The sequence below is a fragment of the Cavia porcellus genome, unplaced genomic scaffold (assembly GCF_034190915.1).
Source record: "Cavia porcellus strain 051 isolate PalLab524CR breed Dunkin Hartley unplaced genomic scaffold, mCavPor4.1 scaffold_4, whole genome shotgun sequence".
In the NCBI taxonomy this organism is placed as follows: domain Eukaryota; kingdom Metazoa; phylum Chordata; class Mammalia; order Rodentia; family Caviidae; genus Cavia; species Cavia porcellus.
This window is the reverse complement of record NW_026947487.1, coordinates 21,418,458-21,490,546: the sequence shown is the minus strand read 5'-3', so window position 1 is coordinate 21,490,546 and position 72,089 is coordinate 21,418,458. Positions and strand designations below refer to the sequence as shown.

The window sequence follows — 72,089 nt, the reverse complement described above, 5'->3', positions numbered from 1 at the left end:
TGGGCAGAGGTAGACTCCCTTCAGTCCCAGTAAGCAGGGTGCGAGCAGGACTTCACCCCAACCTAACAATGGTCTCCACCTGATTCCCTTCGGCAGGGCACAGCATACCTATACAATAGCTCTGATTTGCACTGCTCATTTACTTTTCTTTCTTCAAAAATGATGGATAAAGCAGCAAGCATCAAGCATTTCAAGCTTCATATTTGCAATTTTCAGCAGGCTCTTGATAACACTCCATTAAGTGAGATCTGATGATAATAAGCCCCTTGATTACACTTTTGGCTTTCCAGTTTGCCATATCCTGTCTGCTTCAGACATGACATTACCAAGGTTATAAGCAGATGTACTCAAGATAAAGCCTGCTTTTTAGATGACTCTTGTAGTGGTTTATCTGTACATGTCAGAAAATTTCTCCATTGTATTAAATTATTTTAAACCTGTCTTGGGTGACTTCATATTACAATCTCTATCTATTATAGTCATCTAGACCTTAAATTACTTTGCCAAAGAATTGTTAATGTACTCTAACATAATTCTAAGGAATTTCTCCTAATACCTACAGGCACACAAATATAAAAAGGGTTAAAGCTTAGCTATGTGCTTAGCTAAAATCTCAGTGGCAACAGTCTTATCTGGCATATGGGAGGCCCTGGGTTCAAACCTAGCAAGGACAATGAATAAATAGTTAATTTAGCACCACACTGAACTGTACTCCTTTTCAGGTCATCTACCGGTCTGTCTTTTCTCTATGGGAGAAATGTCCTTGCAAGGGCAACCTTGAAACCATAGGATCCAGCGAAGATTGCTTCCCCAGAAGAAAAGGACCTCTCAGTACAGGGAAAAAAAGGAAGCTAGAGTATTTTGTTGTTGATCAGAGAGGGGTAGATGAGCAAAAAATAAGTGGTAATAGATTACAAAGGTCATTTTTATGCTGTGCCTTAGCACCATGCTTGGGACAGAATAGGTACTGAATGTTTGCTAAATGACTATTGCAGTGCTCTGATACATAATGACCTTAACACACACCTCCAAACCCAGGACTCCATTCTGTGAGATGTGAGAAATTACTCCAAGTGTCTAGCTCAGTTTTGGTGCATCTCTTTAGACACTGAGATACTAGTACTATATGATAGGTTCTCAAATGTTTATGTTTTCCATTATTTTAGACACAATGAAAATGCCTGTAATCACATGTGCATCACTGCATAAGCATATCCTGACAGGTTTTTAAAAAAAATAATAGCTATTTAATTTACAAAGAATGTTGCTATTATTAAGGACATGTCAGTTCCAATGGATTAAGGCAGATCATCACATTTTATAAACTGCCAACATGTAGTGACACTTTCCTCTCTAGGATGAGTTTCATCAAACTGAAGTGCTAGTTTCTGGTTTATAATTCAATCCATTTCACTGACTCACAGAGGGTGGAGTAATATGACAAAGTCCTCTGGCCTTTCAGTCAGAGTTTTTTAAGTTACTGAGTGATTATGCATTTATCTTCTGACCACAGGAGCTGCAATGCAGAACCATGGTCAGTAATTACCACTCTGCAATTGACATATATTCTAGAACTGGTCTCACATAAACATGTTGAATCAGGTGAAAAATTAAAAATAAGACGGTCATTAAACTGAGGAAGTTTGGAGGGGTAAGGAGGAAGGAAATATAATGGCTAAACCAGCTAAAACGCTACCCAAAAGGAGAGTCCAACAGCCAGCAACTCTTTACTCCCAGGTACATGATGTACCAGCTGAAATGACTCCCTGTTGTAAAGGGATGCAAAACACTTTCCAGATACGGCAAAACAAAGCCTTCACTGTACGTACAAGCACAAGCGTATATTAACATAGAGAGAAAACAAAATGCTAGTCCTGTTAAAAGATGTGAATTGGCAGCTTTTTAAACTGGGTAGTTAGGACTAGACTTAAATTTTCCTCCCTCTTCCACATGCCTGCCTTTTATGAAAGTGGCGTTTCTCTGATACAGTAGTGTCCTTTTTCCACAGAGATTACATTTGAAGATTCCCAGGCAATGCCCAAAAACTCTAAGAGTACTAAACTCTGTAAATTAGGTCTTTTCCTATACATCCATACCTGGGATAAAATTTAATTCATAAATTAAACAGAATAAGAGATTAATAATAATAGTGAAGTAGGAAATTATGATAATGTTCTCTAAGGAAATTGATATCACTATCCTTGCACTTTGAGCCCATTATTAAGCAAAACAAGGGTTACTTAAACATAATCACTGTTTCCACAACTGCTGAGGATCTGAAACCCACGTGGTTCTAGTCCCAGGCAGGATGGAGTGGGATGGAGTGAGCTTTCACCACACTATTCAGAAAGTCCACGATTTAAAGCCTATACATCATTTATTTGGGGGTATTTTAAATGAAGTCTCCAAAAGACATAATGCAGATAAGTGTAGATTGCTGTACTTTTGCCCAAATTATGTTCATACAGCTGTTGGAGTGTGATAAGGAATTAATGCCTGTCCAGGAAAAGCTGAAGGAATGGAGAGAGAGCACGGGGCTTCCCTGACAGTGGACAGTCTATAATCAGGCATAATGAGTTATCTAAATAATATAGTCACTGTAGTGTTTTGTGTATTCAGTATATGTTCCTTTGTAGTTAAGCCCACTTAAAAAGTAGAAGCAGTTTAATTTGGATTTTAATAGATTGTTGATTTAGTGTTTGGACACATATATAGCTTACCTACAGTCAATTCTTGAATATCCAATGTTAATAAGGAGGATGGTAGCATAAGGATTAAAAATGAAGACAGTATTACCGAATCTTGTATATCTTTCCCTGGAAAGCATTTCTGGGATTACATTTCATTACAGAAAGCCTGCATTCAGGGTGAGTGAAAAATTTCAAACAAAATAACTGCTTGTAATGAGAACAGAGGACCAGCTACCTTGCCCATCTTTCAGTGGCTCCTTCCCTTCCTGTTCCTCTCCAGGGCCCGGAACTGACGCTGCTTCCGGACTGCCCAGCACTGTGCTATGATCTTGCGTATGCAGGGAGAGAATGACACACACATACCACAACAGTATGCTTTTTTTCAGAGGCAAAATCTCCCTCTTGCCTGTGCTTTTTTCAGTGTGATAGTGGGACAGCAGGAAAAATGCAACCTACACTGAGTTATTCTAACTTGAGTTCTCTTGTCAAGCTTTATTTTGAAAAGCAAGAAAATATGATATAACAAGGCAGCCATATTTGTATTTCATCTTGATTTTCCTTAATAATAAAGGAGGCTTCTCCAGAATTTTAAAATCCAATAGCTTTGCAAAGATATTGTGTGCAAATCCAATCATTTGGTCTGTTAGCATCAAACAACCTTTCTTAAATCTCTTGCATTCAGAATATTTGTTCCCAGGGCTGGAGATTTAGCTCAGCGGTATAAGTGCCTGTCTGGTCATGAGATCCCAGGTACCAAAAAACAAAAACAAAAACAAACAGGATACTTGTTCTCTGAGAAGGTAATAGAGCCACTGTGAAATTAAGTTTTCCAAAGTAGTAAATATGGATGTATTTGCTTCTGGATAACCTTCTTAGAATCTCTTAATGAAGATTTTCATTTCAAAAGCTCATGAAAGTATTACTCTACAGCAACATCTTTGTTGAACCTATAGTTTCCCAAACATCTGAAACATAAAAATCATTTGGGATAACAAGTACACTTACCTATAGAACTAATATCAACAAAATATATTTTTGCAATATATTGTTATTGTTTTAAAGAACAATAAGAATGGAGAAATTGTTACCTGTTTGTGAAAGAAACAATCCAAACAAATATCACTGAAATTTAATAATTCGTTATTTCTTTAAAAAAGTTTTTTTTTTGGTACCAGGGATCAAACTCACTACCTTGCCTTTGCCAGGCAGGCACTTATGCCATTGAATGAAATCCTTGACCCCAATAGTTCATTACTTCACATTGAAAAAAGTTTTATAAGCCACTGTAATAATATAGTTATAAATAAAATAAATTAAATAAACATATTCATAGATTTTATTTCTATTAGGTGTCATTTACTATTGTTACAGAACAATATGATAATGTTCCTTTGAAATTTGTTAAAATTAAACATATTGAATGCAAATTTTATTTCAAATTAAGAAACTACAATGCTGAACATAATTTATGAAAATGTGTATTATATAGTAGGCCAAACTTTTTTTCCCAGTCAGCTCTGTGACCTGTAAAAATTGAAACATTTAAGAAGCTACTTTTCTTCTAAATTCCCACAATTGATATAAGTATATTTCATAAGCATATTTTCCTCAAAAATTTTTTGGAGTAGATTTAGAGCAAGTTAGATCCCTCTGTGGACACTTCTGCCCTCTCAGAATGAGCCCTGTAACCTGTAGCATGGCTCCTGCTTCATTCTATCCGAAGGGCACCTGAGGCTCTCTCCCTCTGGGTTGCTGATCCAGCCTCCAGCGCAGCTGGGCTCCTTGCATTGAGCCACAGCCCTAGCACCAGCCTTCCTGGCCACTTCCTTTAACTCTTGCACACAGCTGGGTTCTCATTCAACTTCTTATGCTTACTGTGAAAGAAGTAAAACCAGTCCCTAAGTCAGGGACTACGAATCACAAACAAGTCTGCAAGTTAATAGTATTAGTAGGAGCATTGCATTTAAGCAGCACTGTATTTTCAAAAGGTGATAGAAATATCTGGAAAGAAAATAGTAAAGGACCTGAGCTGAAGGAAGGGGAAATACCTATTCTAGTTGGCCAACTTGCTCAATCTTTCTGAGACTCATCAACATCTATTTAAATTATTTTTCCTTAACAACCATTTGTAATTTGGCACATTTTACCCACCACGACACATTTCTCTGAAGCTTTTAGTAAAAATAGTCAATGGAGACAACTTCTCTTCTTTCCCTTTCTTTCTTTCATCTATCTTTTGCTTCCTTCCTTCCTTCTTTCCTTTCTTCCTTCTCTGTGTATGCATGGAACTGGGGGTTGAATCAAAGGTCTTTGTACTGTCACACCCCCAGCCCTTTTTTTAAAAATTTATTTTGAGACAGGTTCTCCTTAAAGTGCTAAGCTGCCCAGGCTGGGCTCAAATTTGCTGCCCTCCTCCCTCAACTTTCCAGAGTGCTGGGATTCCGGGAACACACTGTCACACCCAGCTCCACTTCCCCTCTCTTATCTTACCCTTCCTTTATGACCTCCCCTTGGCCAATAGGCTCAAATATGTTCCTTAATCTAGCATTTTCAAAATATGATCCAGAGAACTCTGAGAAAGAAAATCAGAGATTATTTCAGGAACTGCCCAAGGTCAAAACAATGTTCATTCAGTATTAAGGTATTCGTAGTTCCTTGCTTTTTCTGTTGATATTTTTCTCATAAGCACATATGTTTAAATGGAAACTCAGCACAGATGTCTATTGATATAAATCTCTGAAACAATAAGAAACATTTGTTCAGATTTAACTAATGTAAATTGCCAGAGAATGTCCTCCATAATTTCATATGTAATTAGCCCTCTCTATCCATGAGTTCTACATCCATGGTGTCAACCAACCACAAATCAAAAATATTCAGGGAAAAAACTTTGTGAACAGGTACATATGGTTTTTCTTGTCATTCTCTAAATGATATGGAATATACATATTATATAGCCATATAAATACTATGGTCATGGTGTTTACAGTATATTAGGGATTATAAATAATCTAGAGATGATCAACAGTATATAAAAATGTGAGTATAACATATTTAAACATTTCATACAAGGTACTATATAGTGGTGCCTTAGTTCACAAACTTAATCTACTATTTTGGAAAAGATGGCCACATTTGCATTTGTGAGGGAAACATGACCACAGTCATGTTTGTCACCTGATGACACTTCGGTTTGCAAACCAAAATGTTTGCAAATAAAAGCATTTGTGACCCAAGATACCACTGTACTTGAGCATCCTCAGATTTTGGTGTCTGTGCCAGTGGCAGACGTCTTGGAAGGACCATTATATATAAATATTTCATTGTTATCTTAAAGCCTATGGGATAGATATTATATCAGTTTTACTAATAAGTAAATTGAAATACAGAGAGATTAATGTATGTATCTTTGGCCTGCAAAGCCCTACTTGCTCCGTAGTCCAAATTGGACCCCAGGTAAAATCTGCTTGAATAATTGCATTATTTTCCTTTAAAGAAGAGACTTCTATATTTTAAGTGATTATATATTTAAAAAAATTTTTTTTCAACCAGGCATAGAGGTTCACTTTGTAATCCTGGCACTTTCGAAGGCTAAAGTAGTAAGATTGTAAGTCCAAGACCAGCCTGAGCTACAATCTGTCATAGAATATACTAAGACACTGCTTCAAAATAAAAAATAAATAAAATAAAAAATGGATCGGGCATGTAGCTCAGTTCAAAGGTCTTGGTTTAGTCCCTGGTGTTGGGGGAGGGTCTACTCTTTGTGTACACATTCTTGCCCTCTAAATTGTATGACAATGAGTTTTGAATCTTTACAGATAGACAATGTAATGCAGTGCTTTCTTTGGCTGCTGATGGAGGCAATAATTGTCAACTAACTTGTATGTGGGCCTTCAATTAGAAAACTATTTTTTGATAGGAAGGATTTTTTTCACACAAAGTCAAGATTTCCAGGAAATTCTGATTTTCAGAGATTTATATCGATAGACACCTGTGCTGAGTTTCTCAAATGATAAGACCCACTGTACCAAGGTGGGTACTTGGCATGACGTGCAAAAGTAGTGCATGTCTCTGAACAAAGTTTGCTTTATGCAGTCTCTGACATTTTAAGAAAGAATGGCAGGACCATGATTTTCTATTAGACTTGTAAATGTAACCAGAAGACACTGAACCATGGGACATCCGAAAAATAAATAAAAGTTTCAAAAGCATATCTGAGCATTTCATGAAGATTGCAGATTTCAATTGCATTTTGCTGGGCTTGTGTTTTACATATTAGAGTGTTTCTGCTTTTTTTGATCATTCATCTGCACCTGCCAATAGGACTATGCTGGTTAGGTGTCTATAAGATCTTTTCTCAACCCCTCAGAAAAGAAGGAAAAGCAAAAATGACTTCAAAAGGGCAGTTACTGACTCCTTGGCATCAGTCCGTTGATAAAACCCATTTTATTGCTCAATGCCTGCCTTTCATGACTATATTAGTTTGTCAATAGCCCTTTAATTAGTTTTATCTATCCAAGTAGTCAATTGTTCCATTTTGATGGTGGTGGTGATGGCATCTGTTCTTCGACCATTTGTCCAGTTAACAATAAAATCTGTCACGTAGATCGCTTTAGTCAGGTAATGTAGAAATCTTGTAATTCTATGTCATGGTTCCCTATAGTAATAGACATGTTTAAAAGGTTTGCTATCATATTAGAAACAGCTAACTTGAACATTGCTTTTTCTAAAACACTGCATGACTAAGTTTAACTGCCTCTAACTCGTGTGAGCCACTCACTGTATGGCCTTCCTAAGAAAGTTCACTGGGGCCCATTGTTTGTGATATTATTGACTTAACATTCATTAAAAGACTCATAAAAACTTATTTCCTGCATGTTCAGGGCATAGTGTTTAAGCTGTAAATATGGCAATATAGGTGTAAATATTGGCTTAAAACTCTTCTTTGAGTCACTTATTTCCTTTATCTTATTGACTCTAAATTGCCTTTCTCTGCTGTTTAACCTGGCCCTTTCCCAGTCTCCGAATGTGTTTTCTGAATTCCCAGTGGCAGGTTTGTTGGGACTCTTCCCGTAAGAGTCAAGGGGCACCAAACCAGGATAATTTTTGTTCTCACTCTGTTCCAGACACACTGTAGTGGCGGAACATGAAGACGGCACTCCGCTGGGTTGACCTCTGATTCTTGGCAGTGGACAGAGATTTCACTGAGGGAATTCACTCCGGTTGATGGGTCTCTAGTGTTTGCTGAGATCTCTGTGGAAACAAACATTCAGAGAGTCTTTGTAGAAAAGTCCAGAAATAATTGAGCAAGTCAGGAGATCCCTACCCCTAAAACATGTCAAGTTACACTTAGGGACTCCCTAATATCAATAGCAATTGCACTTGCAAAAATTATTGCTTTCCCCACCTCTTTCTCTTTTCCCTTTGAGAAGAACAGAAAAGTCAACTGAATCAAGACATAAATTCATTTTTACAGCTGAATAAGCTTTATCTTTGGTTGTTTTAAAAATGAAATAAATGGAAAAATATTTGTTGGAGAATAATAAACACACCCAGGTATTTGCTGCTATTCTAGGGCTGGGCTAAGATTGAAGCGGCTCGGTAAGACCACCTGTGTTTCTTGGTTCGAGCCCAGCAGAGCTTCAGAATTGGTTTCAGTCCAGCGACCTGGCTACATTCTTAGATCTCTTACTCAACATGAGGCATCAAAATCACTGGAAACTTTAACAAAAACATAAACAACTGGAGGAGCCAGTGAGCCTATGGTTTGACCCCCATGCTGTACACCCTTACATCAATCTCTTTCTAATCTTCTGGGAAATTAGTTCACCCTTGAAGGCAAGAGAAGGGGCATCCTGAGGGTGCAGCTGCTCCATCTCCCTGAGGAGGTGAAGAATCTGCAATCCCCCCCAAAGCACACATTTAGATGCTTGCTTTTTAATCTGCTTTCCTCTCAACCAAATGAAAGCCTCCATGGTAACTCTAAAAGCATCCAAGGAAAAGCAGTACGACTCTTGTATGCATTCCACTATGGAATCCAATAAAAGGAACAATTCAGGATCATCTCAGAAGCAATTAAACTCTACTCAGAAGCAGCTCTTCAAGGAAGCTTGTTCTTCAGTCCAATCATCTAAAATACATCCTTGCAAACGGTAGCTGAGGGGGAAGGAAAAAGATAACAGATTTATTTTCCACTTGTCCTTTGATGTACTTGAAAACAGCTTGGATACTTTCTGAAGTCGATATTTTGGATAGGTGTCCAAATGTGTATTAAATTCAAATACCTTTATTTAAAAAAGATGATAAAACAACCCTGTCAATTTTAATAGGGAGGAGAGCAAGTTGTAGTTATATTCAATACTGTGCCTAAGCCAAGCACCACAGTTTTAGTACCTAGTTACAGCACCCACTTATGTGACCTTGAATAGGTCATAGAACACCTCAGAGTTCTCAGATGAGACAAAAAGCTAGAATAAGAGTCTGGTTTCCCACAGTCCATTAAATAAACATACTGGATTAGTAGGTATTATGGAAGGAGTTTTTTGCTTTTTTTGTTTCACAAATGCTGTGTTAAACAGTTACATTAATTTTTACAATGAAATCACCCATATTTTAATATATTTACATTATAAATGGGAGATATGTTTGAAACAACATCTAAATTTATTTGACGCTCCTAATACACAAGCCATCATGGGAATAGTATAATTTAAGATGTTTCCAGCTCTAAAATTCCATTTTTCAATCTGAAGTAACTAATTGAAAATTGGCATGCACACAAAGGTCACCATCACAGCAATTATTAGTTATTACTGAATGATGTACTTCACAGGTGTTTGTGTGGGAACATGGAACAGAGCAGGGTATACAGAATCCTGTTCCAGTGGGAGGGTTTCCGTAGTCTCTGGCTCCTCCAGTCCTTGGAGGGCTGATCTATGCATGCGTGCCTGTGACCGGGAGGACAGGGCCCTGGACTCTCCAGCACGGGAACTGGGGCTTTCCTCTCTGCTGTTACTCACTGGGTCGTCGTCTCCTTACCTTCTGGACCACCTAAGAAACGGTCTGAATAAACAACAAAGGATGTTTTCTACTCAGCATTTACTCAACGCTCATCTATCGTTTATTTCCCAGAAAGTTACTCAAATCTCATTTTTAAAATATTTTAAAACAATAGCTTTAGTGAGAGTCTATATTTTAATCGGTATCATTTCCACAATCTAATATTCATGTAAAATTGATCCACGCTGTAAATGAATTTTGTTATAAAGAAAATGCCTAGCAAATCTAGAGTAGAGATAGAGTTTCTCTTTTTGTGATTACAACAGGTATTATGAGGTAGAAAAGCAAAAATGATGGTAAATATGTAGTGATTTTAATTTTTTTACTGACAGTCTTTCAATGTGATTTATCAGTTGTCTTTTCTTCCCAAATTATAAAAGATATAGTTACCTCTGGTGACTATTTCTAGGAGAGTATAAAGATAAGTAAATTTTTGAATAGTTTTTTTGTTTTGTTTTGCTTTGCTCTGCTTTTTGGTAGTGGGGATTGAATGCAGGGATTTGCAGTGAGCTGCGTCTTCAGCTCATAATCAATTTTTGTCCTGAGACAGGGCCTAAGGTGCCCAGGCTGGGCTCAGACTTGCAGTTCTCCGCCTCAGCATCCAGAGCGCTGGAACTGCAGACCTATGCCACCATATCTGTCTAGATGAATGAATACGTCATAAACAAGTTTCCTTCTCAGCAATTATTCACGTACCTCAATGATTAAGTCCATAGTAGTCATGTTGTGACTTCTTTAATGTGCGGAGGTCGTGAAAAACCTCTTCTCAGTTCTCCCACTGCGCAGGGCATAGCTGACCTCTGCCTTCAGCTGCTGCTTGCTGAATTGCTCCTGAGGGTGGGCAGAGGCCATCCTTCCCATGGGTAATCCAGAGACACACAGTTCCTTCACGTGTGACTTCAGCCTGAGGACTCCATCAGCCTTGCCAAGACTCTGTTAAAACTGTACAGCTGTCTAACTTCCATCCAAACTTTCTTCAGTCTCTCTTTGACCAGGGTGAGACTGTCATTATGGTCTGATGTTCTTTCTCCCCATTTTCCTTCATTGGCAATTACCCCAACAAACCTCTCGCATCTCTGATCTTCTCTTGGTTTTTCGCACTGTTAATGAACCAATTCCCTATTACTGGAAATTTCAGGTATTTCATGGGTTTTTGTTTTGTTGTTTGGTTCTGATAAATTGCATTATGATGGAATTTCTTGTAATATTTTATGCAAGGCCCTTGTTAATTCTGTAGTATATATTTTATAAATATAATTGTTGACTGCCTGAAAAAATACATTTTACAGCTTTTGATATACATTGGAAAACTACCTTTTAAAAGCTGTCCCAACTTACACAATCTGAGCAAGTTGCTTTTTTTTATTGAGTTGTTTACGCTTTGTCTTACTAACTGCTAAGAGAGTTTTACACAATGAAAAGCACAAGCTTAATGAAGTTATTTTAACTGTTAGTAGTTATCACTGTCCATAATCAGTCCCAAGCTGAATAACCTCAGGGAGTGACTTCCACCTCCTGTCCTAAACTTTAGCCCTCCTTCACATTCACAGACGCATACACAAAATCATCGTACCTAGAAAATACCATACATTGTATTTTACTGAACAAAGCAAAAGAGAAAATTTTGTCTTCTGGAATAATTCACTTGAGGAGCCACTCACATTGCTGGCAGATCCTCCTGGTGAGCATCTAACAGAGTCTGGCTAGAGATAGCAGAGGAATTTTGTGTGGGCAAGCGCATTAGTTTACTTTCCAAAATAATCCCATCTGGATGCATGAGAAATGTTCTATCTGTTTCGGCTCATTAGGAGGCGAGATTCAAGCAAACACGCTCATTGATTTAACACCCTGGATCCTCTAGAAATGAGTCATCCATTTCCATTTGCTCCACCGGGTCTGGAGGTGGAAGATGACCCAGAAGCATTCTCTGAGTTACCCGTTAATTTATAGCTTAGAAAACTATAATATTTTATAGGCTGACTCTAAATCAGGCACCAACAACAATTAGAAGCTTGGGGAGTGGGAGAGAATGAAAGGTTTAAATCTGAGCTGTAATTTATTTTAATTGATTTTCAACTTTTGGGGTCAAGCAGACAATTTCACTAATTTTAAGTAAGTGGCTGTGTGAAAAGTTGTCTTACAGAAGCCTCCTTTTTTCTATACTCTAGTTGCAACTCAAAAATAGGCCTTGAAAGTGCGCTTGAAGTAGTTTAGAATTTGTACCATTTTCTGTTTATTTCTACAGACAAGTGCTGATCAACTACAGTATTCCCAAGTTAATAACAAAAATCCTGCTAAGCCCATAATGGACTATACAGAGTTGTGAGGTGGTGCAAAGAAAGCATGGTTCCCTACCCTTTGGGTCTCCCTGTCTAGAGGCAAACAGAAATGAAAATGCCTGAAAACCAATTAGGTCCATTTAAAAGCTCCAAAGTATCAACTTACTTTTAAGGGGCACTAATAGAGGGAGCTTAACATTTGCATTACTGACGAGCAAAACAAAGGAAATGAAACCATGAGACTGTTAGGAGGACCAAAGGAGAAATGGAGACTTTCAAAAGATCACATATTAATTTTCCCAGAAAATGCATGCTATTTTAACTTTTAATGTGTCTCTTTGATGCCACAATCTGTCAAGATTGCTTTAGTATTTTTACTAAATTCCTGCGTTTTGACTCTGCCTTCTACACCATTGTCAACGGACAGGTGTGGAGTGTGTGTGAGTGCTCGGGTGTGTAAGTGTGTGTGCTTGTGCAGAGGTCATTTAATTGGCAGAACCTTGCTACTAATAAAATTCTTTTTAGTACTAAGAAAATAACAGAAACAACGATATGGAACAAAACTATGTAAAATATCACAAAGAATGTGCATTTGTATTCATTCAACTGGAACATTTACACTGAGATTTTTAGGCCCAAATGATTTAAAAGAATTTTTTCTCCATTTAACTTTTGATGGTAGACTGGAGATTTAGCTCAGTGGCACAAGTGTCTGCCTAGCAAGCATGAGGTCACAAGCTCTATCCCCAGTACAGAAAAAATTATCAAAGAAAAAAAACTTATGATGGCAGAAATGTATGTGTTTTATCAAAGCCCAAAGAAGTTGGTAAACTGAGGGAAAATACAACGAATTTCTTGTTTATCCCTTGACTTTTGAACAAATGGGTTATTTATTGCTCTAAACTATCAAAGTGATAGTTCCTGTGTGCAAAATTAAAGGTCGTCACAATTATTTCAAAAATGAGTACATTTTAGAGGAAAAGTTTCTGCCCTTGGTGGCAGAATAATAGCCACTGAAAATGGTCCTCAGCTAATCGGCAGAACCTGCTGGTTGCAGGTGCTGGTAATGTTGTCAATCCGCTGACCTAGAAATAACCAGATTACGCTAGGCTATCTGGATCAGCAGCAAATAATCACAGCAGTCCTTGAGTGACAAAAAGAAAGCATAGTCAAATCAGGAGAGAAGGCAGTATGAGACTGCACTAGCAAACTCTCTGTGTGGAGACGAAAGGGACCTATGTGCCAAAGAACACATGCAGCTTCTAGGAATTGAGGAGGCTCAAAAATGGGTCCTCTCTGGGACCTTAAACTTTAGCTACACTTTTATTTTAGCCTGGTGAAAGCCATTTCAAACTTCTAACTTCTTTTAGGCACTAATTTTAAATAATTCATATTTTTGTTAATTCATTATAGCAGCAATAAGAAAATACAGTGTAGCTATTATTTTGACTTTTCAAAGGCAACTATGTGTGTGACGTGCAGATATATATGCACATGCACAGGGAAATAGAAGTGCATGTAGATTTATAGTATTACTAAGTATTAGTTTTAGTTATGATAACAAGCTTACCTCTAAATTCAGAGTTCTTATGGGTAACTCTTTTTTGGTAAGTATAACCCAGAGTGGTAATGCAGAAAAACCTTGGAAAATCTCAGATCTTACGAAGGAACTCGCGTCTGTCATTTTTGAATGGAGTTATATGACTGGAGACTCATTTGTGGGGAAATAAAGGTTGCTGGTTGCTAACCTTTTCAGGATTACAGTTCTAGAACTAAGCAGAATTACAGTTCTAGACCTAAGCCTAGGTTCCTCTTAACTGGTGACAGAATTTTCAGAATTGCACTTCTAGAACTAACTGCCTTATTAAAATCATTTTAGTCTTATTTTGCTCATCTGTCAAATACTAATGGTCATTAGCACCTAGTTTATAAAGTGATTTGGAGAATTCAGTGAGTTCATCAAGTCACCAATGTGTAGCACACAGTAAGCACTCAATAAATGTATTATTATTCTATTATTAGTCTATCCAATTTTCCACATACCGCTTTTTAAAGAATTTGTATATCGAGGTAACATGTCTATGTGTAATGATTAAGCTTAATTTTCAACTTGATTGGCATGGGAACTGCCTGGGAAATTAGTAGGTCACCCTTCTGGGTGTGTCTGGTGGTTCATGGTGCGTGGCCTTGGGTCTCTAGTCACTTCTGCTCTGGAGATGTTGTCCGGCTGTGCTTCCCAGCCATGGACTAAGCAGTTTTGCTGTGCGCACACAAACAGATACACACACACACACACACACACACACACACACACACACTGCTCTTCCTGCCTTGGAGCCAGCTGACCATGAATTGAATCCTTTGAAACTGTGAACCAAATTTAAACCCTTCTCCTTTAAGTTGTAGGTATCAGATATTTTGTCCAAAATAGGAAAGATGTTATTATACTTTGATTTAAATAAATAAATGAATAGGTTAACATGAGATGAAAGGCCAGTGTCTCTACAATGTACACTTCTATTTCCTTACAGGGTCTATCCCTGTGCTTTGCAGAAATTGTTGCTCAACAACCAGCTTCCAAATTGTTTCATCTCCAAAACTCTGAAATGTAAAAATGTGACTCACGACTTTAGTATTCAATAGGAATGTGTCCAAGTTTCAAAAAATTATAAAATAAAAATAAAAGCAGAGTTAGTGTCACTACCCCAATTAATTAAACAATATTTTAAAAGGAATTTGGGTCATTTTTCGTATTGTTATTTATGAATTTCTTAATCAAACTATTTCTTCTAACGTGATGTTAATGCCTAAAACTCTGCTATAATACATTCCATAATGTGGGAGTTTCACTGAAGTGATAAACTCCTGATCCACAGATTTTATATTCCTACAGAAATAAAAGAAAACTCAGATAAGTATGAAGCTTTCTTCTTTGCAAGGCTAAGGTTAAAGAACATGGTTTGAGACTACAGTCAAAAGAAACTTCCTCAAAGAACAATTAATACTCATATGTTTAGATCAGTTTTACATTTCATTACCTGTTAATCTAAGCAATCTTCGTGAAGGTAACAATACACAATTTTACAACCATTGTCAAATTCCTATCATCTTGTTTTGTAAACCTATGTTGTTATTGTATTTGGTATCTTGTTGTTTGTCTATATTGCTTTTTTGTTTTTCTTTTCTGTGTCTTTTTAATCTTAAATAAAAAAAAATTTAAAAAAGAAACTTCCTAAATTTTTCTCTAATTTATACCTTGGGATTTGCCTAGAGAAAAAGTTTATAAATTAGACACTTGCATAGCCAGCCAGACAGCACATGCTAATGGGCTGCTAGCATGTCAAACCTCAGGAGGGAGGACAGACAGGGACAGGTCACCAGAAATGAAACAGATGGCATTAACAAAAAGAATCAACAAAAATAAAGTTTTCTCTGAGTTCTTTTCTGGGACACAGTGTGCAAAACTAAAGTAGCCTGCCATACTTGCTACAGAATGAGTGCCTCGTATTCCCATGGACAGGCTCAGACAGACATTCTCTCGCATCCTCACAAGAGCCCAGGTAGGAGGACACTTTCCACCCTTCTACCCATTTTTACAAATGAAACCCAGTGCTATATATGGTTAAACTGCTCATCTGAGGTCACACACTACGACATTTCACAGCCAGGATCTAAACCTCAGCCGATCAGATTTGCAAACCATCGTCTTCTCCACAATTCCAAAGTACTATTAGTGTGTTAAACTCCAAAAAAGTGCCAAAATGTTTGTCAAACTCATAAATAATTTGAGAAGAAGTTGTATGAGAAAAGACTCTCAAACATGGGATGTAACTATTGGAGGAGAGAGACAGACAGGTAGACAGATAGAAACAGAGACAGAGAAAGTATGTATAAGGCCTGGGTAAGAAATTCGCTGTTTTGGGATATATATTTGCTAGTGAGACTTAGTTTTTAGATACAGAAATACACCGAAGGCCTAAATATAAGAAAAGTTGCCAGATATTAACAACTATTTTAAAGAATAATCTCCCTAAGGAGGTGATGAAAGCCATCATAGGAACACTGAAATCCAGTTAGAAATAATGCTAATGGGGATTTTGAAAAAAGAACAGCAATATAAGCAGCAAAAATGCTAACTTATTTTGATGTCAATTCTATGTTTTGTTTCAAGGATATATTACAGAAATCATGTGAATCCTAGTTAACTTACGGCTACAAAATATAAGATTCACTTATTCATTGAACTTCATTAGAAGAGCAAGCAAGACTACTATTTCATAATCTTAAGTGAAATTAACAAACAATAATGACACTTATCTCTGACGATATTAAATTCAGTAACATCGCTTATGTAAGTGCTAAATGGTTTCTAAATCTTACATTTCTACACTACCTAATACTATTCATTAATTCTACACTATGACACTAAGTTCTAAAGGTTAATTATGTGTTTTAGGTTGTTTCCTTGCTACAAATTTCACTTGTCTTTAATTGGATCTTCTTTTGTTGAAAGAGGCTAAATCACCCTCATTAAATCCACTGTCTTTTTAAATTAGTTCAGCTAACCATTAATCTACAGAATTATTAATTCCACAATCTTCCCTGGACCTACTACCATCTTTGATGCTGCATTCCCCAAGTATATCAAGATATTTTCTCACTGGTTATGTGATATTAAAAAAAATGTGAATTTTCATTTTTCTTTCTAGCAAATTTCCTTTCCTAAGGAGGATCCTCTTTCTCTTCCACCATTATTGTCACCAGCTCATGGTGATTGTCATCACCTCTTTCATCAACTCCACCACAACCACCACCAGCCCAAGCCCTCCATGCATACTTTTTTCCTGGCATGTGATGTACTTATGTGATTTGTGAAGCTTGAATATCACTCCCACTGCAGAATGACTCCTGGTGAAGTGGTTACATCTAACATTATCTCCCTCTCTCAGACAAGTTTAACTTGTCTACCATCATTCCCCACTTTTCTTCAAATGTCTTCCTCTGAATTAGCCTACTCTCTGTCCCCTTTCTGTAGCTTGCTCCCATCTCCTGGCCTTTACCCAGACTCTTTTACTCAGGCTACTGTCCCTTCCAAAACCACCAAGATCCAGGGCAAAGACCATGGTCTCCGGGAACTTCTCATGGTCTCTTCTACAACTGTAATTTCTGTCTCTTCTAAACCCCATATCTGCATGTCCTTAAAGTTAATTGTCACTGTCTACTCTGTGTGCTAATATCTTATGGCTTACTCATAGTAGAATTTAAAAAATGTTTGTTGATGGAACGAATGAGTAAACCAATGCATACTGTTATCACGGTTTACCTTGCAAAATTACTCTTCCATTGGAAACAGAATAGGGATGTCATGTGCACACTTACAGCTCCCTAACACTTTTTTAAGAGTATATCTCAAACAATAGACACTCACTACGTGTCTCCTAATTTAAACAGAGGTAGTCTTCTGAAGGAAACATAAAATGGGTGTTATAAAAAAGACAAATTGTGAGAATACATTATAGAAGCAACATTAAAGAATAGACATTTATAAGACATAACAAACCAGTTTCCCTGAACTTCCCACCCCAACCTGGTATTCTGAGCTAAATTAAGAGAACACAGAGGACCACTGTAGCTGTGAAGGGAGTTTCATAAGTCCTGGTTTCATCAACATGAACAGGTTACTCTTTACTCCCCAGTTAGGTGATGCTGCATATTGGTTCTGAGACACACAGGAAGGAAGTGGCGTCCCCCACCATGGTTCTCTTACATTCATGATACTGCCCCAGAATCTTAAGTAACAACAAGACAGAAATGTTCTGCTAGTGGCACAATTACAGACTGCAGAGTTATCAGCTCTTAATGGTCCTGAGGCCATTTGTTCATTTGTTTGTCTGGTTTTGGTTGATTTAGATTATTTTAGCTTTTTTTTACTTCTATGTGCATAGACATTAGATATAATAAAGTCTTGCTTTTTATAAAGCAGTGAAACCAAAATGAAAATAACTTAAATTTTTTAAACAAAATGAATTTTAAAATCCTGATGAAGAATTTGAAGGTATTCGGTCTTCCTGTTTCCCTATTACAGTAGTTGAATTCCTTATCATGTGAAGACAATTCTAGCTCCTCCCAGAAGACTTCCTTTATCACCCCAGGTATGTTTAGTGACTCCTCTCTCCTAAGCTCCTGTAACTCACACGCCTTCTCTTATGGTACTTACCATCTAATGTTTTACAAGTGTGCCTTTAGCCTAGTCAATCAAATATACCTTCAGAACAAAAACAGTGTTTTACATATCTCTGAATAACATAATCTTGATTCATTACTTTTTCACTTAATCATCCCAGACTTTAAAAATAATATATGTTCATTTTGAAAAATTATAAAACAGAATGCTAGCCAGGCATGGTGATGTATGCCTCTAATCTGAGCTAATCAGGAGGCTGGGGCAGGGGAATTATAAGTTCAAGGTGCACCTGGGCAGTGCAGAGACACCCTGTTTCAAAATAAAAAACTAAAAGGACTTGGGATGTAGCTCACTGTTAGATTGTCCTTGTTTCACTCCCAGCCCTGAAAAACAAAATTTAAAAAGGAAAACTTAATCACCTATTACTCCAGAAACAGTCAAAGCTAACGCTTTATTTTTCAATGAATTTACATTTTGTTTTTGTTCTTGTTTTTATTTTTTGCTTGGTTAGGTTTTAGTTTTTTTATTTGTTTTTTGGGACATGTATTCTGCACTGCCCTTGAATTCACAATGTACACCAGGCTAACCTCAAGCTCCTGGCGATCCCCCTGCCTCAGTCTCCAGAGTGCTATGATTATAGGTATGCATCACCAAATCATCAATATGTCATCAATCCTAATGTGGCATTGGAGACCAACCCTGTGGTGGCCTTCAATGCCTTTGTGATTATGGGTTGGGGAGAGGGATTGTGTAATATACTAAAGAGAAAATGATCTGAAGAGTCAAATCGATTTCAATTTAAATTACAGCTCTGGTAATTTCTAAAAGCTACTTCTTCAAGTTTCAGCTTTTTCATCTGGAAAAAAAAATAAAACAACTGTCTCCTGCCCCATAAGATTATTAGAAATATTTGAGGATGGAAAGATAGATAAATGTTGTCTAGAACAATACCTACCATTCCAGAAAAAAAAAATACCATTCCAGCAAAAAGATCATATAGTGTTTTCACCTTTGTTGGTAACCTTACTAGGAATGGATCGCATATTTACCACATTTAGAACCCTGAAGTAGTTTGGGCTCTTCGACAAAGAGTAAGACTAGTGTGTGTGTGTGTGTGTGTATATATATATATATATATATATATATATATATATATACACCAAAGGGCTCTGGATACTCAGACAATTGGTTTGAGATTGAGGAAATCAGAGGTCAAGGCAGTAAACATTTATAGCAAACACAAGCCAAGGAACACTCTTTGTGTCTTGGGAGTGAAGGATGACTCACAGGTTGCAGCGTGTTCAGACAAAGTGGAGTTGAGGAAGAAATCACTGTTTTTCCAGTTACTCAACAAAGCTTTGGGAAAGAGGTGAAAATCGGAAGTAAAGACCTACTTCAGTTTCAAAGAGGTGGCGTTTCCAGGAATAGGGCTTAAGTGTTAAAAGAGAGGAGGAAATTGATTAACTCACCCAAAAAGAAGGATGAGAAAACAAGAAAAGGAAAAACACCATGGTTTCTTTTCCTGGTGTGTGCTTGCACAAGCTGAGACGCATTCTGTCATTTACTCATCCATTCAGCCATTCATCTACTCAATTGCTTAGCAAATATTTAGTTAGGCTCTAAGTGCTGGGCATTGAGTTCTGAGAACTCCCTGGGACCCACAGCATGGTGGAAAAGATGAGTGTGTAATTATAAAAGAATAGATTTTCCTGTAAGAAAACGCTCAGCTCACTCTTTTATATTATATAAAGGGTTAGACAGATATTCATCTCTTCCACCTCCCAAAGCTGGTTCTGAATGATAAAACTCATCAATTTGCATTTTGCAGTTTAGCAGAAATCAACAAACATGAAACACTGGCCACTTCCAACATTTGCAGTGTATGAAATGGTGAAGGAACTGGCTGTTACCCATGCTTGTACTGAGTATCCACTTGTCCCTGTGGGCCTGCAGGCCTAATCACACACACACACACACACACACACACACACACACACACACACATGCCTGGGAGTGGCAAAGAGCACACACAGAAACGTGGACTGTAGCAAATTATCTTGGGAAATTACCATCAGATTAATAGGTCTTATCATCCTACCTTAAGGTCAATATACAATTACGTAGTTTTTGCCCTTTTTGTAATTTAATAAAAATTCTAAAATACTCTTTAGGTACTAAATTTTTGACCTATTTTTATCCAATGATTGACTTACTTTTAAATCTTTAAATAAAGACATTTTCTCATGTTGCAAATGTGAACGCAAAGTTGCTGTCATCTCTTGAATTAAAAAACCTTAAGTAACTCAAAACTGTTCAGTGTCAAAACTGCAAATATCTCCCCATTTTAGTGTTTTGAGTCACTCATTTCAGATGGATTAGTCACATTCCTTCAGGCTGAACTTCATTTTATTAATTTCTGAAAATTTCTCCTCATATCAGGCTATCTGGAGTTCTGCAAGAGCATTAGAACAAGATCAGTCTGTTCTCAAAGTGACAAATTATACAGTTTCTATGTGAACATTGCCCTTCTTCATTCAGAGTCAGAAAGCATGCGAGCTGGGATGACTCACAGCTTCCCGTCACTGATGGAACTCGTTTACTTCTGCAGTCCCTGAAATACCGTCAGAGACGAACTTGATTCTTCCCCAGCACAAACCACTTCTAGAAGATCACATTCAAGATAAGGAAGATATTGCAAATGATATACTTCAGTAGAAGTTTAACCATCCAATTATAGCAATCAAAATCAGAAAAAGAGCCGAGGAAATCATTTTGTTAAGCCTTGTATTGCCCTCGGAGCAAGTCAATATTTAAACTTCCTTGGATACTTACACGCCAAAATCCCCTAGTTGTCTCAACTGGAGTGAGGAGCACCATCTTGATAGGCCTCTCCACACATGTACAGACATTTTTCCCAACAGGAAGTCACAAGTAAATCCATCAAACACTCGTAGAGTGCGACTCTGGAAGTGAAGTCCGGAAGCAAGGGTGCTTCTCTGTGTTCCCTTGATATATTGCCCCAAGTTCTAAAACTACACTATGCGCCCTTCTTTTAAAAAAAAAAAAAAAGACCATAGGTGTCAGACCTACATTTCACCTATGTAGCTATTTGCTTATGAAAAAGTGATGTAAGTACATAGGTTACAGAAAGAAAACTGAATTTAAAGTCCAATGGAATTATGTTCAGGTCTGGTATTATATACTTATAATACTTTTCCTCCACTCAAATTTCTTCATCTACTAAAAGAAAAAATAAAACATGCATCTCTGTTTGTGAGGATCTGAATGTCAAATATATATTTAAAGTACTGCTTTGTAGGTATTAGGTGCCATCCACATCTTAAAGCTTACTAAATCCTCCTCCACAAAACAGACTGAATAAGTATCCGTTTAACAATTTTTCTTTAAAAATCAACTTAATAAACTGGGCATGGTGGCACATACCTGTAATCCCAGCACTCAGGTGGTTGAAGAAAGAGGATTATTATAAGTTTGAGGCCAGCGTGGGCTACAAACTAAGGACAAGGCCAATCTGTACTGCACAGAGAGACCCTGTTTCAAAAAAAAAAAAGGTAAAAATAATAATCATAACTTACCAAATTACTATTGAAAGCCCTCAATCAAAGACCACCTATTGGTATAGTAGTTACCAAATTATAGCTAAGCCTATAACTACTATTCCCAACACTGCCCCTGGTTGAAATTCTGGTGCAAGTTCAGCATTCTTGCTGACACTAAGAAGACGCGTTGTGACATGGGGTGCTTTCTCCTGCAGTCCACCTTTCGCCCACCACAGCCTCCCCAACCTCCTGGGCTTAGGGAGAATGGAGGCAGAAGACAAAGCTTACTAAAAACAGCAGTACCACCACCCTTAAGCAAGGAAATAAACAGATCGCACATCTGAGAGGCAATCATGAAATATTAAGAGAAGTAGAAACCGTGAGCTTCAGAGTCAGACACATCTGCTCTCAACAACTTAGTAGCTGTGTGATTTTCTGAAACTCTCATTCTCAGTTTCTTCATTGCCATCTGGAGAAATACTAGCCTCAAAGAGGCTTAGTAAGATAACGTGGCCAACATCTAAGGTACCCTGCAGATACCAGTGTAGAAATACTCACCTCAAAAAAAAAGAGAAAGAAAGAAATACTCGCCTCAGACTTATATTGGAAGACCTGGAGAGGAAGGTAGAGAGGTAAAGGTCACAAACAGCAAAATAATAGAAGTGTCACCAGCAGCAGGAGTAGTAACAAAAGGCAAAAGGATGGGGAAAGAGCTAACCCATCAGCCATCTAATACTACCCATTTGGAAATTATGCAAGATACGTGACTCTCAATAATGTTATGAAAAGCAGGAAATGAGAGTTGAGAAAATGAGACTTAAGGAAAAGCAAAGAACTTTATTCTTTATCAAGCAGATTCATATATCAGAGTGAGCTACACAAATCAAATTAGAGAAAAGACTGGGCAATTCAGTAGCCCTTTAATACTAGTAATTACCGGCTAAAAAGTAAAAAAGGTAACATTCATTGTCATTTTTTCTGATAATAAAGGTAGCCAAAAAAAAATAACCACCTCATTTTGTAAAACTGAAGTACAGAAGTATATAAATGACATTGAAATCATCAAACGTATCTGGACCATATCATTTGTATATTTGTTTATTTAGTCAACAAGTAACACAGGCACTGTTCTAAATAATGGAGCTCCAACAGCAAATGAAAAGACGTCTTCTTCTCTCAGAGGTCTTCTGTTCAACTGGAGAGAGAGACTGTGACAAGAAAGTGGATTTTGGTCAGTTGGTCATGAGACTATAAAAAGCTGTGGTGGGAGAGAAGAAACACAGGCATGATGCTAGGCACCTTTTAATGTGGCTATCCACACAGGGAAACACTGCCTAGACTAACTCTCTGGGAAGCGACAGGACCAGCCACGAAGATCATTCCAGGAAAAAGTTAAGAGTAGTTGAAGAAGCAAGATGACAAGAGGGCCAGGGATACAGTTGAGTGGCATAATCACCTGCCTGACAAGCGCAAGGTCCTTGGTTTGATTCTCGGTACAAAAAAGGCAATTGAAGAGAAGTGTGGAAATAGCAAGTTCACAGAGAACAGAAAAGCCAATCAAGAAAGCTTTTCAAGCCTGATTAGGTTTCGGAAGTTTTTGAATAGAAGATTAGCATGATACAAGAGATTTTAAAGGCACGCTGTAACTCTGGCCGGTGGAAGATGGGCTAAGCCAAGGACCTCAGTTAAGGAACTACTACTGCAGTCACCCAGGCAGATACTGAAGGTAGACTGAGGAGAATGTGAAAGGAAGGTGAGTGTGTTGATGGGTGGGTTGGTTGTGCATATAAAATAGAGTAGTCAAAAAAGATCCCTTGAAAATTGGACTCAATTAGAAGAAGTGTAGTTTCTTGTTCTGAAGATAAAGACTAAAAGAGTAGTAGATTTAGTTTGGTGGCTGGAAATTTAAAAACCTTGGATACAGTCAGGGTAAGTTTGAAATGACTATTGGCCAATTGGAGATGTCTAAAAGTCATTACCGATGGGTGTGTCTCATATGTATGAGTGATAATAAAGCGGGATGGTGTACTATACTTAGTTTCTAATGTCTTGAAAGAGCTTTTGTCTTAATCTTAAATTTCTTTGAGAAAATTATTTTGCTTATTTACTTTTTAGTTTTTGGTATCTGGAATCTAACCCAGGGCCCACCAAACAGACTCTGCCAAGCACACATTGCAAAGTAGACACTACACCACTGGGCTACATGCCCAGCCAGAAACATTGTTTTAAAACTTCATAATATTCCTTTACTATACTTCAATGTTCATCTACTTTCACATAGTAGTTTCACATTTTTATTATATACCAAATGCTTTAGTAAAAAATCTCCAACAGTCTCAATGACTATCTCAAGAGATATATCTGTTAAAGAGTCAAAGAGTATAAACTCTTAACCATTTATGCATATTGAGTTATATGCCCAAAAGTCTGTGCTAATTTAGATTTTTACTCTGTTTCTGATAGGACCCATTTGTTTAACTATATTTCTGCCAAAATAGAAGGCTGTCATTATCAATAGCCTTTTCTAATTCTAGAGGTAAAAATTATCTATCATGATTGATTTCCACTTATCTCATTCTTAGTGAATTTAACATTTCCTAATAAATTTACTTTATTTTATTTTATTTGATACCTGGGATCAAACTGAGGCCTCGCACTTACCAGGCAAGCGCTTGAGCCACTGAGCTAAATCCCTGTTCCGCCTTATAAGTTTATATACCTTTTGAATTTTTTTCATAAACTGCACACTCATATCCTTTGAGCTGATCACTTTTGAAGTTAACATTTAACATTAAAACGATGACTATAATAATAGTTGCAGCTAACATGAATTGTACATGCTAGCAATTGTGCTAAGTAACTGATATATATTGATTTTCACAACCTTGTTATTAAAAGTGACTTTATTGATGAGGAAATTTAAGACTAAAATGTGAGATGACCTGATTAGCATTATACAACTTAGTTAATGTTGAGCTGGGATCTGAATCCAGCCTGACTCTGAAGACCACCAAAAGTAATCATATTCAGTAACTAGAGAGGCAAACAAGTTTAGAGACCATAGAAAAACTTGAAAGGTAAGACCTGAATTTACTCAGGTAAGTATTTATTAGGACAAACATATCCAGTTCAGAACTGTTATTTGAGCAAATTCAGCTATTCTACTAATTGAATAGCTACTAAGAGGGCAAAGGTTCACTAAATGTGCTGGGGATTTTGAAGGACTGCTTGACAAGCTCATTTCCAAAATGTCAACAAGTGTGTCACTTCAGATAAGGCTGATTTACTTTCAGATGGAAATTCTGTGAGTTTTGAGTTTATCTGAATTATATATAAATTTTAATCACTTTAAGAAGAAATGTTGAAAAGGGATTATGGAGAACCTAAAAAGAGATGCTTTCAGTAATTTCTTTTCTTTATAGTAGATGCTTTCCAGTAATAAATAGTACTCAGAATCAGACTTCCATTTTTTCCTAATGTCATCAAATATTTTTAGAAAGGGCAGCAAGTTTCCCTCCCTCCTTTCCTACGCCAGCCCCAATCATTTTGGCTATTACCTTCCTTGGCACATTTTTATTTTCCCCAAGCAGTGGAGATTTGGCAGGGCAGCTGCAGCTTTATGACGATGACTCCTGTACTGTGGGATCAAAGTTGCTCTCTGAGTAAGTAGGCGGCTGTGCCTGTGGCAGTGAACCAGGCGCAGCTCCTCAGAAGGAAAAACAGACACAGGATTAAGTGAGGAGCCCACAGGCTGTACGAGGGCTTTGTCAAAGCCTTGGGAAGATTCTGTCTTCTCCAGGGCTGGAGCAGTGAGGGGCAGACAAGACAGGCAGATCTGTTGGTCTTCGCAGGGTGGAGACAGACTGGAAAACTCCTCTATGTACTAACACTGCTTATCAAACAAATGAAAATATTGTTAACTGATTCCTGTATTGACCATCAAAACTTTGAGGTAGCAAACAGATCATCCGTGAAAACGAAATCACAGCGAAGGCTGGGGAAGCCTGAAACACTGCAGAGCCCTGATGAAGGATAGCTCTAAAAGTGGCACCAGTGTCCCCAAATGGTCCTGCTGTGTGGCTTGGGAAGAAGACAGGCATGAAGGACGTCCAGTGCTTCGAGGCTGCTGGACTTAGCCCCTTTCTAAACACCAAAAGGATGTGTATTTTTAAGAGGCCACTTTGTCCCAATAAGGTTGTTTCAAAACTCCCCTATTCAATCATAAATTTATGAGAATTAGTGTAATAATAATTCTCATAATACAGCTGGGAGTATAGTGCTTAGCATGCACAAAGCATTAGATTCAATCTCCTGCACTGCCAAAAAATAAAATAATAATAATTCATATAATAAAAATAACATTAACAAACCTCACTATATCCCCAGCATTGTCCTAAATGTTTTTTTTTTCCTAAACATTTTTTTGTGGGGCTAGTGTATAATAACTTTGAGGGTTGATTTTATCTCCACTTCACTATATGCATATGAAATATTGCATTTTAAGGGTATTTATGTTATATTTAATAATGTACTTAGTCACGTCTCCAGGGTGACACAGCTAGTTAGGGATAAGCTTGAGAGGCAAATCAGATCTGTCTCATGGAAAATAACAAGAGTTTAATTACTATGCTTTCTCTTCAGCACAAGGCAAGAGGGTTTTGTTATAACTGTGTATCAGGTTTGCTGTAACGTGTGCTACAGATACACTAACATATACAGTATTTCTCTCACCTATCCTGCCTTATCTGCTTAGTAGTATTTTCTTCTTGTCTTTGTTTCCTTATTTAGTAACTAGTCGCTTCCATTTAATAGTCCTTTTTAAAGACTGGAAGAAAATGAGCAAAGAAATGAAATAAGCAAGTGATCATGTAGATATAGATTTTAAAATTCAAATATTTTAAAACTTGTACTCATGGCCAAATACAAACGCAATTCTAAAGTAAAATGTCTTAGGTGTTTAGTAATATATTCCTACACTGAAGCATTGAGTGAAGATAGGAAGCAGAGCATTTGGTGTACCTAAAATGGTATTGCCAATAAATTTTGTTACCACAATTGGATTGATCCCTTTATTTTGACATTCTGTGGGCATTAGGTAGAACAAGCCCTGTGGGAGCTCGTCAGTCAGCACAAGTGACTAAGACCTTTGCTACACATCTTATTCATGAACTCTCCTGAGAGCAGAGTGCTCACTCACAGTGATTAGTTCATGGGTCAGCCTGAATCATAAGAAAAAACGCACCTGACTGAATCACCAATTCCACTTCCTGTAGCACCTGGTTTTCTTTGGACAAATGCCATTCATGAACATCTCAGCCAAAGCCTCTTTTAGCTCCTGAAATATGATAAGGTCACAAGCAGAGGAGTGTGGTAGTGAGAGTCACTAGAGCATTGGTGTGCAAGAATCAGGAAATCCAGCACTATCTAAAACCAACACATGTATATCACACAGTTTTATGATGGATGGCATCATATAGTTCCCCTTCATTTAGACAAAGCCATTTTATTGGGGCACTGGAAAGCAATGCAGGAAACTATAAACATATGAACTAGTGGATACTGAGGTTATTACATTTCAAAACGATTGACGTACATGTCTGATAAATGTGTCTGTTGGACTTGTGAGTCATCAATCCCACCTTCATCCTTGTATGGGAATTGTCCCACTCACCAAACAGCCCGGAAGCGTCTCAGGGACTCCTTCCCAAGGCTGAGCACTGTCTCCTAGCTTCCTCCCTCTAGATTTGTGAGGGAATGCTCATCTATGTGAGCAGTGAATAGTTACTTGAATGAATGGCCATTAAAGTCATGTTTCTGTTTCAGTTTGAGGAAAACAAGAAGAGGGAGGGGACATAGACAAACTCATACTCGTTTGCATTTATCATAATGAAAACTCTGAATGTGAAAGCTGTAGAATTAAGTGTGCCACTGGGTGAGCCATTCCTCCTGAGCAAGTTACATGATCAGTTCACAGGGACTGGTCCATACGTAAGTCATTTACAATGAGAAACTCGACCCTCGTGAAGGTTGAAATGATTGAGCTGGCACTTCAGTATACTTTATCCCCTCATGGAGCCACGAGGAAAGGAAGTCTTCTAAATGTTGCTTCTTGAGGAACATGGATGGAATCACAACAGGTGGACAGGGCTGGTCTTTAATAAAAAGAGCCACTCAGGCAATGAAAGGGGGATTACCAAGTCTCCCTCTATCATCTTGGCTTCTATGACTTGGTTTTTTCTAAGTCTCAAGGGTAGCTGTGCACTGTGATCAAAGAAGTACTCTCCAAAACAGGAAAGGAAGCATATATTTGGGCATTCATATGCTGAGTTACAAGGTTACAATCACTCTGCAATCCTTTTTTTATAATATTTCCCTTCAGTCTGTGTTGACTTGTGTGAATTGTTTAGCTGGGTGCTGTGGCATATACCCGCAATTCTAGCATTCAAGGCCTGACACAGGAGGATGGCTGTGAGTCTGAGGCCAGCCTGGGCTACATAATGAATTCAAGACCAACCTAACCTACACAGTAAGACACTGTCTCAAACAAAAAACAAACAAACAACAGCAACAACAAACAAGTGTCAATCATTAAAGAAAAATAGTTTCCAGCTTCCCCATGTTGTTCCAAAACTTTCCACTCAAGTATAGACAGTTAACATAGCCATTGTGTAAGCATTTTCAAATTTTAACATTAAAGAAAGTTACATTTTAAGGAAATTAATATCTCATTTTCAAAATCTTGGGTGATAGCTCACCATCATTCCCATATTCTAAGATTATCTTTTAATTTCAGCTTAAAATCCACAAGCAAAAAACAACTCAAAAAGTAAATATTTAATCTAATATATTTTAATTTATTATACTCTGAATTATTTTTAGACCAGTACACACACATCACGAATCCCCACACAAATGGAAACTGATTGAGTACGCTTTTCACTATTCATAAAATCAACTTTATCAACAAGGCTTTATCAACTTTATCAATAAGGCTTTGAAGAAAGAAAATGCCTGACCAGGGTCTTCCAAGCAGAGATACCAAAATCTTTGCTCAGCAGCAGCAAACCACACTGCTAAATGGGTCACCTGACTGTATCGTCTGCTCTTTTTCCTGTTTTGTGGACAAATTCTTATTTATGCAATTATGGCATGTAAGTACTAGATGAGACCTAAAGAAATTCTAGTTAAGCCTTCTGCTTCAATCCAACACCACATCAGATTACCTAGGGCTTTCCTCTTCAATTCGCAAAGATTTCCTGGACCAAAGGCCACAATTTCCCTGCCTAGTAAGTTCTAGAGTTTAATCAAGAAGTTCTTTCTTGTGTGTAAATATAAGCTTTCTTGTGGCAAATTAAACCTATTTCTATTTCTGATCACTATGGGAATAAAGAACAAATACCTAGTTCTTTAATAAATAACATTCCATAGACTTGAAAACACTTAAATTACCCCTAATTGCTTTTTTTCCAAATTAAATTCCCCACAATCCTTTAATTTTTTTCATCTATTTTATTTCACAACATTTTAATTACATTTTTTCTCTGGGTACTTAACAAATTTTTTAAATCCCATGTAAATCATAGAAAGATCCAACCATTCTTAAAATACTATAATAATGTCCAGTCATGTCTCCAAATATTTTATCCCATCTCCTGTGTCATTCAACTGTGTCCACATCTTGTAATATGTTCATATTAGAAGGGAAAATAAATAGATTTTAGGACCCCATTCTCTATTCAAATTCAACTCTCAGTAGCTGATGATTGGAACTTATCTTCAATACTATTCTTTACTCTTCAAGATACTTGCTTTTCTCCTGAAGGAATCCTCAGTTAATCCAAAATAGGGTGTCTCACCTTTCCACCCAAATTAAAAAATTCCTCCAATGAGTCTAAAGTTATTGCCTTTGAAGTTAGGGCCAATACAATACTACGTTAAACATAAAATCTTTTCTGTATCTTCTTTCTGGATAGTGAACTGTCCTGCAAGCAGCTTCGTCACAGGGAACGGGTCGTCACTACCACTGTATGCCTGTACACTGGGAGACAAGTGAGTGATGTTTAACAATCCATTTGCCACAAAACTTTGAAGTGAGAAATTGATAGAAGTATGGAGGTACCTGGGAAGAGCCTTCAAAATGGCAAGCAAGATATTATGGAGTCATTATTGCAATTTTAAATGAAAACATAAAAATAATGGGATAAAACTAAGAAATTGGAGAACAAATGATTAGGAATTCAAGGTAAGAATTAAAGTTAGGAAAGGCTAAAACATTTAATTCCAATAGCAAATCATCATTCATCTAAATAAGAACCTAACCATACGTCCTTAGATCTTTCCAGTAGGAGTTTCATCATTTAGTCACATGTTATGAAGCTTAGGAGTACAGGCATTAGAGTCAGCCCATGGTCAAGGGTTCTGTAATAAAATTGTGTAAGCTTCAGTTTCCTTTTTAAAATTTGTCTCCCATAGGCTTATTTTACACCAAACATTTTCATAAATTCATTACAAAGATTGATTCATCAAATACTTATAAAGACATGATGAGGTAGAAGTTAACTAAAAACCCTGGCTACAGGTGGGCAAAATAAGACTCACAGATATTAAGCCCATTGCCCAAGGCCTATACGTGGAAAATGAAGAGTCAGGCTGTGAGATTCAGGCTCTGCTTTTAGTCACCATTACTGAGGATGACATAGGGTTTGACCAAAATAACTTTCAACTACCTACTGAACAATAAACGCCCAGGAAGTAGCAGTGGTTGTGTGTTCGCATTTGTGTACAGTGGCCGTGGTAGTATTTCTGACCCTAATGCTATTTCCAGAATGAACACACCGGCGTGTGATCCACGGTGTATCAGGCTGGCTTCCGAGGGTGTGGTAGGAAGTGGCACTGCTGATCAGTAGGTGGAGCTCTTTCCTCTGCTTCTATACTGTATTTACCCTGACACACACACCAGCCACCACCTCCCCACCTTCATGTTTGAAGTAGGGGGATGTTAGCTAGGTCAAATATTAAACTGAAACTCCATCAGCTCCATCATAAAACTTTATGGCTTTATATATAAAGCTTTATATATAAAAAGTCTCTGATAACATTGAAAGTGTCTGTATTTTACCATTCTGTACGGACCAAAAAAAATCTATACAGTCTTATAAAGCTCATTTTGTACCACCATTCAGTTCAATAAAGTTAATTATATGTGCTATGTGAAGACTGGTAAAGAATAACATAAATATGCCGTATTATGCATGGAAGAACTGTTACAAAGTGCTTGGACTTTATACTTAATTCCTCTCAAACTGTGTTCACATAAATTTATAACTCTGAGTAAGGCAAGTCTAGAATGGTAAAGCCATCTTGCAGAGTAGGACAGTGAAGGTAGAGACAGATGAAGTTAGATGAGTAGGGAAAAGATATCATTGGCATATAGGTTTTGGATCCTTCGGTAGTGCCTTCCCCATAATATAATACTGGCTGTCAGTGAGGCTCTGTTGGTGACCATTTTTTCCCCTCTTCTCTTCTGTGCTTTTCTGAACTTTTCATATGGCCGTATCAAGAGGCAATATAGTTCAGCGATGAGAACAACAGATTTGAATCATGCCTCTACCACTTAAGAATAATGTGAGCTTGGAAAAATTACTTATTTTGTGCTTTAGTTTTATGTATCAGGGATACAAATTGGATCTGATTATAAGATTGTTGAGGGGACTAGATAATTTGATCCAGGCAAAGTATTTAAAGCAAGCGCTCTCTCTTAGAATATAGGCAGCAACTGTGAAAAATTATGCCTATTTTTTCTCTTACTCTTCCCCTTCCTGCTCTCTCCAGCCCAAAAATATTTTTGGAGTCCTTATGTGGAACCAAGAAGCCACTGAAGGGGACACTAGAAGAATAAGGCCGAGATTTAAAGTTCAACTTTTGATTAAGCCCCTAGAAATAGAAAAGATGTAGCCACAGTCATCAAGGAGTTCAAGGGAGAGAGGAGGAAGAGCAAGTGCACAGAGAATTATCACTGTCAGCAGTGTACTTGTGCTTTATTTCCCCAGTGGGAGCAACTGATCACTCATTCATTAAACAAATGCTTATTAAGTGCATATTCTCCTCAGTACACACTGCTAAAAGCAGAGGAAATTAAAAATAATTGTGAGTCAGATATGGATTCCACCCTCTGACCACCAAAACCTAATTCAAGAAACAAGAAATGTAATAAAGAAAAATAGAAACAGAAAATATATATCAGAAGGAAGGCACACATTTCTTTTGTAGCACAGCCATACAGTGAAATAACTACGACACAGACGGTGGTGATGCTACAATCTCACTTGGAAAAAATTCATCAACATAGAAGATTATCAATAAAGGCAAAATGTGAGTGCAATGAGGAACAGTTTTTAATACCTTCTTTCTTTGGTATTATAATAAAATATTTAGTAAGAGAAATCTTTCTGAAGAAAAAATTATTGCCTCCCATCATTTTGCTTGGAAGTTCAAATAATCCTTTTTCAGGCAGCACAGTTTAGTGAACAGACAGTGAAAGGGGCAGAGAGGGGTTTTTATCCTTGTTCTTACTGGACCTTAAATAATTCATTTAACTTCTTAGTAATCACTTTTTATTTATAAAATGGAGGTTATAGAATCTGTATGGCCTCAATCTCAAGGATACGAAGACACGATGAAATAGTAAACAGGAAAGTTCTGTAATACAAATTCTACTAAAAGTGGGTAGCTATATAAGCCAAAGTGTAGAAAACTGGACTAAGACTTTGTTATTGGCAAAACAGAGGTCATTGCTCCATGTAAGCACAAATATCATGTTAGACTCTCACGCTCAACACAAGGCCTTTTCATTCTTATTTTGGAATTTCCTTCCCAAAGCATGGGACCATGCTTTGCAGATGATAAAGATGCAGTTAATTTATTAATAGAATGGTTGTTAGAAGTTATAATAATTTTAAGAGATTAGGCAAATACAATTTTAATTTACTTGTTATATATAAATAAATTCGAATCTCATTCCATTTATACTAGTAGCAGTTGCTGATTCCATTCCTGTATCTGAGCACCACTGAGCATTATACTGCTCTCTACACTTTCTTTATCAACCACAGAGCACAGCATGCAGAAAAGCATGTGATTCTAAATAGTTATAATTTTAAAAGAGTGATATCAATGGTCTGAAAACTAACCTTGGCTTGACCCTTATTCTCTTATATCATTTGAGTTATGGTTTTCAGGTGGCCTCCTGCGTGGTAGGCACAGGGTGGAGACTCCTGATGGTTGTACTGACCTGAATTCAAATTCCCAAGGCAAAATTTTGGACCTGGACTTCCAGTTACTACACAGTGTGATTACTAATGTTTTAGGGATCATGTAATTTACAAGAATGTCGCTAACAAATGAGGCTGGTAATTAAAAAGATATTATAAGGATTCCTTTTAGTGCTGTTGAATACTTTGGCGTGTTCAGATCATAGAAGATGTCAGAACACAAAGTGTAATGACTACAAACTAAAGTGTCGCATCTTGATTTACCTACTGATCAACTGTTAAAAAAATTTAAAAAGCATGGCACAATCACAACTTTTTCATTTCAATTTTCTTTTTTAAAGTCTAATTTGGAGAGAAACCTAGTGCAATTTTCTATAGATCCTTTGCCTATTTTATATTGAAATTAAGATCCTAGACAAGAAAAGGAAACTGAGAACCTGCAAGAAGAAAAATCTGCAGAAATAAACAATTATACTTAAGAAATACAAGAATAAAATAATGTATTGAAGTAACTCAAAGAGTTTAAAAAAATATCATTGCTAACTGTCATCTCAAAACCTAGGTAAACAGAAGAGCAATAGGCCAGCATTTCACAGTTCTGGTACTGCAAAGCACAACGAATGTAAAGATGCTGACTTCTTCAGTGTTTCCCTTTTAAAACCCAAACTGTCATTAAATGATCCCTTCAGCTATCATGAGGTATTAACAGGAAACTGAATTCAAGGCTGGGACTTGAAGGCCTATGAGCTGATTGCCCTGCCCACAATGCCAGTTCAGGGCTCTAAATGAAAAGAGAAACTTGTTTCTTCACCATACCTTGTTAATATTCAAATCACAGAGTAGATTACTCAGTGTAATCTTTCAAAGACCCTAGTATGCACAGAGAGATGAACAGGGTAATGACAAGCTGTGTGGTTGATTTCCTATACAAATAGTAGCAGGGAATCATTTTCATATGGTGAGCTGATATGTGCCAAGAATCTAAGATGAAAAGGAAGCAATATAAGTATTAGCAACAGCAAGTGAGGCTAGAGGTAAGCATTTTTAGAATTAAAACTCAAGAGTCAGGCCTGGTGGCTCATACCTCTAATCCCAGCACTTGGAAGACTGACGGAGGAGGATTGCCACGAGTTTGAGGACTACATAGTGAGCTCAAGCCTAGTCTGAGTTACATAACAAGACTCTGTCTCAAAAGGAAAAAAAAAATAACAATAGTAATTAAAAGCTAATGCAATCTCCCTAGGTCTACTCTGTGTGCCATTAAAGTTGAGGACCTAGCGGGAGCACTTAACTAGGTTGAAGAAAAGTCTTCAACCAGCCTTCTCTCTACTTCCTGCTCTACTCCTGCGCCGTCTCTATAATAGAAAGGGTGTATTTTACTAGCTTACAATGATATCCAAAGAACTGTCCCTGTTTGTTACCACTTGCAGTTAAAAACACCATACAAATGGAAAAGATGATATACTTCAAGATTTATTTGATAAGGATGCTTTTATTTTAAATTTTTTCTAAGCTAGCTAGTCAAAAGTGGACATTTGTGTAACTTCTATGGGGAGGAAGGATCTATAAAATAAGGTGGAAACAATGTCAAAAACTAATTCAGGACTCCGTTTGATTTGGCAATTGGAGAAAGGGATGATACAAACAAAAAATATATAGAAGTGCTAGAAATTCTTAGTTATCATTTATAGCTAAAAAATAAGTTATTTTAGTCGGAAGTTTTTACTTACTGAAGTCACCATACCTTATTGCTTGTTTGGGTTTTGTTTGTTTGGTTTTGTTTTTTGGAGGGTTTTTTCTTTTTTTAAGACATAGTCTTGCTATGTCACCGAGGCTACCTTCAGATGGCCGGAAGCCTGCCTGAGCCTTCTGAGTAACAGGTTCTGGAGTAGTTTGCCAGTGGACTTGGTCACCAGTTCTTATCATAAATAAAAATGCTCAACACGAAAAGCTTGATGGAGGTAGACGAATCTCTGAAAATTTGGTAAACTCTTTGGGATCTTGCAACACCTCTGTATCCTTGTAATAAAGTATAATCACAATTATTTGGGTTCATAGGTATATCAGATACCACATAAGCAAGGAGAATCTCTATTATTACTGACTTAATATGCCCTGCGTTGTTTTTTTCATTTTTAATTCTTCAGTACTACCTTGCTTATTTCTCATTTGTTTTTAGTCAACACAGATTTCAGAAAACATAAGCTACAATTGCACTGGTGGATTTGGTTACTGGGATCTAATTAATTGATGAAAGATCCAGGTTCTTGGTAAGGAAGGTGAACGGACATGGCAGAGGGATGGTAGTGCTCTACATGCCAGTGACCAGCCATGGCCTTGAGTGATGCCCTTAAACTCCTTGGAAAGCAGATTCTCCATCAATTTAAAGAAAAGGATAACAAAAGTAACCTCCTTACCCTTTCACATTAGTGGTTTTATGGTATTTCATTGTGAAAGCTTAAAAAAATGTAATTCAGTGGGAAGATGGACTAATTAGAATTAGGATGTTGGATTTTAGTTGTCGATGCCACTAACCGACTGAGTGACCAAGCCAAATTAACCTTTTCTTAAATAGGAAAGAACACGAAGAAATTAAATTATGGTTTTAAAAGCTGAGTGATTTCATGCAAGCCACTTATTAATCTTTCTGGATCTCAATTTTCTCATCTAAAATATGAAAGTGCTTGACTAAATAATATCTGGAATCTTTTAGCTTTACATTTCAATGTGTCTGTATCATTACAAAAATATTCGACAACTTCTATTTTCTAGAGTTTTGCAATATCACAATGATAGACAAACAACTGTTTTCTATATTAATCATTATAAAAATTGATTAATTGGCAGTAGAGAACTTCCAATCTGTTCACTTGTGACTCATCAAAATAATTAGTATTGCCCAGGTGCTCTTTGCTAGGAAAACCAAATCTTGTTGAGGAGACATTTCATTCATTTATTCATTCAATATCTAGTCATTGAATTTTTCTGCTTCCTTAAATGATGACTAAATCTCTTGACCAAAATATATGCCACTTTAAAAAGCAAAACACTTACCGTCTTTGTGCTTCTGTAACTATAAAATCGTGACCACAGATACTTACCTCCTCTCTGGAAGGGCTTTGATGACGCATGCCATTTGTAAGGTGCACTGAGGTCCTAGAGGGAAGGCGCTCCATCTGCAGCAGAGTGTAATTAACATTACGAGTTTACCAAAAGAAACATAAGAGTCATTGTTAAAGAGCATCGTGGGGGCTGTCCCAGCCTTTAGTCATAAGACATCTCAGATGTAGAAGGTAATAATTTGTAATAGCTTCTAAAAGTAACTTGGTTATGAAGAGTTAGTTGTTTTAAAACACGCACGGGCTTTTTATTAATTAGAGAAGTAGCCATGGTGATGTATTCAGCATGCTTTATTTTTGAACTAATAAGAAAAACAAGTACCATGCTCCAAAGGGAGCACTGGATTCTATGACAATTAAAGAAGGTAAAATTCATATGAATCCTGGGGTCCTCTCTGGAAGGCAGAGAGAGCTGTAGACCACTCTCAGGGATTCAGAGATGATCATCAAATGGATCCTTCTGAAGGCACTATTCTATCTGCTATTATTATGTGATTCAACAGTCCATGAAATTACCTTGTTGAGGGGTTTGGGCAAAGGAGTAGGGAATGAATAGGCAGAGAACAAGACACTTTTAGCAGTAAAACTATTCTGTGTGTTACTGTAACGATGGATGCTTGGTATGTGTGCATTTGTCAAAACTTACAGAGTTGGACAACACAGAGTGAAACCTCATGTCAACTGTGGACTTTAGTAAATAATAATACATCAATTTTGGTTCACTGATTAGAAAAACATGCCACACTAAATCAAGACGTTAATGGGGAAAACTATGTGCCGCTTGTGGGAAAAGGAGGTAAGAAACTCTTCTCAGTTTTTCTGGAAACTTTCAACTGCTCTTAGGCCAGGGATTTAGCTCAGTGGCCTAGGTGCCTGCCTGGCAAGCAAGGTTGTAAGTTCAATCCCTGGTATCAAAAAAACAAAACAAACAAAACAAAAACCTGCTCCTAACAAGAAAGTTTATTTAAAGAATTAAAAATCACTGTTCCAAAAAGGAAAGGAAAGATTTCATGTTACTACACGCACATTCAATTTACACAAAGAGAGCCAAGAATGTTTTATACATTTGAAAACACTCATGATAAACCTATATTACAGGAATCAAGTCTATATGGGAATCAAGTCTAATAATAACTATTCCTCTAACCTAATGTACAAGTGATGTATTCAAAAGAACCGACAGTATCACAGAGCATTTTATACATCCAGAGAATGAATTGGGGTATTGGTTTTAAAAGTAAGTATCAGTGATAATCACCATGGAATTTATACTTCTATTCCTCAACCCACAACAAAAGACAAAGTGTTTTATTTTACATTATATATTTTTTTCCATGTATGGTTATGCACACCTGAAATGTCAGATTCACAGAAGGCTGAGGCCGGAGGATCACATGTTTCAGGCCACAGAGCAAGACCCTGTCTCAAAATGAAATGAAAAGATCCTGGGGATGTAGCTTAATGGCCAGGATGAGGCCTACCTGAAAAAAAAAAAGATAGATTTTTACCAGTGTACATACTGTCATAGGTAAATGGGAGGGGAATAGCAAATCAAACACACAATTGAATTCTGTGTTCTGGATTTTTTTGTACTTCCTATTCTGGGAATCTCATAATGCAAGATTTAAATGTCATGGGAAAGCAGAAGTAACATATTGTTCTCTCAGGTAAGTCATCGAGAATCAAATGGTTATGATACAGTAATACTACTTTATATTTATGCAATGCTTTTATGCCCTGAGTCATCTCAAGAACTGGTTGTTCAGTTAAGTTATAAAAGATAATGTCAGTTACAACAAACCATTGTGTGAATATTTTAAGGATCGCCAGAGTCTAAAAACTTTTAAACTCTGTACTGACTACATACCTTTGTGGTCCATTTGTGGATGCATTTGTCTTATGAGTTCGTGGGTGACACTGAAGTATCATTCAGAGCATTCTGAGGTGGCCAACCAGGCAAAATTAAGAAATAGGTCAAATTTGACTTTGTAACATCTGCAGGGATAGTATTTCTTTTGTTCTTAGAAATAGATTTTTGGTTCTGACACTGCCTGGGGACTTTTCCTTCTGGCCCCTAACACATTTACTACTCCTTGGCCAGGCTGATGGATGACTTTGAGGACAGGATCCTCCCTGTGGTGCCCTACCTTGGGTTAGCACACCTCGTTGGTCTTCCTATAACTCCCCCAATTTCATCCACTGTTCACTCACTCTTTGTTCATTTATTTGCTCTTCCACTCATTTGCTCACCTGATCGCAAGCATTCAAAGAGTACATGTTCAGCGCTGATGAGAAACTAGACACCAGGTTAGACTCTGGAATCCTTCAAGTTAAAAAAGAAAAGAAGTATGGTCCTGGGCTCATGAAGTTTACAATCTACCTAGAAAAACAAACACAAACCCCACAAGTGAATATTTATTAGAATCTAAGGTTTACAAAGGAAGACACAAACATACACAATAGAGAGAAATAACTTGCCAAGGTGGGAGGCAGACAAGAGAAATTTAAGTCTCTATGTTTGTTATTCGTTCTAGCCTGTCCTCAACATGCTGAAACCTGCCAGTCTTGTATCTCAAGTCTTGAGCACAAATCACCCTATTCCTCTTAAAGATGAATTATATAATCAAGTAAATTTGTTGTACTACTAATTACTCTGCAAAAATCTTTTGCAGATACCTTCAGAAGAACTTCTTCTCTGAATACCTCATATGTTCCAGTCAAAGAAGGCATCAAGATGCTCTGGGATCTGTAGACCAGTATCTCTAGCTGGGGGAATGTGAGGCCAATTGTGATGTGAAAGCCCGTGAATGGGTGGTTTGACAGAGCGGTTCATGCTGCAGTCAGCTACCTCTGTCATCTTTACCAGCACTGTAATCCTCAGGTCAGTGTCGCAGAGACAAGGAGGGCTATTACTGGTACATGCCAGCTCTTGAAATTTGCCCATAAATAAAAAAAGTTCTGAGAACACCACAGTAATTCATCTTAATGGTGGTGACCTTAGGCCACAGCTTTGTTGATCTTCATATAAGGTCCTCAGAGTTATCTCTTGGCCTTGAGCCACCTGATGAGATAGTCTTTATTGAAGCCATAAAAGCCAGAAAGATTCAGCAGGGTATTGATCAGCCAGCAATCAGGATCCTTCAGGCACAATTGTGAGGTGGCAGCAATTTAAATTCAACTCTGAGTGTCTCCATCCTAAACACCGTATAGCACAGAGAAGAGCTCATCAGGTGTTACCTATCAGATGCTCAGAAGTGTGCCTAATGATGTCCTACTAGTCACAATGATGTCCTCCCCTCCTAGCCAAAATTCATCTATCCTCTGTACCATTCTCCCCAAAGAATCTCATAGTACAGTTAGCTATCACATCAACCAAGACCTCAGCCAATGCCACTATTAATATACAGAATGATGAGATGTGTTGTACCCTAATACCTTTTTCCTTCTCTCTTCTTTACATTTCAATTTTTCTGGGCCTTGGGACTTTTTTTTCTAACATGAAGGAATTGGCCTGGTCCAAAAAGTATGGCTTCCACTGATGGATTTCTCCTTCTGGGAATCATGTTTGTGGTCTTGCAACTCCTCCCAGTCATCCAACCATGGGTGACCTAGCAAGGTATTTCATAATTCTTTCTCTCTTCTCCCACACTTTCCTCCTCTCTCTCTCTCTCTCTCTCTCTCTCTCTGGCAACTTTTTGTTTCTTTATCTCTATCTCTGGCAATCTTCTCTGTCACTACAACACTGTACTCCACTTATAAATTCCTCAAAGGCACCCTGTTTTTCTAGACCTCAAAGATGTGTGTATTCTATCATTTCTCCCTGGAAGAAGACTCTGTCATATCTTATATGCCACTTTTTCTTTCTTTAATTTGGAAATATTTAAAATATACAAATAATAGAAAGTAATATTATAGGCACTCATTTACCCAGTGCCCAGACTTAACACATATTAACATTTTGCTGTTTTTCACAAATCTCTTTTAAACAAGATACACATGACAGAGCCAGTTGAATACCCTCTCTTTAGTCTATCCCCTTCATTAGAAGAAAACAGCATTCTGTAGTATATGTTTCTATTGATAATTTATAAAGCCAGTTCATTCATTAAACTTCTGTGTCTGTTATATGAACATACCATAGTTTAATGATTCATTTAAGAGTAGGTAGCTGCATGAGTAGGTAAATGTACATCTAGGTATTATCAAATTGAGCTTTTACAAATCCCACCACAGGAAACATCTCAAATATTTCTTTGAGTACATATGAGAGAATTTCCCTGAAAAAAGAATGTCTCTAAGCATAAAGTCACTGAGTCATGAGCACTAAATACGTTCAAATTTACTGGATATTTACAAGTCATATAAATGATTAAGTAGTAGTATACAGAATGTATAAGGAATTGCCAAAAATAAGTGAGGAAAAACAAATTACCCAATGAAATAAATAGGCAATTGATTGCTATTAAACATTAGAAATATGTGTGGCTCAGTAGTAATCCAGGGAAAATCAAATGAAAACAAACCAGCCCAAAAAGTAAGGCACTATTTTATAGTTACCAGAGTGGCTGTAGTTAAAAAGCCCAACAACAAAACAACAACAACAACAACGGGCTGGGGCAGCAATTACAGGACACGGCCTATATGAGGGTAGTGACTTCCTCTGCTGGGCCTTAGCTATTCCAGCTTGAAAATGAAGATGACCCTAGAGACACTGTAAGCCTTCCTCTCTCTGTTCTATTAAACATGGTCCTGCCAACTCTGGACTCAGCTATATGGAGTAGAGTAGACAGATGATCTTTCTTACCCAGCAAACAGCTCAGGTCCTGCTAGTACTGATGGGCCCTGTTTTGGTGGATTTATTTGTTCTTGTTTTCTAAATGTTTACCGTCTACCTGCTAGATAGTAGACACTTTCCATGTCACTGTCTTTATAGGATTTCCAGGATAATGAAAAACAGAAATTTCTAAAGAAACAAGCATGTCCACAGAGATGCCTGCCAGCATGTGCAGGAGTGTAGGGGGACAGTAGGAGGAATGACAGGCAAGGGAAGGATTCCTAAAGTCACCAAGTCTACAGGAAATTTGAAGGGCAAGCACCATCATCTAGGGATAAAGTGGAGCAGACACAACCAGGTAGAAGATGACAAACACCAAGAGGGAAAAACGGAAAGTAAAAGAAGACATTCGGTAACTGAGAGGTGACATGGAAAGTGTGGATGGTTAAAAATAATGAGTAAAGGTGAATAAAGTCCAAAAACATACAGGATTTGTAAACTATATTAAAGTGCTTTGTTGTTATCCTAAGAACAAGGAAAAGCCATTATTGTTTCTAGGGAGAAAGGAAGGTTGCATTTCAGTTGAGGAAGGTCAGTCTCCAGATGGAGGGAAGGAGCCCAGCTGATAACCCAAACAGGAGGTGACCCAGAGCTAGGCGCTGAACTTGCCAAAGAGGCTGTGGTGAGATGGGTTAGATCACACAGTCAATAGTCCATGGTCTAACTGGATGTGTGAATTAAGGAAAGGAAAAGAAGGCTTTCCTGGCAGAGGTGGTACTGCTCTTTGAGATGCAGGTCACAGATCACAGCGGTGTGTGCTGATGTCAGACAGGCTGAATCTGAGGTACCTGGAAGACATCTGTGTGCAGGTGGGTAGTAATTGGCTGGACAAAAAATTCTGAAATCCGAAAAACAGTGTTGCCTCAAGATTTAGACTTGAGAATCATCATAGACCTGACAGTTGAAGCTCTACAAATAAAGAATACTAGAACATCTAAGATGAGACAAACAGCCAAGAGACTAAGATTCTGTCAGCGGGATAGAAGAGAAAAGGAGAGTGCAGTTTTCCACATGCACATTTCTGTGTGCCCAAAACAGATGCAATATGCAACGGGATCACTGACTGCGGAGAACCACATGAATTTTCTGTCTACAAATAAACAGAATGATTTTTTTTAAATGACGATTGCTTAAATTAAAAGACAGTGTTGCCATTAATCTCCCTTGAATATACCCCATCTCTTCAAACATGCTTTTCCCACAGTTCTTGCCATTTTCTGAGGCGGTTCTAGAAGTCCTCTTTTGTGAGTATCTTTAGTTGCGCTGTCATGAATGCCTGATGCCTTGAATCCATTTAAAAATCTACTTTTCCCAGTCATTTTGACTTTGAGGAAGAGCCAGAATCACACAGCGCCAGATCCAGTGAATAAGACGGATGAGGGTACACTGCCATTTTTTTGTTTCCGCAATGGGATAGTACTGGGCAACAGCAGCCACCTTGTTTTTGATATTACCTCAAACCGTTACTCACAAAAGACGACTTCCAAAACTGCTTCAGAAAGTGGCCAAAACATGAGACAAGTGTGTTTAAGTGTGGATTTAAGAGGGATCAATGGCAATATGTTTCTCATTGTAATAATATTTTAACTAAAACATCACACTTCGTAGAGTAATTAATTCTTCTCTAAGGTTGGTACTAACACTAACAGCTTTTCAGGGAAGTCTCATGGTAGTTTGTGGTCTTATCCTCTCCTAGCACTGACTTTAAAAGATAAAAATTCATGGCCACATTTGAGGCATTGGGGTGGTCTGTGGCAAATTTGCACATAATTTCTGCAGGTTCTTAGAAGTACATATCCTAGTAGAAGGAATCAGCTGTGGATTCACCATGCTTGCAACTCATATGTGCTTAGTCTTAGCATGAGCGGCAACTCCAAGTCGACTTTCTTGGTAATGCCAAGCAACAGTTGCTGGGCCATGCCATAAAGAGAGATAAGAAAATTTTCCTTGTTAACATCTATTGAAATTTCTAAGATGCAGAATGCAGTGGCACCTTTAGCAATCTAGCCAAAATGATAAGGGACAGTCTTTCAATTTTAGGAGAAAAAAAAAAAAAAAAAAACAGCTGGAAATTGTGCTGGAACCTGGTTCACGATTACCCAGAACTCTTTATGACTTCTAAATACACATTTACCCAGGTACTGCGCTGGCATTGCTAACTCTGCACTGCCCCTACAGAAGAGTGGAGCTCCGCTTGTTCTCCAGCTAGTGCCTCTTAAATGCTTTGCCAGTCTAGTCAGCTACTCACTAGCCAAGTATACATGTCACCATTCAAATAAAGGAATTGATTTTGTAGCTTTAATGTAAAAAATGAAAAAAAGATCTCTGACTTTCATGCTGTCTTCCTACTACAGGTTGCAAAGGTGGTCACATGTGGTATCTGCCAGTAATTCTGCTTCTAAAGCAAATATCAACTGAGGTAATATCAATGGAGGAAGAAATGTATGAGGGAACGAAAAACAATGTAGGCTCCCAGGGAAAAGGACATAGAGCCCTAATCTCCCAGAAATATTTCCAAGCTTTGGGAGGGGAATACAGTGACAACGCACGTCAAAGCATTGTCATTTGAAAGTTATGCTTGAGAGGTAAAGAGGGGTAAAAAGGTGGGCACTGTTTACAGAAATTTTCAGTCATGTTTTCAAATCACTCTTGGGTTTCAGGTGCTGAAAGGTCTGTAGGCCGGGGATTTATGCATAATCAGATCATTCAAAAACATATAAATGGCTGCCAGAGCAAAGTACAATGTTCACTTTTGAAATCACAAAAAAAGCTTTGTTTTAAGCAGACTGAATTGACTAAAGTTTAGTTTCAGTGAAGCATGTTTTTGCTTTGGGTGTCATTATTTGGTTTGGCATCTAGGCCAAGGAAACCTTTTTCTTACTTCAACTGTTGTTTTTCTTCTGCTGCTACAACTGTGAAAGTTGAGGCAAGATTCTGATGCTACATATTTAAATGAGAACAGGCTCCTGTTTACCTTTGATTCTGATAAAAGGAGTGGGGGAGCACGGGGTCTTGACTGCTTGCCAGGACTTGTAAAGCTGATAGTTGTGTGCCTTGTCTCCAGAATAATCTGGAAAATCAAGTTTAACTGGTTTGATCAAAGAGTTTGCAAGTCAGTTGAGAACGCTTGCATGCAATAACTATAGATACTGTATACATCCACCAGCCAAAGGCCGAAAAGCTAATAGCTCTGCCAGAGATAAAGGATTATGTATGTTATGCTCGTGAATACCAAAGGAAAAATCTCTCCATTTTAATGTTAGTGGTGAACGTTTGCACTGGTTAGAAATTCAGACAAACAAAATACTCTAAATCTTAGGGACTTAAGTCATGACGAAAATTTTGTTTCAAATCCTGCTGTTATCTGCCCATTTAAATCCTGTGTAGAGTGAGCAAATCAACTCCACACTTCCTGTTACTGACAGTTCATCCAGAGAGAGTAGTTTAAATAGGTACAAGGTGACATTACCTCATTCTTTGTGCAGTCCTTTCTTCATCCAAACCTCACTGTAACACCTGTAAGGACAAGACGGTTTTGATTGAGATTGATGTCATCAGGCCTGGCACACATTGTTTTTCAGATCCTTTTGGGCAAGTCAGTCATGCAGTGAGGAAAAAATTTCATGTTCTTTGCCAAGAAATGATTCCCTGGATCTGAAAACTGTGTGTCTCGACATGAGAAATTTTAAAATTTAAAACCAAAAATATTCCTCAAATCATTTGCATCTGGTTTTTCTCATGAATCAACCACTGCGCTGGATCTCACAGGCTTATTTCTAGTCCTGTTTTTTTAATTTTGACTTAAGTTACTCAAGAAGCAGTGTCTTTGTAAGACCATAGACAACAAATTACACACTCAGGAAGTAGTCCCTTCTTTGAAAGGTAGTATTAAATAATGCCTTAAAAAGCTGCAGCATTGATTGATAAACCACTCAATTCCACGCGGAGTGAGGAATATTATGCATGTGGGCAGGGATGGTCGCTTCAACTGCTTCTGATGTCCTGAGCTTGGCACTGTATTAGTTACTGTTGAGAAGTACCATGAAACTACTGCTGGGAAAATTTTAAATACACTCACACACACACACACGCACACACACGCACACGCACACACACACACACACACACACACACACACACGGCCCACTGACTTGGCACTAAACAAAATTACAGGTGCAGTGGTGACATATGTAACCAAATCTGTCAGACAAGTCACTGAATATTATATGCCATGCACAACAATAGGCAATGCATTATTCAGGTTTTGCACTAATTAAAGAACTACCTTGTTGCTAAGAATCAGTGTATTACAAACTTACGTTCTTATTAAGCATGTTCCCAAGAATTGGAAAGATGAGAGTTGGATCTCAGGTTTCAGGGCACTATTATTAGGCTCTCAAGGTATTTTCTTTACTCGCGTGCATTTGAAGAGAAAGCCTGGAGTCCACGCCACATAAACAAGGTCTGATTGTGCTTTCAATGGACGTCATGGGACTTTCCTTCTTTCCACCTTGTTTTTCCTTCTCTCCCTACCAAATTTCTCTTCTTGGAATCAGGACCTAAACCGAAGTTAAACATCATAAAGAAATTTACTCAGGTAAAACAAACTGTTATGGACTGAAAAGCATTTTTACAGTGTAATCTGCATTTTTGTAAGTCCTGGTGGAAAATCCCCAATGATTGAGTGGTACTTAAGGCTTGAAAAATACACATTCCCCATGAAGTTCTCAAATGGTGAAGGAGACAAAGGGAAAGAAAATGCATGTATCTGACCCATCAGTCCTTTGACTTCAGAACAAAAGACTGCTTTTGTGGGCCACCCTGATCTTTGGCTTCAGGAACTCAGCAGACCCTGTCTGCTGTCCGTCTCTGCTCCCAGGACCCCTCCTCCTTGTCTTTCCCGTCATTCCTTCCCTGACCCTCTCAGATCCTCTTGTCTCTTCAGTCCTCCAGCCTCACCCCAACCTCAGGTTTTACTTGTTAACACATACTTTTATTTCTCAGCACTCACTTATCTAAATTACTTCTTTATCAGACTCTCTGATGGGGCCATGGTGGGACAAGCGTTTCTCCTTCCCTTACCCTAACATCCAGAGCCCTGGAGCTTCCCTTTCTTTTGTTTTCTGATTTTTGAATATTAGACTGAGTGTGCAAACGAGAGAGGAGGATTCAAAGGCACTTTTTCTCATTTGCACTTCTATATACTTGTTTTGAGTGAGAATGAGGTGAAATTACAGTTAATTTGCCAGAAATTATATACTCACATGACAGCATAGACATCCTGCCCTAGTGTGAACAATAGGAAAGCTTTGAGAGCTACAGCTAAGGTAGGTTACTCTGTCTTACTTTTACAGTTAGTAAAAATGCTCTATATTCCCCACTTCTTGAACTTGGTCAGAAGTTACTTACTCCGAAGCTTTTTCCCTACTCCTTTGCTTCCTCCCTTTCTGGTTTGTAGAATCCAACACTTGCTTCCACCTTCCTGATGTGTAAAATCCAACATGGGAAAGGTCAGCCCAATCCCTTACCTATCAACACTTGAGATAGCCAATGCCAAAAGTAAAGATCTAACTTCTTTTTCCCTTTAGAATAAAGTCCCTTCTAAAGCTTTTTAATCTAGTTGATACAAAAACAATTCTATATTTTGTCTTAAAGTTATAATTTCACGTAAATTCAGTTTTGTTCATAGACTCGCCAACCAGCCCTTTATCCAGAGAACTAACGATTGTGGCACTCTCTTGGGCTTATTCTATCACAGATTTAGTCAGTCACAAATTGGCTCATATTTGGAAGCTAAATGTTGATTCTCACACCTGCAACCTAAAGCTTCTCAGGCCGTCTCAGTCCCAGGTATGCATGCAATTTTCTTAATAAGATACCCCTAAAATTGTTTAGGCATCTCCTTAACAATTTCTATCATCTTGTTATAAATTACTCCAATAACAATGTTGAAATACCACCAAATGGCATACTTTATTCTTGAGCATACATTTCTGGATTGTAAATCTATCAAAGACTTACATCCACGGTAGTCCTAAATATAAACAGAATTTTCTTAGAGACATTTGAGGTCTAATATACACTAAACCGAGCCAGTATTACTTCGCTAGTTTTTTACCTGGTTCTATACCCCTTTTAATGCAGAATATTTTTCATAAGTCTTTACCTTAGAGCATGTGTTTCTTGAGCTACAGATGGGGACCATAGCTGTCTGCCATCTACTTCTATGTAAACCCACCTTGCAAGCAATGAATCTAAGACAAAGCCTCTCACCGAGTCTCCTGTGTGGCTAAGTCCTGTGGTTTGGAGCACTCTATGCATGGTATGATTCAAATGTTTTACAGTCATCACAAATAGAGGGACATATGCTGCCAGAGGGGTGGGAGTCACCTCTAAATGTTTATTAGAGTTGACTTTTGTTGCTGTTTTTGTTGTTTTTGTTATATTAGGAATTAAGCCCAGAGTCTTTGCTCTGAGCTGTATCCTCAAGTTTTTTTAATTATTATTTTTTAAATTTAAACACAGGATCACAAAGTTGCTGAGTCACAAAGTTGCTCAATCAGATCTCAAACTCGCAATCCTCCTGCCTCAGTCCCTACCCCCAGAGGGTTGGATTACAGGGGTGCACCACCACACCTGGCTGGTGATAACTTTTGAAGGATGATCAGAAAACACCCCAGAGGTAATTTCAGGCATGGAGAAAGAACATAATCAAGACAGAATCACAAACCCTATGCCACTCTTGCCTCATTTCCAATTCTACTGTCAATACCTTCCTTCAAATCTCTACCAAGTCCTCACTGGCTTTCAATTTATCTCCTCGGCTCCAGCATCTCTGTCTCCATCCTATTCCCCATAAACATTCATCTTGAATCACTCCCTATCAAGGCTCTGGGCCACCCATAATTAATACATTCCTTAGTATTGCTTCTCTACATGATTTTATTCTTTCCCTGCCAATTGAAGTCCTACTTATCAATTTCTAGTCTGTGAAGACTTCCTAGCTTCTTTGTGTATGATGAATGACACTTTCTCGCATGTCATCACATCATATAGCACTTATCTCAGCCACGCCTTTATTAGACCCAGTTGTGTACCTGTAGCCTCCTCCACAAGACTATAAACTCCTTGAGAACAGGAACTATATTTAATTTAACTGTTCTTCTCTAGTGATGCCCAACATAGTGCTTTGTAGGTAGCAGGTTCCCCATTATTATCTATTGAATTGAACTGAATAAATGGTTAGTGAATGAAAATAATTACACATAATTTTATCTACATAATTATAGCTAAGCTGATACAGGTGGGTACTTTGCAATTCTTTTTGTTTCCAAGTTTCAACTTGCTGTTGAATCATTTGTAGATTTCCTGACAGATTATTTTTCATATTACTAGGACTTAGTGGTATAAAAATATGATCTAGTAATTTTACTTACTGTAAAAGTAGTTCCTTAGTTTTGTGATTTGTGTACAGGAAATGTTGTAGCTGGGTATTATTCTTCCATTAGCAAGTAAGGTAATTTCAGTTTTAGGGTGAGATTTTTCTTTTTCTTCTTGAGACCTTCAAATTCAAAAGGAATGATTTTGTTTTTACATAAAGTGTAGATAAATGAATCCTGTGCTGTGCTAATTGAATGTCCCATGCTAAAGTGCAGGTTCTATAATCTCTCTGTAAAACTGAATGATTCGATACAGATGATTCTCTTATCCTAATCCCTTAACGATTTCAACTTTTCTGCAAGTGAATGAGTTCATGATACTAATACTGTTTCTATGAAGCTGCAGATGATTGCAAATAAATGAAATGTTAGAGAATTTTCATTTACTTTGGATCATTCCCATGATGGAAATGCTAGATTTTGGTTTCCTCAGCTTTTTATTTGAGAACTTTATAATAGACTGGGGCCATTTGAGCCAATGGAAGGATTTTATTCATAAACTCTCTGCTCTGTTATTCCTAAGCCACTTGGACTACAGTTTCACTTAGACCAGCCTTATGCCCATGTGAAGACCTCGTGTCGCTGTTCATCTTCCCATTTTATTATACAAACCAGTGCCTCCCAGATTTCAAAACGAACCCATATGCAACTAAATCCAAATGGAAACATAAATAATTAATAATGTTGGTGTCGATTAAAATATAAGCCTTAGTTTAGAAGTACTCATAAAGATTTTAAAGGGTCCTTTTGCTCATTGAATCAACCCAAAAACTAGTGGCCAAAATGCCTAGTATACTAACTGGAAAATGGGATAGACTCACATTCAGAATAATTCCACAAAGTTTCAAAATACTATGATACAATCACAAATGTCATTGACTAAGCAAATATATTGTTCATTAGTATTTATACAGTTAACATAATTACTAACTCTATGTGCTTGAAATATCAAACCTTTTCATTTACCAGTGAAAAAGCCACATTAAAATTAGTGTTTTCCATTATAAATATCAGAAAGCTTTCTGTTTTCTCACCCTATCAAAACTGAAAAGTTTATTCTTTTGATAAAAGTAAAAGTTTCTTATAGAATGGCTTCTCTCTCACAACTCACAGTGTAGGGGGAAAAAATTGCCAGCTGCTCCTCAGACAAAGGACTACTATCTGGAATATATAAAGAACTAATAAAAAAAACCAGTTCCCCCAAATCTAAAGACCCAATCCAAAAGTGGGTATCTGAAATAGACACTTCTTAGACAAAGAAATAGAAATGGCAAATAAGTATATGAAAAAATGTTCAACATCCTTGGTCATTTGAGAAATACAAATTAAGACAACACTGAGACTTCACTTCACCTCAGAAAGAATGACTAGTATCAAGAAATCAACGAGTAAAATATTCTGCCAGGGCTGTGGGGAAAAAGGAACCCTTCTCCACTGTTGGTGGGAGTGCAGAGTGGTGCAACCATTGGGGAAGTCAGTGTGGAGATTCCTCAAAAAACTAGGATTAGAGGTTTCATTTGACCCAGGTATGCCTCTTTTGGTATCTCCCCAAAAGAATAAAAACCATCATACCACAGCAATACACATATCCATGTTTATAGCAGCAGTTTGTAATAGTTGAATCTTGAAAATAGCCCAAATGCCCACCAACTGATGAATGGGCAAAGAAGATACGTTTTTTTATACAGTGGAATACTACTCTTCCATAATGAAGAATAAACCTGAGACATTTCCAGGTAAATGGATGTACCGTGAGGCCATACTCTTAATAAATCGGACCTATGTGTAAATACTGCATTGTTTTTCTGGTGTGAAAACTTGAAAGTGAAAATAAGGTCCAAAATGTATAACAGACACTGTGAAACAGGAAGAAAATGTCCAAATGAGAAAGAAAACTAGGAAAGGAAGGAGGGGGGAAGGAAGGAATGGAAAAGAGATAAAAAATGATGACAGGAGGAAAAAAATGGAAACAAAGCTTTGTAAACAGGGAGGAGAAGAGGGGTTGAAGGGAAAGGAGGCATGAGAGGAAAAAAATCAAATTATATCATGCAGAGGTACAAATTCCCTATAATGAAAATAATCATTATGTATACCTAAAATGTATCAATAAACTTAATAATAAAAAAGAGAATTATTTCTATATCGCATAATTCTTTGTTAGGTTCAGAGTTACTTCTACCAGAAATTCCAAACTAGTGTCCATTGTAATTACTCCATTGACTCTGTTCAGTATACATAAATAAGAATTTTCATAGCTCCAAATGAAAACAAGCTTTGCTCTTTAAACACATCATTTTATTTATATAAGGAATATATTATTCCTGATTCTATGTGTAGTAAGATTGATGGAAAGACAAGCAAGATTCTTGATCTCAAAGAAGCCATTACGATCATAGAGAATAAAAAACAACAAACAGCCAACCATAAGTATGCAAGTTCAGGGTAAGAAGTAATGAAGAAGCTGCTAGAAAGCAGGAAGCAAGTCATTTATCCCTCTTGGAGGGGGGACAGAAGGTCAAATATGCGAATGCATGGGGCTAATCTCAGTCTGTTCAAGAATCAAAGAAAAGAGCTGTGGAGCGGCGGGAGAGATTGCCTCTTGAGATGTTCCAGTGACAGTTTCGAATTCATGTGTGGGAAGTATGGGCAAGTGCTGACCATAACAGACTGGGGTGATGGAAAAAATCACGGGCTTTGCTTGTGATAGCACTGTGTTTGTATTTGTTCTCTGTACTTCACACTGAGCTCCACACCAAAGTCTGTGCTAAGACCTTAGATAAATGACTGGGACAGTGTGTACCTCCTTTTATGATATTAGCACTTATACCCCATAAAATACTTTCAAACACAAGTTGAAAATCGTTATTAACAGTATTGCTAATAAAACATTCTCTTGTAAAAACCTCCAAGGAGTTGCCTTTACACTTACAAAATATAAATGCATCATTATCTACAAACAACGGCAGAATCCGGGACCTGCCTCTCATTGTCCCTGTTGTTCACTTTTCTCAAAAACACGGGTGTTCTTCCACATACCACAGTGTCCCATCTCTCCCTGCTCCCTCCGCCCTTCCCTGTCTCCCTCATCTCAGTGCAAACATCTCCTCAGAGAAGGCTTCTCTAACCACTTCATCTAAACCGAGAACCCAAAATTTCTCCAGATCTCACATCCTGTTCGGTCACATTCTTCACAGAATTTAACTGCGATCCGAAATTACTTCCCGTAGTTGCTTTTCCCTCACTGATTGGCTCTTGCATCACTTTTTTTGTTCTCTTGACTGCCTCATCCTCATCTTCTTGAGCAATGGAACAGAAACTTCTTGACCCCATCCCTGTCTTGCTTTAGCTGTTATTTCCCTTTGCTACGAAAGTCATTAAAGGCTTCTGATCCTGCTGCTCCCATTGTCTCCTGAGCTTACTTCAGTCAACCTCTGTTAGTCACCATTCCATCACTGTAACAAAATATCCAAGATATCCAACCTAAAGGGGGACAATTAATCTTGGCTTACAGTTTCAGAGGTGTCAGTCTGTGGCTGCCTGGCCCCGTGTTCTGAGACTGTGCTGGGACAGACCATCATGATGAAGGGTGTGTGGGAACAAAGTTGCTCATCTCATGGAAACCAGGAAGCACAGAGACAAAGCAGGGCCAAGATCCTAACACCTCCATAAAGAGTGTCCCCACAGTGAGCAAACGTCCTCCACTAGGTCCCGCCCCCTAAAGAGCTCTCAACCTCCCAACAGGGCCATCAGCTGAGGACCAAGTCTTCAACATGTGAGTGTCTTTGGGGATACTTTATGTTTTTATTGGTATATGTTTCTATATGTAAGAATTACATCCGTCTTGGGGAATTGGAACATACGTCTATTTCATCTTGCCCTTCCTTCTTCTTTCCCTAGATCCTCTTGCTTTCCCATCTGTACAGAATCTAGCTCCTTGTGTCCTATCATCTCCACTTTTTTGTCTCTTAAATTATTTATATTTGGAGTTTGTCATATAAAGAAACTATTTAACCTCTGTTTCTGATTTATTTCTCTTTGAATTATGAGCTCAAGATCCCTCATTTTCCTACAAATGACTCAAATTTATCATAAATAATGATTAGTAGTCATATATTTATGTATATATCACACCTTTATCTAGTCGTCTGTTCATGAACACATAGGCCATTTCCATAGTTTAGCTATTATAAATTCTACTGCTATAAACATAGATATGCACTATAATATGTTGACTTTAACTCTTTAAGGAAGACACCAGAAAAGGTCATAGCTAGATCAAATGTAATTTTTACCTTTATTTTTGTGAACACTCTCCATACAGTCTCCACAGTGGTTATATCATTTGTATTCCCACCTACAGTGAGGAAGTGTTCTTTTATTCTACAACCTTGCCCACATATAGTGTTCTTTGAGTGTTTGATGATGGCCATTCTTATTAGAATATGATTAAATCTTGGTATTGTTTTGATTTGCATTTCCATAATGGCCAAAAATACTGAACATCTTTCCATATACTTATTGGTAATTTGTGCTTCTTCTTTTGATCAGTCCTTTGATTTTGGGAGATAAATATGTAGGTAGGTAGATAGATAGGTATAGTGATATACATATAGATACTAAGCAATAGTCCTTTGTCCAAGGAACAGCTGGAAAAAGTTTCCCTCATTCTATAGGTAGTCTCTTCATTCTGTTGCTTTCTTCCTTTGCTGCACAGAAGATTTTTAATTTGACATAATCTCATTTGCTGGTTCTTAGACTATATTGTGCAACTGCGGTTCTGTTCAGAAAGTGCTTGCCTATGACTATGTCCTTAAGAGTTTTAGCAATTTTTTTCCTTCCATAAGATTCAATGTTTTTGTTTTTATATCTAGGTCATTGTTTCATGAATCTGATACTAGAACAGAGTGAGAGATACTGACCTAGACTAATTTTTCTGTACATGGATAACCAATTTTCCCAGTATCATTTGTTAAAGAAACTATCTTTTCCCAGTGTGTGTTACTGGACCCTTTGTTAAAAATCAGGTAGCTGAAAGTGCTTGGAATTGTTCAGTATCTTCGGTTGTATTCTATTGGCCAAAATGCTTGGTTTTGTGCCAGTACTTGCTGTTTTAATTACTGTAGCTTTGTATTACATCTTGAATTCTGGGATCACAATGCCTCCTGTTTTGCTCTTGTTGCTCAGATTTTCTTTGGCTATTGTAGTCCTCATTAGGTTTTATATAAATTTTAGAACTGCTTCTTCTAGTTCTGTCAAAAAATGCTTCTAATATTTTGATTGGAATTATATTAAATCTATCTATCATTTTTGGTAATATGGCCATTTTGACAATATTAGTTCTGCCTATCTAGTAACAGAGAATATCTTCCCATTTTCTAATGTCCTCTTCAATCATTTTTTCAGAGTACTATAGTTTTCACTATAGAGGCCTTTCACTTCCTTCGTTAGCTTAATCCCTAGGTATCTAATATTTTGATTCTGTTGTGAATGGAATTGTTATCCTGATTTCTTTCTTGATAAGTTCAGTGTTGTTATACAAAAATACTATTGATTTTTGTGTGTTGATTTTGTATCCTGCCACTTCACTGAATTTGTTAGTTTTAAGAGTCTTCTGGTAGATTTTTGGATCTCCTATGTAAAAGATCATAGCATGTGCAGATTAGGATAGTTTGACTTCTTACTTTCTTATCCAAATCCTTTTTGTTTCTTTTCCTTGTTTGACTGTTCTGGCTAAGGTTTTGAGTACTGTATTGAACAAGAATGGTGACGGTAGACACCCTTGTCTTTTTCCTGATTTTAAGGAGAATGATTTCAGTTTTTCCTCATTTAACATGATGTTGGCAGTAAGTTTGTCATAAATGCTTTTTTTTGGTTTGAGGCAAGATCCTTCAAGTTTTGGGGTTTTAATCATGATTTTTTATTATGAATTTTTGTTAGTTGTTATTCTCCTGCTTCTATTGAGATGATCATGAGATTTTAGCCTTACTTCTGTCTATGTGGCATATTACATTCATTGATTTACATATGTTGAACCATTCTTGCATCCCTGAGATGAAGCCAACTTGGTCACGATCTTTTTAATGATTTGTTGCATTCTGTTTGCAAATATCTCATTGAGGATTGTTTGCTTCTGTGTTCTTTAAGGAAATAGGTATGTAGGGGGGCTTTTGTTTTCTGTTTTTGTTTGAGGTTTTGTTTTTTTTTTTTTTTTGAGTTTTTGGTTTGGTTTGGTTAGGTTTGAGTTTTTGTTGTTGTTATTGTTGTCTGGTTTTATTATCAGGGTAAAGTTAGCCTCAAAGAATGAGTTTAGCAGTGTTCTTTCCCTGTCAGTTTCAATGGAAATTTGAGGAGTATCAGCATGAGTTTTCCCCTAAAATTTTATTAAAGTTCAACAGTGAATCCTGGATTTTTCATATTTGGGAGAGTTTTTATTACTGCCTTTATTTCATTGTCTGTTATTGGTCCAATCAGAATTTTTATATCTTCTTCATTCAATTTTGGTAATTTACATGTGTCTGGGAATTTATCCATTTCTTTTGGATTCTCAAATTTATTAGAATATAAAATTTCAAAATAGTTTTTAAGACTCTAGATATTGGCAGCTTCTTTGTAATTTGACTTTTCATTTCTAATTGCACTGATACGACTCTCTTCTTTCTCCCTTTTGGTACATTTAGCTAGAGATTTATCAGTCTTTTCAAAGAACCAATTCTTATTTTGTTGATTTTTTTTTGTCTCTATTTCACTAACTTTTGCTACAATCTTTGTAATTTATTTCCTTCTACAATTTCTGGACTTACATTGCTCATTTTTTTTTCTAAGACCTTGTTGTACATCATTAGGTTGTTTATTTGGGATCATTCTGTTTTTTCTAATGTTGGTATTGACAACTGTAAACTTTTCTCTTAAAACTACTTTCACTGAGGCCAGGGTTTAGCTCCCGGCAAGTGTGAGGTCATGAGTTTGATCCCTGGTATCTCCACCCAAAAAAGAACTGCTGTCATTGGATCTCATAAGTTTTGGTATGTTGTGCTGCCATTGTCATTTGATTCTAGGAACTTTTTATTTTCCTTGATTTTTTCCTGTGGTTCTTGATTATTCAAGAGTGTATTATTTAATCTCCATGTGTTTGCATGGTTTCTGCAATTCATTTTGCTGTTCGTTTCTAGTTTCATTCCAGTTAATCCATGATATATAAGAAATTGTTTCAATTCTTTTGTATTTATTTAAACATGCTTTATGATCTAAAATATGGCTTATTTTGGACCAAGTCTCAGGTGCCCCTGAGGGGGATATATATATATATATATATATATATATATTATTGTTGGACAAACACTCCAGGTATCTTTTAAATCCATTTGCTCAATGGTGTGTCCCAGCTCTACCATTTCTTTGTTGACTTTTTTGGGTCTGATTGACATACTTGTGAAGGTAAGGCATTGAAGAACTCTGAAATTGTATTGAAGTCTATCTGACATTGTATGAAATTGGGTGCACCAGAATTTTGTCCATATGTATTTATGACTATTATCTCTTTCTGTTTAGTTGTTCCCTTTGTCAGTATGTAGTGACCTTTATTGTCTCTTCTAATCAGTTTTGGCTTGAAGTCTGCTTATCAAATAATAAGATAGCTACTCCTTGTTTTCTGGGCCCTATTCCATGGAGTATTGTTGTCCAGCCTTTATTTTCAGTCTATGTGGAATGTAAAAATAATGACAAGAAAGTAGAAGAGAGACTTTTATTAGATAAAAGGAAAAGAAAAATGGTGAGAGGTGTAAGAACAGGTAACAGAGGGCATGAGTAGGATTAAAATACATTAAACACATTGAAACCCTCAAAAACATGTGAAACTGGGAGATATAGGCTCAAGAGGGAAATGGGGGGAATGATTAAAGTATGTGTCTTCAAATCTGCCAAAATGAAACCTATTGATCTGTATATCCGACATGCACTAATTTTTAAAATGTAGAAAGAAAATAAATCTTTAAAAGTAGAATTCAGGTATTCCAAATTATCCACTTGCCAAATGACTGGAAGACAATACATTCAAAAGAAAGGTAAACTATTCTGACAATCATTTGTCTTTTTCCTGGGAATCAGACAAGTGCTAGTTACTGTTAGTATTCATTCTGTATTTTTAGTATTCATTTATCTGAAGACTTATTTCATCAAAACATGTATGTGAGTGCCTACTATGAACTAGATAGAATGGAGCAGTTCATATATATGATATTAAGAAAAGGCCATTAAATATTTAGCTCCAAGGATGTTAAGTCCAGCAAGCACAAAATAGCTACAGCTAACTAAAAACTTCTTTGCATTTTAGTTAATTATCCTCAGAATTCATGTGAATTTGTGTCCTAAGTCATATGTGTATTTGTCATACTAGAAATATAATGTCTGAATAATATTTGACTTACCAGCTTTATTATTATAAGGCTAAATAGCTCTTCTCCAAACCTATTTTCTTCTACCCATGTGCAGGGATGGGATCTTTTTCCAAGTCCTCTTTTCTTGTGTGTGAGCATTTAACTGAGTGCTAGTCAATAACATAAGAACCTTTTCTAGATCTCTTTTGTAGCTTCTAGGCCCTTTCCCCTTTATCTGGCTTTATTTGGAAGAGTATACTCACATACTGAACATGTCAGAGCCACCAAATGAAAGGAGCCTGGGTTCCTGAAAAGCTCCACAGAGAATGGCTGCATGCTAATCCCATATTACAGTAGTAAGAGAAAGATTCTCCATGCTTCAGTCATTACACATAATGAGGTTTGTTACAGCCGCTACCTTTACCTTAATAACATAATCATTTCAGTCTTCTTTAAGACTTTGAAAAATCATTGATACTCCAAGGAGATGTGATACCTTTGTTCCATAACTTTAAGCAACTCTTGGAATCTCACAGCAAAGACATAGCAAATATATGGCCTCCTTTCTGAGAAATATGGTGTGCACAGCGGTGCATCACCAAGAGGCATGAGAAACTGGATAGGTGTAGGTATTAAACTTTCTTGTGCCTGGCCATGATGTCAGGGTCCCTAGAGCCCTCAAGTCTCTTCAGGTTTCCAGTAGCAAGATCCTCTGTGGCCTCATTCAAGAAACCATGAAGAAACGGCCTGCTAGCCAGCCAAAAAAGCCAACAATGGGCCTCCTTTAGAGTGGAATGTCATGTGTTGACACCACCAGTTGCCATGTTTCAGTACTAGATGTCATATCCCCTCTGTGTGGGACATACTTATTTTACAGATGGTAATACAAGCTCTGCCACCCACTACATAGTTGTTTTGGGATTTTTGCCAAAAAAAACGTTATCAGACAAAAAGCTAAGCCAATCATTTAGGTGGTATCCTTGAAGAAACAGATTTTTAAATAGGAGAAAGATTTTATGGCATACTTAGCTTCTCTTTGTTATTTTACATAAGGAACATGGGATATGGAGAGGTCCAACAAATTACCATAAGCTCCAGAGTTACTCACAGAGTTGACTCCAGAACCCAAAGGTCCTGATAGATGCATAAAGCAAGTGTTTCCGATATCCCATAGTATCTGAATTGCTTGCGTGAAATATCTCCCTGAACATCACATATCACTAAAATTCAAATCTAGTGATTACCACAATCATTTCAATCCAATTCTTTTGTAAAAGGAGAAATTTTTCTAGCGTCCTATGGCCTTTTACTCTGCAGGAAACATTCCCAACTGTCTGTTAAGAATTTGGACCTTCCAGTAGAATGACTGCTCAAATGACAGGTTTCTTGAAAAGCAGTCCATGCCCTTAAACTACTCTTTATCCAAATTCTGCCTCTGCTTTTATTTGTCTTTCTTCAATGCCCCAGGATACTCCTCTTTTCATTCATTATTAGTAAGGGTTTCCTCATCTGCTATGTTTTGAAGCCTCCTCTCTCTGAGATATTACATATAATATTATTGACTTTGGCTTGCAAGTAGTCTCTTTTCACAATGGCGTGTTCTGCTCTGTAACATTTTGTTCAGTCAGCTTGTCACCTTAGAACATTTGGTGATAAAATGCTGCCATGCCAAATGCTGTTTGTATGCTGCCATGTCAATTTCTAATTGGGCGGCTCAAATATAGTTCATTCACTTCTGGATCACTTCTAGCATCTGTTTAAATGTTCTGTCTGGTCAACCCCACTGGTTGTTGATTAACATCAAAACATTCCAAGCTGTTGTATTCTATCATTTTTGTTTCTTCTCAATTTCGCACACTTCCACCAGATCAGGAAATACCAGTTTTTCTTCCTTTACTGAAATCAACCATTTTTTAAGCATCGATTTACCTTGAGTTTGTCATTGCTTTTGTCAATTTGTTTTAAAATTCTGTGAGAGGTCAATGTGCTCATGAATTACCGTGGGTAACATGCATGTTTGTGATGGGTGACCATGTATTGGGCAGTCCACAACCATGAACATGTGGCTCGTTCACTTGGTTCAAACTTTAAGATTGTTTCCAGAAAAACATCCCACACTTTCCTTTTATTGGTTCATGTTTTCCCAGATGCCAATTTGGAGATCATTTCAGATTTTGTTTCTCCAAGGTCAGCAGAAGTCCCAGTCCAGCATAACCTGGAGTCCTGTACTACCAGGTAGCAAGGTCTCATTTCCTTGTCTTCTTTCTACTGCTGTCTTCTTCCTGCTTCAGGTTCTAACTTCTGTTAGTCTCTGCTTCTCCAGTACGTTTGGGTTCCCTGCTAATGCTGTGTCCTGTTCACAGACAAAAGCCTACGACGTCTCCTCCTGAAAGCCCATCTGCCTTCCTGGTGCCTACAATTTGCTCTGCTAATTGTCAGACGTCTCACCTCCTGCCTTCTATTGTGATTGTCCACATCTCTTCCGCATTTTGATCTGTCTCACCTACTGTGCTTCCGAAACACGGAACGCCCTTTTCAAAAGTGAAAAATGACCAGCTACTGGGTCAGGGATATAGCTCAGTAGCACAGCATCTGCCTGGCAAACGTGAGGTCCTGCGTTCAATTTCTAGTAGCCACCTGCTATGGACAAAGTCCGAGGTTTTGGAACATTTCTGGGGCTCTGAGGTTCTGCACCCAATACAGGAAATTCTGTTTGTATAAAGCACAACTCATACCTTCTTGTCCATCCTACTATCCTGCCTGCTACCCAGGCACCTCTGTCCCTTATTCCTCCAAAGTTGAGGCTCTCCTATGCAGTCCTCTGAACTTCTCTAACTATGCTTCAGCAATTTTACTTATAGCCTAACTACAAAACAGTCTATCTAAAACTAAAGCCTACCCTATCTCACCAAAAACTGGCTTCCCGTATACACCTCTCTGTTAGTAAGGTCACTATTTCCTGAGTGAGAGAATCTCAAATTTTCAGAGTTACCTGTGTAAATTTCATCTCATCTCCCATTCCCATATTCAAAGCAGTCACGAAATCTTATTTTTTATTCTATACACTACATCTCTGAATTTAACCTTTTGAAGCTTGTCTTTTAATCTGTTATCACAATTATAATTTTCATATTTAGTTGCTAATATGAAATTTAATATAATACCTTCTTACACACTAGCTTTGCCTGTAACTCTATCCTTTCCGCAACATATCTTCTACATTATTATCCTTGTGTTTCCTTACATGGCAGTTGTTTTCATAACCGCACTCTCTACATTTTTAAAAAATCCCTGATTTAGGATACAAAAATCAACATTGAAAAAATCAATAGCCTTTCTATAGAAAACACCTCCATTCGTAATAATATGCTAAAAATACTTAGGTATCCACCTACCCAAAGATGTAAAAGATTTCTACAGTGAAAATCACAAAACAGTGAAGAAAGGAATTGAAGAATATACCAGATGATGGAAATTCCTCCCATGTTCATGGGTCAGCAGAATTAATACTGTTAAAATGGCCATGTTGCCTTTGCAGTTTCCATCAAAACACCAGTGACACTCTTCACAGACCTGTAAACAAACAATTCTAAAATTCAAACAGAATGGCAAAAATTCCAGAATAGCCAAGCAATTCTAAGCAAGAAAAATATAAAGACATAACAATACCAATTTTAAGTTAAACCATAAAGTTATCATTTAAAAAAACTGGTGTGGAATTGGTTTAAAAATTGAAACAAAAATCTATAGAATAAATTAGAGGACACAGAAACAAATCCATGCAATTACAGTCATCTAATTCTGACAAAAGGGCCAAAAGTATATGTTGCAGGAGGTGAGGGGACTCTTTAATAAATGTACCAGAGAAACAGGAGATCCATACCTAGAAGACTGAAATTAGATTCCTAACAGCCCAAAGTGGATCAAGGACCCATGTATAAGACTTGAAACTTTGAAACTATTAGGAGAAAACATACAAGAAACTCTTGAAATCATAGGCACAGACAAATGCTTCCTCAACAGGGTTCCAATAGCATAGGTAACAGTAGCAAGAATCTACAAATGGATTTCATAAAAATAAAAAGTTTCTGTACAACAAAGGAAAAACCAACAGAGTGAACAGACAGCCTACAGCGTGGGAGGAAATCTTGAACTCTTCCAACAGATTTATGTTAGATATAAACCTAGAATTTAATATAAAATATAAACCTAGAATATAATATAAAAAAACACAAAACAAACAAATAACCCAATAAATAAATGGACAAATGAACCGAACAGACACTTCTAAAAAGAAAAAGTATAAAATGTCAATAAGTATATCAAAAAATGCTCAACATCCATAGTCATTAGGGAAATGAAGATCAAAGGCTACACTGAGATTCCAACTCACTCTCACCAGTAATCAACAAGAAAACAAAAAGCAGTCAATACCAGCAAGGCTGTGCTGGTGGGTGACACTTCTGCACTACTGGTAAAATGTAAATTAGTATAGCCACTATGGAAATCAGTATGAAGGTTCCTCAAAAACTAAAAATAGAATCATCCAGCTATACCATTCCTTGGGATATAATCAAAGGAATTTAAAAAGCATACTATAGAGATACCTATATACCCATGTTTATTTTGACACAATTCACAATGCTCAAGATATGAAGCCCACCTAGGTGCCCATCAATGGATGAATGAATAAAGACAAGGTAAGCTGTGGGAAGCTAGATGAATGTTTAGCTATACAAAACTGTAAGAAGAATGAAGTTATGTCACTTGCAGGACAACAGATAGAACTGAAGATCATCATGTTTAATAAGCCAGATTCAAAATGACAAGTCCACATGCTTTTCCTAATATACAGGGTATAAAAAAATTGGCATAAAAGTAGAAAGGAGGCTATTATTAAATAAAAGGCAGGGAATAAGGGGAGGGGAGGGGAGGGGAGGGGGAGTGTAAGGGATGAAAATGACCAAAATGTGTTACATATGTATATGAAAATACCACATTGGAGCCCAATATTTTGTAAAATTAATAGACACTAATAAAAATATATTTTTAAAGTAATACAATAAAAATTATTACTGGTAATGGATACATATTGTTTACATTCTCTAATTTTCCACTTACCAAACATTATACACTAAGCATATATATACTAACTACCAAATATATATATTATACACCAAACATATATATACTAAGCACTTGATTTATGCAATATATCAGTTAACATGCGCAGATGCACAACTCTAAGGAATAATGATTACTAGCTACATTTTATAGATGAATAAGTTGATGATTAGAAATAGCCTTTCTTACCCAAAGACAAATGGTCAGTGGATGACTGTTTGGGAATTCTAACCTAAGGTTTGAAAGCAGCCTTGAATACTTCAAATGTACTGTCTTACCCTTGGATATCAAATAACTTATATTTTCTCATTAAAGGATAAGGAAAGAAACTTCACTGTATGTTGTTGGACTTATCTTCTACCACCCAACTCAGTGCTTTGCTCACAGCACATTCTGGTTTCATGGATAACTTTATTTGTTTACTGCTTACTATGTGAGAGTAGTGTATGTACTTCTTTGGTGTACTGAATCCTGTAACTGTGATAAATCTTAATTCCCATCCCATCCCATAATGGTGAGTAAAGGTGAAGTTTTGAAGGTAAGAGGAGATTCATCTATATCCGGGGTCTACAGTCTCCATAACCAGACTAAGTATCCCTAATAGATACTTTATGAAATTGGTTTTTCAACACATGGTAATCTAATTAATATGTTAGAAAACTGACCCAAAGGGTGAATTAATCATGTCTTCCAATTGCTGTTACTTTCTTGCCACTCTTCCCTCATTCCTTCATGCATTCATTCACCCAAACTTGTCTTAACCTCTCCATCCTTCCTGCCATGTCCGTATGTCCAGACCTCCTTACACGGCAAACATCCACTTGGTCCCTCTGTCTCTAGGCATTACTCTTCAAATCAAACCTTCAGAGAGCCCCAAGAGAAACTTGTAAACTTATGTCTAAAAGACTCACCTCGTGTTTAATGAACCTCTTATGTTCTCCTTATCTTTCCAAAGTTTCTTCATAATAGAGTTTAAGCCTCGAGGCTGGCGTTCAAGGCCTTTTGCCATCTACTCCTGCTTTTCTTTTCAGCATCCTCTCTTTGCCTTCGAGGTCTGCTGCCTCACTTTCTGGCCTTGGACGTTTAAGAGGACAACCAATCTTTTCGTGCTATCTCCTTTTATGCTGTCGTGAATGGAATGAAATGCAACATCGTGTGCAGAGCATACAGTCAAATGTCAGAGCAGACACGAATTTCCTATGCTGGTGGAAGAACATTCTGTCTGTGGTGCCGATGCCTGCTGAAGCTGCCGAAGTTATGTGAGGCTGGTATTTCCCACGAATCTTTTCCTCCTCTTCTATAAATCTTTTCCTTACAAAGCAAAAGCGCCTGGCTCGCAGCAAAGTGGTTAGCATGAAATCAACAAGCTCTTTAGGGATTTGCCCATCTCTGTAGTACAGAGAACAAATTCCTACTGTTTGTCAGATTTCTGTGAACTTACATAAACAAGTTTCCCAGATATTAATGTACAAAACTCAGATGTAGTGATAGAAAAACATCATAGTACAAAAAGGCATTGAATTCTCTTGGAAACACTGTGTTTATTAAAGTCATGAACACTAGGTACAGAAAGTTCAGTAATCCGTTTCCTAAGGGCAATAATAGTTATTGCATTACAAAATCAAATGGTTGCTCTTTGAGGGCTGAAAACAATGTGCCAGGTTGGAAAGGAAGCAAAGTGTAACAAAGTCAAACACTTGTACCTCAATGGAGAGTCGGTCCTGTTCTCTTCTCAGCAGCTTCCATCCTAATATAGTGACAGCACAATCAGCTTTAACTCTGAATTTTCGCGGGGCACACATCTTTACCACTGGTGGGATTGTGAATTAATCATAGAAACCCATCAGCTCACTTAGTCCTTGGCTACCTCAGTTATCCCTGCATGTCCTACAAGGAAGCCAGGACTCTGCCCCCCAGTCTCACCACACTGAGCCTTTGCATCAGAATCATCACCCTGTTATGTTCTCAGAGCACAGCAATATTGATGATCAATATATCTGACAACCCTGCACTTTCTTAGGAAAGAAAAGGGGAAAGATTTAAAAAGACCATACTTTGAGTTCCTCATATAAGGGATCCCACACATAAACAACACTCAGAAGTAACTATTTTTTGAAAGCAGATTATTGCTACTGTATTGCATCTAAGGACTCTGAACCCGGAAGTAGAATGTTTTGCATAAGCTCTTATAATTAGTGAGTGGCAGAACCCGGATATAAACTGATATCCAAAGGACATGTTCTTTCTCTTTCACGCTGTCCGTTTCCCAGAAAAGAAGTACAGGCTTATGGTGATGCAGTTCTTTTCCAGGAAACAAGACATCTAAATATGGAAACTGGTTCTCTTCAAGTCCTGTGACCTCCTTCTATCTTGAGTAATAAAATGGATGTGCAGGGAATGAGGTCCACAACTTACACTCTCATTCTGTTACTGACCTGCACTATTACAATGATATATTGTAGGCTTAGAAAACCATTTAACTCAACAACTATCACCAGGGTGAGAAGAGTAGCAGGAAGATATCAAGGTACTGATGTCAAATCACACTCGATTTCCCATTACACAGCACATTTAGCCACAGATGAAGTCCTTTCTTTCAGCTTTGAATGTGATGAGCAGTGACATCTAAGGAATTACCCTTGTATCATCTCTACTATCATATGTTCAGACTCTTTCTCAGTGATATGGTGCCACAAACTCAATAACTAGTGATAAATTCAAATGTCAATATTTCTTGGTCTTTTGTTGTTGCTTAGGTATCTAATCCCAAATGACCCTCTCTAAATGTTCATTCCTTCAACAAGATGTTCACCATATATGCTACGTTATGTAGAAAATATAGATGATATATACAGTGGGTTATAGCTCCAAAATCCATCACATCTCACATCTCTGCTTTCATCATAACATAAACAAGCACTGTCTCCTATCTGGAATGCTATAACAGTCTTCTAACTGATCTGTAAAGTCTTCTGAAACTGCCTCTTAATGTATCCAATGTCTGCCTGTCATAATGGGAAACAAAAACCAATCACATCACCTTGCTCTACAATACATATTTGATCCAATGCTTGTCTTCCTGTCCTACGCTCCTAGACTGTCTTTTGTAACAGGTGTTCCCTTTGCCTTGTCCCAAATTTTTACAACTGAGTTTTGCCCTTCACTTTGCCCAACCTGTTTCTTCTCACAGAGATTTCTCCTCAGGATACCAAGTTAAGCACGTTCTTAAATATTCTTTAGAGAATGTGTTACATATGAACTGCTTTTAAAACAATTATTTAGTATTTGTTTCCATCATTATGTCATCCCTCTGAAGACAGGAAGTTTATTGATTTTGTTTACCACTGATTCTTGCCTAATATGTGTGAGGTTCTGGGTTTGATCACCAGCATTGCAAAGAAAAGGAAAGGAAAGAAAAAATTAGAAAACAAAAAATATATAAGGCTATTTTCCATACCTTAAATACAATACATAAGCTAAAATGAATTATCCCACCAAGCACTGTGGCATACATCTATAATCCCAGCACCAGGAGACTAGGCAGGAGTCTGCCTGGGCTACAAAGTGAGTTCAAGACCAGCCTGGATTGCATCCTGAAAATCTGTCTCAAAAAAGACAAAAAAAAAAAAAAAAAAGAGCCTCATGCATAATTACAAGATATAATATTTCTACCACAATAAATAAACAAAAACAGCAACTAAAAAGCAGATGGCTCAATTACTCATTTAAGATAATCCTGTTTATTAAGAACAAAATGAAAAATACATGTTTGAGTATTTATTTGTATGTATATAGCACTCAGAAGTGGAGGTTATTCACTGAATGGCTCCAGGTGGTTACTTCTGCAAAGGAATGAGATGAAAGCAGGAGAGAAGACATGAAACAGAACTTTTATGTGTTATTTTCAGTATTATTGCATTGACTGAACCTGAACTTTATCATCTTAACTAAGGAATAAATTTGATTCTGATAATGAAGGATAGTTATCTTATATACAAATTAGAATTTTAAAAGGTTTAAATCATGTAACACACTGAATATTTGCAAGTCAAATAAATTGAAGTTAAGTATTTTTTCTATGCCATAGCTCTGCCTATGAAAGCTATGAATATTTAGTAATTTGGGAGGAAGTGGACTGGAGAATACATCAAACGCTCAATGAAATGGTTAGACTTGAACTTGGACTAGCAGAAGGTCCTGTATTTGAATATTTGCCGAAAGTCACCTTGACAAAGGCATTTGCCTTGGTAGACTCACGGAGATATAAATATTCATACCAGATTCACTTTTTAACAACAGTGGTATACATATTTCAAGGCAAAGAAAATGTACTTCTAAAGTTAATTTTTCAGATTATGCTGAAAGAAATTATTCAATCAATAGGCAAAATCAAGTCTAAAGATTATAAAATTGTTTATAATGCAAAGATAAACCATGACCTTTCTCCTTTCCTTAAATTATTGATTTCAACTAGGTTTTTGGCATGACTCAGCCAGGGTTTCACAAAACATGCGGAACTTGGACATGATAGGACATGGCTGATTTTATGATGAACTTCTGAATGTAGCACAGAGAAGAAGCTGAGTTAATACACAAAACCAAGTGATATCTTCCGGAAACGTCTTGAATTCAAATCTGAAATATCATAAATCTTAAAAGTATAGCTATATTGAGATGTAATTCACATTTAAACTAAACACAATTTTTGGTGCAAAGTAGTCTCCTCTTGTCCACAGGTGATGTGTCCCATGACCCCCAGTGGATGCCTTAAATTGGTAATAGTACCAAACTTCACATACTCTGGTGTTCCCATGCACACAAAGCTATGGTAAGCTTTTTTTTTTTTTTTTTTTTTCTTTTCCCTGCAAGAGGCTTTGTTTTCTTTTGGTCCAAGGTTTGGAAGCGGGTTCCAAAGAGGTGAAAAAACTGCCTAGTAGCTAAAGGGAGAGGGTCCGGCCAAAGCCCTGATGCCAGGTAATGCAGGAGGCCCTCAGAGACTGCCAGGCTCTGAGGTCTCTTAGTCGTGCTTAAGATTGAGCCTTTGGAAGAGGTACCCACCCAGCCCAGCCTGGGGGCCTGCCAGCCTGCAGAGGTGAATGAGGTGGTCACCTATCTTGTTGATGAGCTTTACCTCCTTATCTAGGAAGTGGTTCTCCAGGAAATCGCAGACATGGGGGTCTGAAGGTATGAAGAGTTGGTTCAGGTTCTTCTTTGGGATCAAGGCAGCTTCCAGAACAATCAAGGTTTTACCCCACTCATCCTCAGAAGGTTTCTGTCTTGGAAGAGAGCACGGCCACCACGCTGGTGCCCTCACGTTTCTCCTTGGCCAGCTCACTGCAGAAATGGCCCATGCCCCCCAGAGCCACGTCATCCCGGTTGAAATAGTAGGTGTTGAACTGATTGGTGTACGGGGGCCCACAGATGCAGGTTCACCAGGCGGTGACAACAGCCTCCACCTCGGTGGAACAATTTTGAAGAATCTGAGAGGTCATGGCTGATCAGCAGGAAAGAGCTACCCAGAAAAGAATGGTGTTGGCCGATCCTGGAAAGAGGAGATGGTTGAGAAGATGGTCCCAAAATTTGTACCTGGAAAGTGGGTGGAAGATGAAAAAAAAAGGAGTCCCCAGGTCTGTTCCATCCAAACACTGTTGAAGCAAGAGTCAGATGCACAGGACCACCACTCAGCTATAATAAACTTTAACTTATGAATTAAGCTTCATAAAAGTTGAATAGGAACAATGTTCTGTATAACTTTCAACCTCAGTACACAATGGTTTTCTTTTCTTAAGTCCAAAGCTTTCACCTTTTTACTTAAAGTACTATACAAATTCATGTTGGCACATCTGAATTGTCAGCATTATTATTCTTACATTTTGGGGCCATTGTTAAGTAAAACAAGTGTGACTTGAGCACAAGCAATGCGATATTGCCACTGTCAGCCAACAGTCATGAAGGCTGCTATGAGATGAGCAAGCATGTAACACATACAACGTGGATACACTGAACAAAGTGACGATTCAACAACCAGATGGGCTAAGCAGGACTGCATGAGATTATCACGCTGCTCCAAATGGCACACCTTTAAAGTTTATGAATTATTTATTTCTGGAATTTCTCATTTAATATTTTTGGGTTGAGGCTGACTGAAAGTAACTGAAACCACAGAAAGTAAAACTGTATTCATAGAATTGTGTGCTCACCATCATAATTAATGGCAGAACATTTTCATCACCCCCAAATGAAATCTCATACCCATCAAAAATCACTTCCATTCTCCCCTCGATCCTAACCATACATTTAAAACAAAAACAATGGTATATAAGAACTAGGAAAATAAATGTGAAGAAACAAAAGACAAACTGATGGAAGAAATAGCATGGCAGGTAGGAATAGGAATGCACAAGCAAAGCCATATGGGGACAGAGAGAAATAAATAGTCACGCTCACTCCAAATCCATAATTTGGCAAGCATCCTCATAAACAAATATGGGCTCGTCTCCTGAACTGATGATAGTCTCTCTTAAAGGAAAAACACAAAGATAGTATTTAAAGCACATAATCTCATGAGCTGTTTAAACAAAATTTTCCAGAAAATGATAAAAATGAAGCTAAGTTACCAGAATGTTGACTATGAGTCAGTTCACTAAAGCCATAGAATATTTTATTACTTAAGAAAGTACCTAGATGTCAAAGTACAAGTTGAGAATTTTTTCTACTTCCTAAAAATAGTCTCGAGTCCTGATTTTTTTCAGAGCTAAAAAGAATTGTGCAACAGTTTCCATCATATTGTCAGAATAATATTTTGTACAATTCAGACATTTTAATCTGAGAGAACATTTCATTTGTGCACTATTTTCCCTCTCATCATATTCAGTTGTTCAGGAAAAGTTACCCAAGGACATTGGGTCACAAAATACTGTTCCGGCATCTTGACCTTCCAACCTCAGAGGTTTAAGAAACGCTCTGAAGTTCATGTTAGCCCGCCCAAGTTGAAAGTTCTGACTTAAATGTTGCCAGCTGCAATCAAACTCTCCTTCATCTAAACTTCTGCACCTATCAAGACAACAGAAGTCTAACTTTGGAGATAAGACAAGGAAAACACCTAAAAGTAACTTTTCCATGAGCCTGATTTTCCCTGGGGAAAAAGACAAGCAGTAGTACTTTCTCACATTCTGAGATAATTGCCACTAGATTGAAAGAAAGAGAAGCTTGTGTGTCGCTGGAAAAATCTACATCAGGTGGTAGAAATGTATGTACGGTACCAATGTTAAGGAGAGTTCCCTCAAAGACCATGTTGCTAGGTGGTTGATAAATAAAAACAAACAAGATTGACTACAGAGGAACTGAGTCTGAACATGATTTCTTGGACAGGGAAATCAATAAAATGCCAGGTGGTGAGGTAAGAAGAATGAGATTAAACATGCAAAGAAGTAATTACACAAAGACAGGTACAGTGAGAAGTCAGTGGCATAGAAAATGGGAGACCAGGAAGATGAGAGGAAGTTTGTTTTAAAGGTGGGACCAAAGGAAAGGGGTGAGCTTGTGACACAGCCATCCACATATTTGTTTTTTGCTATTTGTTCTGTAGAATGGCCTTAGACCTTTGGTAGTAAGTCAGCCATTTGTAGAAAAACTTCAATTTGAAGATGGAGCCAGATGTCTCACAGCAATCTACAAGATGCCAGGAGGACAGTTCAGTAACAAACAAAGGTGGTTTGGATGACTGCATTCCTACTGGAAGATTCACACCACTATGCAAATACACTGCCTTTGATAGCTTCCTATTGGCTATAAGGGAGAAACTGAATTGTTAGGCACCCTGGTATTCAAGATTTCCCTTGCTCACACAATAATCCCCACCGAGGTGACTCCCACTACTCCCTTATGAAAGCTAATTGCTTCATCTATTCAATCTCTCTCAATCTTGAGACACATATTGCACTTGCTTATTGAAAACACTATCCTTGCAGGCAGCCATACTGTATTTCCAAATATGGTTGATGCTCCAGAGATTTCTAAAGTCTTACCTCCTCCCTAAGACTTCCTAGTTCACCCTAGCCTAAAGGAATCTTTTTATTCTGGTGTTTAATCTCTGCTGCTAAGTAAGAGCCAGCACTGTGCAATTCATTTTGTAGTTAGGAATCTGTCTGTCTAATCTAACTATAAACTCTTCAAGAACAGGGGCTAAGAAACATTCATTCATGTTACTTTCCTCAGTTGTTAATACATAATCAGTGTTCAATAAATGTTGTGGCTAACTTTATATAAATGGAAAAAAGAAAAAACACTATTGGGGAAAGACTAGCTGTTAAACAAAGACAAGCTAATTGTTGATATTGTTTCTGTTTGAATAAGAGGCCCTCCTTCACACGGATGTTGAGGGAGCCAGCCTAATAGCGCTCTGCCAACTTCAACAAGTGGCATTTAAGGTCAATTTAAGGAATTCCATCACAGCCAATCATAAGAGAGGGAAAAGCAGAGTCCGGCACTGGGGACCTTTCTTTAGCACATGAGTGAAAAATTTCACATATAATTCTTGAGCTCATTTCTTGTCCAAAAACCTAGTTGCAAAAGAGCCTGGGCAGTGCAGTCTTGAGTTAGATAATCACAGCAAAACTGCATCTCTATTTGTGGGAAAGAAGAAACATACTTTCAGCAGATGAGAAGTAACCTCACTAAAGACACCAGGAAGGCCTTGTCTATCTGCACAGCTAGTGCACTTTAGGCACCTAATAAGAAAGTATGTCTTTATGCTAGAATCAGCCTTCTTATGTAATGTTAACACAACCTGGAAATCACTTGTAATCCAGAGGTGAATCTTACCTCCCCATCTCTACATCTCACTCTGGAGTGACCAAGAGTCACATTTTCAAGGCTAAGTCCCAAGTAAATTAGCTATTCCTCTTTCACCCTGTTATGACTTATGTCTAAGTGTCCCCCCAAAGCTTTATATAATTATAGCTGGGCTTTTTCAGAGGTGCCCAGATCTAGAGTATGTGATGTTGGGGTTAAGTGTATGATGCTGAATCAGGGGCGCGTCATTACTAAATTACTCTCCTGTTTGGTTTAGCATAGTTCTGGGCTGTCTCTGGGTGCAAGTGCTATCTCCTCTGGAGTTGACTGGCGTGGATATAAGGACAGAAAGAGGGCTGTTGTGGTTCTTGTCATTTGTTGTTTGCTGTCTTCTACCTTTTACCTGCCCTGTTTTCTCCTCCGAGATGCCCCTCTGCCACACTATGCTGTGGTAGAGCCAGCGTATGAACTGAACCTTCTAGAAACTTGAACAACAAACCTTTCCTCCTTCAACCTTGGATGTTAGGTATTTCATCTCAGCAATGAAAAAAAGTAACTAAGACGTCTCCTTCCTCCCCTAAGCTCTACATGAGAGTTCAAGTGACAGACAGCTCTTCCCTACCACTTCACATCCCATCAATGGTCTGGGACTGCTCCTGCCATTGCATAGCAAAGAGATTGGACAGTCCTGTGCCTTCCATTTTCCTGTATTATTTTGTCACCAGAGCCACATTCATTAAGCTCCCTAATAGATGTGCCCAGAACAGTGGCCCTGGCTCAGTCACCCACATTTAAAGCAGCCCATCTATTACTCAATTTTAATTCAATTCTAAAACACTTATCAAAACACTTATCAAAGCACTGAGATTTTTAAAAGCCACAGTTCTTACCCTGAAGTTGTTTAGAGGCCCACAGAGGAGACAGATATGAGCCACTAACTTTATTGTAAAACACGATTGGGTAAGTTGAACTGAGGGCACAAGCAAAGTGCTATAAGATTATGGCTAAGAGAAGAATCAGTTCTAAGTAGATGATCAGAGACAATTTCAAAACTTATTTAGATAGAAATGTGCCCTAGAGGAGGTAGTATTAGAATAGGACCTCAAAAGATGAGTAGAATTTAAACAAATGGGAGACAATAAAAGCAAAGGCACAGAGAGGAATGAACCAAACAGCAACAAATGTCTGGTAGGATGAAATGCTGGATGCAGACACAGAGCCTTAGGGTGAAGGAGGCCTGACTGAAAGGACTCTGAACACGTGCAAAGACCTCAGTCACCAGAACTCGTGGTGCCTGGGAATGCCTACAAGGTGCAGGTACTTGGTCCAGTCCTTGTAGATCAAAAACAGCCCTAATGATCGTGGA

The 72,089-nt window shown here is 37.6% G+C and overlaps 1 long non-coding RNA gene and 1 pseudogene across 1 annotated transcript; both read right to left on the bottom strand.

Annotated features, from left to right (window-relative positions):
• Positions 1-29,284: 29,284 nt before the first annotated feature.
• Positions 29,285-45,542, bottom strand: LOC134475571 (uncharacterized). Its single transcript, XR_010046738.1, has 6 exons — positions 45,315-45,542; positions 44,465-44,511; positions 38,412-38,541; positions 37,514-37,642; positions 36,144-36,218; positions 29,285-29,810 (listed from the first exon to the last, which is right to left on the bottom strand). It is a non-coding gene; the product is annotated as an uncharacterized LOC134475571 (long non-coding RNA).
• Positions 45,543-66,879: 21,337 nt separating this feature from the next.
• Positions 66,880-68,858, bottom strand: LOC134475697 (ferritin light chain-like; annotated as a pseudogene).
• Between the last annotated feature and the right edge of the window lie 3,231 nt (positions 68,859-72,089).